The sequence below is a fragment of the Lygodium microphyllum genome, chromosome 4 (assembly GCF_053477565.2).
Source record: "Lygodium microphyllum isolate KBCC chromosome 4, Lygodium_microphyllum_v1.1.10, whole genome shotgun sequence".
In the NCBI taxonomy this organism is placed as follows: domain Eukaryota; kingdom Viridiplantae; phylum Streptophyta; class Polypodiopsida; order Schizaeales; family Lygodiaceae; genus Lygodium; species Lygodium microphyllum.
In genome coordinates, this window is record NC_141138.1 from 122,296,489 (window position 1) to 122,357,436 (window position 60,948).

Consider the following 60,948-nt stretch of genomic DNA (forward strand, 5'->3'; position numbering starts at 1 on the left):
TTCTTGTGTGAATGGAGAAGTATGTGGAATAACAATCCTACCATGATACCACATGAGAAAATTTTTCAATCGAATTGGGAGCTCTCATCCATAATGCCTTGTTGTAATTTTGAAATATAGAGCTAAATTCATGTTCTAAAAGGTAAGCCTCATGGATATTCTCTATCCAATCATTATGAAGTTCTAAAATGGCCAAAACCTTGCATGTACACATCCTATTGGATAAGGAATCAACAACTATATTATCATTGCCCCTAGTATATGTGATGTTAAATTCATAATTCTAGAATGTAGCTACCCATCTACATTGCTTTGGAATGAGGTTTGATTGAGATAGGAAATATTTGAGGAGCCTATGATCACTTTTCACCTTAAATGAATTGCCATACAAATAATGATGTCACTTCTTATTTGCATGAAGAATAGCCAATATTTCTTGGTCATACACATTCATTGCTATTTACTTATAAATTTAGCTTGCAACTTTCAAATGCTATTATCCCATGCTCCTATAATAAAACTGCGCTAATGCCTCGACCACTAACATCACACTAGATAATGAACTTGTTGGAAACATTAAGACAAACAACTGTAGGGACTAAGGTAAGTAAATATTTTTGTTGATTAAAAATCCAATCAATTGGCATCCCAAAAGAAAGCTTCTTTCTTTAGTTTGTCTATGAGAGGGGCTACAAAAGTCGCATAATAGCAAATAAATCTCTTGTAAAATGAAGAGAGATCAAGAAATCCACAAATAGAAGTGGTAATAGCGGGTGCAAGCTAGTATTTAACACATTGCACCTTTTTGGGATTAGCCTAAATTTCATTTTTCTTGACAATGTGTCCTATGTATTCCATCTCAGTCTATATAAATAAACACAGTCTCATTATCAAATAACCTATGCTATCTCAAGCCATCAAATATCTTTCTCACATGTGCTAAATGATCTTGTAATGATTTGTTGTAGTATATTATCAAAGAATACCAACAGAAAGTAAAAGAGAAAAGGATACAAAATCTTGTTCATGAGACTTTAGCTAGGGTATTTGTCTATTTGAATGGTATAACTAAAAAATGATAGAGACCATAATCAGTCCTAAAAGCAGTCTTAACTTCATTACCCTACCTCACACGAATTTGATGATAGCCATATCATAAGTCTATTTTGGTGAAGTACTTTGCGCCTTTTAGCTTATCAAGTAAATCATCCACCCTAGGGATGGGATAGATGTTCTTTACTATGATCTTATTGAGATCCATATAGTCAATACACATTATGGATGAACCATCTTTCTTCTTCACCAAGAGTATTGGCAATGCATAGGGTGAGGAACTAGGATCTATAAATTCTATCTCCAGAATTCTTTAAATTTCTTGGCAACTTCTTCTCTTTTACATTGAGAAAGCATGTAGGGCGATTTGCTAATTGGCTTTGAATGAGGCTTTTGTTGAGAAACATGAATCTAGAGCTATGCTAGCTATGGCAGACGGAGGTTATAAACATAAAACATGTCTAAGATAAAGAATTGTAACTCAAGTGAACTAGGTTCCAAGATAGATTAACTTGGACTCATAAACACAATCTTGAGTGACACAGAATGATAGTACTATATATGTGAAATGAGTGTCAAGTACATGCTTATATAACTTTTGGATAGTACCACTATACCTCACTGTGCTTATGGGATTCTGTCATCTCTTCCTAGAGCATACATCATATGTCTATCTTCCATACAAAGCCACTTATGGGCAAGCCTCTATGGGCATACATATCAACCATCATTTGCTATTCTCAACACCCCCCTCAAATGATGAGTTCCTACACCTGTTGGCATTTGCCCCCCCTCCTCCTACTACTTCTTTATTTCTATCTTTCGTTTCTTGCCTCTCTTCTCTCTCTCTTTTCTGGCTCTAGTCAGAGAGAGAAGTAGGCCCCCTATTTGAGGGATAAGCAAAGGCTCAACTTCTGAGGATAATCAAAACCTCTGCTTACTAGACCAAGCTGTCCCCCTTTCTTAGCACCTCCAATGAAAACCTCGAGCAGCACCTCCTTCCTTGAGCTCCTACAAGACAATGGTTGTGTGGATGGCTTGAAGAAATTGAGATGGAAATAGGATGTGGACTTGTATAAGGAGAAGAATGAAAGAGGGACAAATTATAGAGCTTGCAAAGAAGAAGAAATCACACCACTACCTACCTAGCTCAGCCATGGCTTTGATAGCATGTTGAGAAACACGGATCTAGAGCTATGCTAGCTATGGCGGATGGAGGTTATAAACATAAAACATGACCGAGATAAAGAATTGCAACTCAAGTGAATTAGGTTCCAAGAAGATTAACTTGGACTCATAAACACAAACTTGAGTGACATAGAATGATAGTACTATATATGTGAAATGAGTGTCAAGTACATGCTTATATAGTTTTTGGATAGTACCACTGTACCTTACTATGCTTATGGGATTCTGCCATCTCTTCCTATAGAGCATACATCATATGCCTATCTTCCATACAAAGCCACTTATGGGCAAGCCTCTATGGGCATACATATCAGGCGTCATTTTCTATTCTCAATAGATTTAGATCAATTGGATGGTCAACTTGCATTTTACAAGATAATGAAATAGGTATATGGAAAAAGTCTTTGTACTCTCTCAAAAATGAGTTTTCATTGCTAAATTATTGGCTGATTCTTCGGGCTTATTTGACAGTTCTTTGTTAAGATGCAAAACAAATATTTGAGAACTTTTCTTGAACTTGTTTTTGGCCTAATTTGTTGTAATAGTCTCAAATCTATTTTATTATGGATTTCATCCAAGTGTATGAGCTGTCCATTCTGACAAACTCTAGGTATAGCTGAGAAAAGTCCATAACAATTTTGCCTAACTACATTAGCTAATCACAACCTAACATGACTTTAATAGGGCCCATATCCAAAATAATTAAGTCCATTTGGCATCGAAAATTTTCAACCAACTAAATATACACTTTAGGACACACTTGGTTGTGCTGATTTTTTCATCTCCTTTTACACCTTGCATTGATAGGTTTTTGCAAATTAGTAGGGAAACACCTCAATGGCTAATTTGTTTATCAAGCTATTGGTACTAAAACTATCAACCAAAATCAACACATTTTTTCTATTAATGTTCCCTTGGATAATACGAAGTATATTTAGATTTATTGATCATGTCCATGCATCCCTTGAAATGGAATAAATAGAGATTGCATATGTCTTATCATTCCCTTATAGATCAAAAGGAATAGTACCACCAAGGACAAAAGGAAAAGGTTTAACAATGTCCTTATTTTCAAGGGTAGTTCATTTGCAAATTATTATCATCCTCTGAATCTTCAAGAACTAGCATGCTATGAACCTTGGCTTTTGCATTCCTGGTTGATCATGATTGATAAGTATTGAGCTTCCAAAATTTGATGACACTATTTCATAAGGTGGTTGAGAATTCATTTGGAACCTTTCTAAAGGCAAAGAACCCCTTGGCACTTGGGAATTCAGTCCATGAACTTGTGGATTACCACCATTAATGCCACCCAAATAGTCATCATTCATTTGTGAAGCCTCTTCTACTTCATGTTGGCTATTTGGTATACCTTGATGTCCAATAATATTAGTTTTGACCATTAGAATTAGTTGACTAAAGTGGGACTAAAGGTTTGTTGTTTTGCTGAGCTTTTTCTCTTACATCCTAGTTACCCATCTACATTTGCATACATTGGGTGAATTGAGCCATGATTTGCATATTAACCTCTAGTACCTTGTCTATTATTGAAGCCTTTTTTTGGATTGTTGAATCCACTAATTTATTGACGGAAGTCTTTGTTTGATGGCCAGACAATATCATTTGCTCAATCCTTGAAAGTAACTCTATATGTTTATGAGCATGGCTAGTCTTGTGTTCACACATGGTATGGTTGAGAGCACTAATTCTTCCTTGTAATTGAGGCTAATTAGGGTTCTCTTAGGGTGTATTTTCTAGCACAGAATCTCTAATGTTTTGAGCATACTCATCCTGGGCCTTATTCTTACCCTTATGACATGTCATGATTGTGCGGTCCTAAAGGACCCATTGTCAATAAATTGGCTATAAATTGAGCTAGGGAAATCTGAGTGCTAAAGTTTTTGATTCAAATAAGACTGATGACAACCTCTTTGAGAGGAGTATGTACTAGCAAGCTGTAAAATATATAAAACAAAAAATCCCATGATCCAATCTCTATGGCTATCCTCTCCCTGTGGTTCCAACTTGTAAGTGCCATGTTTCCACTTATGTGACCAAAATTGATGTACCTAGAGGCTACCAAATCCTGTGGGGAGTTGGATAAGACTTGTGGAAAACCTATAGTATATGTACCCCACCTCTAATGATGAAGGGTGTACATATAATGACATGTATATAGCCTATAGTGTCATGTAATTACCTTGTTTTACCATGTTTTGATCTTCAAGAGGCTTGAATCTTCATGAGCACTTGAATCTTCAATCTTCCATGTGTGGTACTTATGCGAGGGATGAAATAGTGGGTCGGGATCCCTATATGGGTTTCAAATCACTAGGAGGCGGGTAAAGCTCCCCCCGAGTTGGTTAGTTGCACCCCCTTGGAATCTTTGAAAGTGAGGGAGAGTCGACTCTCTTTTGTCCCACTATCTCCCACAACATCCACTTTTTTCCTTGGTGGACATCTCAACATGGCAAGGGCATGCTACTCTTATCGATCAATATGATATACATTGCTTGAAACAACCATTTAGCTCATTCCATGTAATTCAATAGAATATAATTAGAATCAACAAAATGGATCGGGAGAGACTTTTACCATGTAATTACTCACTGCTTGACTTACCCTTTACAATGGATTTGACTTATTTTTGCTATGGATCAACAATTGTTAGCAAGATGTTGGATTAGAGTAATGAATCCAATCAACAATTCACTCTTGAACAAAGAGATTTAATGTAATGCCACAATGCCAAGCAAGGCTTCATTGTATTTTAATCTGACCATCATCAATGCCTTGTAGCCAATGCCCTAGACGAGGTGAATTGGAACACCTACGTTCAAAAAACAATACATGCCTCGATAAAGGTATAAGCCTCGATAAAGGTATAAGCCATATCACCAAGGGTGGCAGGTGGAGATTCCATGGCTACCACTATAGATTCCTAGAGGAATAACCTACCTCCAAGGCTTCAACCATAGGCTTTGGCGGAGTGTAATACCTACGTTCAAAAAACAATACATGCCTCGATAAAGGTATAAGCCATAGCACCAAGGGTGGTAAGAGGAGATTCCATGGCTACCACTGTAGATTCCTAGAGAAAAAACCTACCTCCAAGGCTTCAACCGTAGGCTTTGGCGGAGTGTTAACAGCCATTATCCATGAAGCTCTAGGGGAGGTGGAGAGAGAAATAGTAGAGGAGACCTCGAAGCCATCACTAATCCATGAGGAGCCATCACCAATCTGCGAGGAGCATCGCTCTCCCACAATGCCCTTATGAGTAGAATTGGTGTACCCTTGCTAGATATCCCTACCAAATCAAAGGGTTGCCATGATGGTATATTCGATGGTCTTATAGATATAGTGTAGCCTACTTGCATCAAGAACAAGAGAAGACTCTTATTCCATGGACTGTGGGCCATTCAAGGGTTTGATGATGACCTTATTAGGTTGTCATGGCTTCTCTTGAAGATATATGTGGTGTCACAAACATGCCATGATCAAGTGTATGGATTAATTCTTGCTCATGCCATATGAATCTACACCCCATGTGAATGCACCCTTAATAAGACATCCTCAAGCAAACCATGTGAACTCACCCTTGCCATGTCATTATGGAACCTTCTAGAAAATATGTCACATCATTGCCTACATCATCGATGATGTCATCATGAAACATTCTAGAAGGTCTCTAGTTGCCCTCCAACACCTATTTAAGGACGGGATCGCCATAGAGCTCCTCAGTCTTACCAACACCAGTCAAGACCTCCAAGTAAGTAACTTCAAGTTGTAGTTTTAGTTCGTGTCTAGTCATGGTATCTAGTCTTGTCTTGTCTTCCATTATCCTCATGTTTTCTTGTTAGCTTGTAATCTCATAGTACGAGATCTTGTCTAGTAATGTCTTGTGTCTTGTTCATCCTTGTCGAGAGAGATCTTGTAATTCTGATATCTTGTATCCATACCTATGGTCCCAGGTTGTGGGATCCTTCATATCCTATCAATTCCTGTTGAGTATACCTATAGTCCCATGTTGTGGGATTTTTTGTATCTTGTTATCATTATACCTCTACGTGGGATTATCTTGTAATCAGAGTGATTCCATATGTTTATCAACCCCCAACAAGAGAACCCAAGATCAACATGCAACATAAGTTCAATGGTGACCGTTTGAAGTTCAAGGGATTCTTGCAGCAAGTAAAGTTCTATATCCACATACAATTGGATATGTATCCAAATGGTGCTTCCAAGGTGGGATTAATTGGGACTTTGCTTTGTGGTCAAGCTTTATCATGGTTTACCCTAATCTTGGAAAAGAATATGCCAATACATCATAACTATGAGGCATTTCTTTGATAGCTCACTTCCACGCTTTGAGATACAAATATTGGTCAAGTAGTAAAAATAAAACTTTCAAAAGCTACAACAAGGTAACCGCCTTACCTTTGCTTATGCATATGAATTTAGGCAGTTAATCTGGGATCTCACTTGGCATGAGGAGTATTTTATCAAATAATTCAGATGGGGTCTTTGAGATGACATCAAGGACCTCATGCTCACTACGCATGAGGCAAAAACACTCAACGATTACATCATGTAAGACATCCAGTGTGATAATAGATTGTTCATGATGATAAAGTATGAAAAGTGCTCAAAAAGTGAGAAGAATTAAGGCCTCACCAATGGAACCTAGCCCCAATCAAAGACCCAATCAGAGAAGAAACTAAGCCTGAACCGACACAAATAAACAATACCAAATTCTAGTATTTGACCCCACAAGAAAAGCAAAATGAAGAGAGGATCATCTATGTCTATATTGTAGAAACCCTGGACACATCACCCTAAATTGCCCAAAAGAGGGCAAGAACCCCAAGAGTTGTTGTAACCATCCTCGAGCAAGAAAATGAGGATGTCCAGTTGTAAATGAGACCATACAACCAGACCTTGATATAAGAAAGGGTCTCTTGATCCCAGCCACACCCATGAAAACTTTTCTTGTCACAGTCCAAATGATCCTGCCAAGAAAGATCCTTTCCCTCAAAGCCCTATTGTTAGGACCTATGCAAGTTTCATTGATAATGGCTTTATGAGTAGATACTAGATTCGAGTACTCCAAAAGACCAATCCTATAATAGTTGAAGTCATGGATGGAAGACCTCTGGCATTTGGAGATATTATCAAGGAAACACAACCACTCACGGTAACTCTTGGCGATCACAAATCTCGTATATCCTTTAATGTCATATCTAGTCCCGCAAATCCAATCATCCTTGGGATGCCTTGGCTAAAGAAACACAACCAAAAATTGATCGGGTTAAGCAAAAGATTACACATCATGAAAATCAAGGAAAGTTGATATATCTAAAAGCCAAATCCTTTATGCACATAGCAAGGCAGGAACTGACCTACATGATATATCATATACCAGCTCAAGAATCTAGTAAGGATGAGTTAGAGAAGCTACCAAGCTAGTATCAAGAATTCCAAGATGTCTTTTAAAACAAATGCAAATCTCTTGCCCGAACATAGACTATATGATTGTGCTATATAACTCCATGAGGGGGCTTAACCACTTTTTGGGCACATCTACAGGCTATCCCCTGATGAACTAGCTCAACTACACAATAACATTAATGAGAACTTAGCCAAGGGATTCATTAGGCACTCGAAGTCTCCTAGTAGAGCCCCAATTCTGTTTGTGAAGAAGAAAGATGGGTCACTTCAAATGTGTGTGGATTATCAACTGAACAAGATAACAGTCAAGAATCGATACCCTTTGCCATTGATACCAGAGCTCTTGGAACACCTTGGAAAAGCCAAGACCTTCACAAAGATTGATCTACGAGGGGCTTAAAATCTTGTATAGATCAAGGAAGGTGATGAATAAATGAATTCACCTAATTTGAAAGCATGCCCTTCCCTAGATCCAATCAATCAGTAGGATGTCTATCCTTAGTGCACTTCATCAATCTCTCAACCTCTTATTTCTCTTTGATCTACCTCAATTCCTCCTCCATCTTCTTTCATTGTTGCTCATCCAAATTGCTTAAAGAGCTTGAATTTGACTAGCATTCTCCCTTCAAGTGCCTAAGAAAGGCCTCCTTCTCTTCCTTTGGGCATTCACCATTTTCATGTCTAACCACTAAGGGCAATGCTTGTGCTCCTAGTCAAACAATATGAAAGAACCTTCTAGCTTGTTACCCTCTCTAAAAATTGGAGAGCTATACATGAAATATGTGGGAGGAAAGAGGATCATCCAAGCCTTGTAAATGTCAACAACGATGGAATTTTCTTCATCCCAAGCAATGCAAGAAGAAACCTAATCCCAATAACCAAAAATATGTCAACTATCAAATACATTCATTCAACGAATCTAACAAAGAGAATACTAACCTATATACCAACTGTTTGAAGGCCCGCATCTCTTTTTAGACAAGAAGAAAAAGTGCCCCTCTATGTCTAGCCACTGTGTCTAGGAACACATGGGATCCGCCTTATAGAATATTTAAGATACCACATGAGTTCAAAAGGAAGGGTATTATATTTAATAAAATTTATAAGATTATATTTACAAATTGGATTTTTAATTACAATTTGAAAAAAATATGTAAGTTTAGTAAATCTCATCATGCAAGTCCGCGTGAAGAAAAGCCATCTTGACATCCATTTGATAAAGATCCAAGTCAAGCTGAGCAACTAAAGCCAGTACCAAATGTAAGGTAGTCAACTTCACAATAGGAGAAAAGACTTCATCAAAGTCTACACCATGCTCTTGCTTGAAACCTTTAGCAACCGATTTGGCCTTGTATGCCGTCATGAGGCATCTAGGGGTACTTTCCAACTTGCACACCCACTTGCATAGCTAGCTGTATAGTAGCATGAGGCTCCTCCTGAAAGATCACCCTGTGTACCTCAACAACATGCTCGGACTGCTTATGCATTTTCTCCTCAAGGAAAACAACATCATTGCTACGAATAACATTTCAAGCCTATGGATCCCATAGGTGATAGCCCATCTCACCTACATCTCCATAACCAAGGAAGATGCATTTCTTATACTTAGGATCTAGCTTTGAACTTGTCCTTGGGTACATGGTAGAAAGCCTCACAACCAAAGATGCGCAAATGGGCATATGAGGGAGGTTTTCTAGACCATACCTCCTATGCAACCTGATACTCAAGAGCAGTACATCACGACCAATTTATCAAGTGTATAGGAGTAGCAATTGTCTCATCCCAAAAATGATGTGCTAAGCCTTCTTGACTAAGCATACTATGAACTCACTCCTGAATTGTCCTATTCATGTGCTCAACCATATCATTTTGGGGTGGGTTGTATGGAGCGATCAATTAATGCTTAATACCCCTCTCCACAAAATTGCTCAAAGGCTTTAGGGATATACTCACCCTCATTATCTAAACATAGACATTTCAATTTATACTGAGACTGGTTCTCTACTAAAGCAAGTCGACACTAAAATGTAGCTAAGACTTTCGATTTCTGCTTAATAGGATATGCCCAAACCTTATGCATATAGTCATCAATGAAGGTAACAAAATACTTCATGCCACCTAATGACTTGCAAGGTATGGGACCACATACATCTGAATGAGCAAGAGCTAATGGCTTACCCATGCATGGACACCAAGCTTGCTCCATTCATTTCGTACCACTCATAGACAGATGGCCATTCCAAAAGGGTGAATAAATGGCTTGAGACGTACCTTTGACACTTTTTCCACGATTCACAACAAAGTTGGGATACATGTCTACATGTCTTGAATAATTAGAGTCAATGTACCCCATGATACCTATATCTTAGCCACCATAATATATGCAAATATATACATTGCCTTTAAGGGACCTCATGATACCCTTCAAGATATCGCAATGCCACATGCTAAGTGTAGCCATATAGCATGCCACAACTTCCATTGCAAATCCTATGTCAAGATGAGTGGCGATCATGGCATACATCAAACTGCCCACTGTGGACGTATAAGGGATCTTGGCCATCTTGGCCTTCTACTCATCAAACTATAAACAATCGACCTAACTAACATTCACATGAGAAGGCAAAAGGACATCCAATAGGCTTAGCATCTTGCATAGGAAACCCCTCAAGGACCTTTTAGATGTACTCCTGTGACAAGTAAAGGAGCCCCTTAGATCAATCATGCATGATGCACATCCCAAGAATATGTGAGGTATCTCCCATATCCTTCATCTCAAAGCTCTTTTGATCTAACTTTTCAAGGTATCTAGCTCATCACACAAGCTCTCTGAGCAATCAACATATCATCCACATAGAGTACCAAAATCATAAGGTTGCCATTATGGGCCTTCTCTGTGTATAAACAGGGATCCATATTACTATGGGTATATCCATGTGAATGCATGAAAGGATCAAACTTATAGTACTATTCCCTAGATGCTTGCTTAAGGCCATAAAGGCTTTTTCTTAATTTGCACATTAAGTGTTCCCTATATTTTTCCTTGAAGCTGTTAGGCTATGCATATAAATTTCATCATGCAAATCCCCATGTAAGAAAGTCGTCTTGATATCCATATGGTAGAGGTTTACATCTAGTTGTGTAACTAAAGCCAAAACTAAGCATAGGGTAGTCATCTTGACAACAGGAGAGAAGACTTCATCGAAGTCATCGCAATGCTCATGCTTAAAACCCTTAGCAACCAATTTGGCCTTATAGGTTAGCTTGGGGCATCCACAAGTACTCTTCAAATTATACACCCACTTATATGGCTAAACACACTTGCCACTATGCAAAGGAACCAAGTCTCACATATGACTTTTCTATAGTGAGTTATACTTTAACTGCATGGTACTCTCTTAAGAGTGATTATCACCTTTGCGCATGTCCTCGACATAGGTGAAAGACTCGCCAACATTTGTTCCCATAACATAATCCATAGAGGATGCAAATTGCTCAAGCTAGCATCTATCTTTAGTAGATTGCTACAAAACAGGCTCTGGGGCCTGTACATCGTGTCTAACATCATGGTCTTGGGCCATTAGAGCATTAGCTACTACTAGCTTTATGAAATATTACCCTGTATACCTAAATGACCTTCTAAGGCTGCCTATGCATTGTCTCCTCATAGAAAACAACATCATTGGCTATGGATGACCTTTTAAGCCTATAGATCCCATAAGTGATAGTCCATCTCACCTACATCTCCATAACCAAAAAGGATGTGTTTCGTGAACTTAGGATCTAGCTTATTGTGCTTATCCTTGGGAACATGCTAGAAAGCCTCATAACCAAAGGCATGCAAATGAGCATTTGACAAAGGTTTTCCAAACCATATCTCCTCAGTAACCTGATAGTCAAAAGTAATGCATGGGGATTGATTAATTAAGTGTATGACAATAGTAACTACCTTAGCCTAAGAATGTTGTGGTAAGCTTACTTGGCTAAGCATATTATGGACTCACTCCTGAATCATCCTATTCATGCACTCAACACCATACCATTCTGGGGTGGGATGTATTGGAAATTAACTAATACTTAATATCCCTCTCATCACAAAATTGCTCAAAGACTTTAGATACATACTCATCCCCATTGTCAGATTGTAGGCATTTCAGCCTTTATCCAAATTAGTTCTCGACAAAAACAATCCAATGATGAAACATAGCCAAGACTCCGAATTCAGCTTTATGAGATATGCGTAGACCTTATGTGAATAATCATCGATGAATTAACAAAATACTTTGCATCACCTAATAACTTGTAGGGCATAGGTCCACACACATCATAATGAATAAGAGCAAAGGCTCACCCATGTGCATAATGCTTGACTTCTTATTCGAACTATGAGTATGCCTATTATAAATACAATGATAATAGGGATGGAAGATGCTACAAACAAGCAAGCATTTTCATTTCCTTCAATGACATGTGCCCAAGGTGACAATGCCATAACGATACATGTGGTACTATAGCCACTACCAAAACATGGTCAATAGACTTAGATACAAGTAAGGGATAAAGAGTGCCAATATAAGATTCTCATGGACAATCTTTCCTGAGGAATCCCTGAAGGATACAACATAACCTGCATCATCTAACTATCTAATAGAAAGTACGCTTTTAGTTAAATCCAGAACATGGCATACATCATGCAAAGTAAACATATTACCTGAAGCCAACTACAACTGGATATCTCCAATAGCAACAATATCCAATGCTAAGTTATTACCCAATCTAATAGATCTTATCATGCTATGATAGCAGTGGAACCACTCTCAATGATGAGATAACATAAAAGGAAGCCCATGAATTAATCAACCAATATTGAGCATGGGTGGATGAGGCATTAGTCAACTGCGAAACATCAAGAGAAAAAGTTGCAAGTGTGTTATCATCATTAGAATCAGTCTATATGATATTTATCTCTTTAATTTTGACACTGGACTTGCTAGGGACAATGTTTCAATCATCAATATTTTTTTGCACTTTGCTATTTCCCTTGTCCTTACACTTGTCATCATGCATTTTATAGCATAGTGGCCAAATATGATCTTGCTTACCACAATATTGATAAGTTAATGTGGACTTACAACCATGGGACTTACTGCAAGACTGTCCACGTGACTGAGAATGAGACTACTGAGAGTCTCTCCCACCACAGTGGTCATTATTGCTCTTACCATTATTGCCTTTGGTTGTCAAAGCATGGGAACTACAAGAAGCATCAACATTCTTTTTATCAACCTCTTCATTCAAGAGTCCACCCTCTATAGCTTGTAATTTCAACCCATCAACAAGAATATTTGCACACATTATAGTACTACAAAATGTGTCATGTGACTCAAGTAATATAGTGTCCAAGATGCACAATGCTGATGCCAAGGAGCTGGAAGAAGAGTGCCAAAGTGGCATGGAGCTCACAAGAGTTGTAGGAGAGAGCAAATTTGATTAGAGAGTGGATAACAACAACATCCAAAAATCACACTGTTATTGCTGGCCCTATTGTTGGCTTGACTGAGTGAAATGGGATTGGGGAGTACTTGGAAGTGCTCAAGGAAGTCTTTGCAATGCTTAGAAGTCCAAAAAGCAAGTTTCTTTTGACCTCTTCTAAGGCAACTGCATGGGTTTGTATGTGCGATAGCAAATTTGCTTGTGTAGGTTTGATCCTTGCCCAAGCAAGCACACTCCACGAAAACACTTTGAGCTTAAGCGTGCTCTTGACTTGCTCATCACACTAAATCTAGTATGTCCAATAGCTCATGATCACCAATAGGAGCATAATGATTGTGATCCATGATAAGGTATAGTCAAGTTTCTTGAGGGACACCTTGCTAGAGTTCTTTCCTCCACCAATCTTCTTGCTCTAATTCCTTGGTTGGATATTTTCCTTGTTGTGGGCAACATCATTAACTTTAGTGTTCTAGGGTAGGCTTCTTGAGGTTGATGGCTTACTACTACTAACTTTGGTAGATGCTACACATTCCTTGGATGTATGAGGCATCGCATCCTTTTGCTTTCCTTTGTCAGAAGATTGGATACTATTCTGGGGCGGCACATTTGCAAATTGCATCTAGTTGGAATCTTGATTCCTCTTTTGATTGTCTTCTTTCTTTTGAGGCTCCTCATTCCCTTTGTGGGGTCAAGCCTGCGCGAAGTGACAAATGCCATGGTAGTGATAGCACGAAGAGTCAGAAAAGGAGAGAACTTGAGGCTAAGAATGATTTCTAGCCTTGAGGAGTCCTAAATGTTGTGAGGTCCCATAAGATATAGATTCTATGCTCATTCGTTGAGAACCCACATGTAGTTGTAAGTGCCACCACATACAAAACCTTTTTTGGCCTAGAGGTGATGATTGCAGCTTTGCTATCAAGCCATGGTTGCAAGTCTAAGAGGCTAATCCACATGACATGAATGAAGTAAAATCCCATCAAGGGTGAAATAAGAAGACCAAGGTAAAGCATAAACCAAGTTACTTTTGTGAGACCAATGGATGAAGTGGGCACCCAATTCGGTTCTACTTTGGAAGCTAGCAGGACAAGGAAAAATCCATTCCCAACAAAACGGTATTAGAGGAGTGTGGCCTTACCTTAATAGGTGGACTCAAACCACCAAGTGAACTCTTCTCTGAGAGGGGGTTTTCCCATAAGTAGAGGTAGATATCAAAGGTAACAAGGTTGATATATCTTTGATTGATTCTATCCAAGGCCAAGGCAATAGTAGCTTTGTGTACTTTGGCACCTTCATGAGTCTTTTGCCTTAAATTCCTTATCGTGCTTCACTTAACCCATTCACAAGGCATGTTCACAACCTATGCCATATCCACATCCTTTGCTCATAGCTATTGTCTATAGTTAGGGCACACACATGTCTACTCTAGAGACCTCTCCTTAGTCCTTTGATTGCTAGCTGTTCCAGCTTGCACATAGGTCTAATTGACGCATGGCACATTAAAACAACATGATGCCAAGGCCACCACCATGTTGGATAGTTCATGCAACAATCAGATAGAGAAAAGGAACTCTCTCAAACTCTTGCTTTCCCTAAACCTAAAAATGAAGAGTTAAAGACAAAGAAGTCAATCATGATGAGAATTGAAAGCACAAAAATGTAAACAAGAAAGACCAAACAATAAGATGATGTACCATAGCAAGGTAATACATGACGACATGGATCAAGCTTGCTTGTACAAGCTAATAAGGAAAGAGTCTTCCACCCTTATTGGACAATACCACTATTCTTGTTTTATCAAGTTAAAAGTTTTTGTATTGGTTCTCAAAAATGTTTTTCGTGTAACAATAACTTCTGTATTTAATGCGGCCTCCACTATGGCAAGTTGACAACAAAAAAATCCAAAAGTTGTGTCAAACAAATTATATGAATAGATAAAACCTTTTCATTATAGAGACAAAAAGTTGAAGGTTAATGAATACGAGTTACTGATTATGTGTTTGCACATAATCGAAAACACCTACACCTTTTAATCAAGTTCAAAGTTTTGGTAATAATCCTCAAAGCTATATATTTAAAGATAATAGTATATTTTTGGAAATAATATCTTCCAAGAAAAGGATTTGTATATTTTTGGAGAGGAGCCCGTCAAAGATGTTTTTGATGGGGAATACCTTCTTGAATCTCTCAAAGATGATGACAATAACATGAAAAGAGACCGTATGAAAAGGAGATCCCAAAGCCACTGCCAAACTGGCCCAGCATTAACTCTCGCTATAGTGGAGGATCGCAGGCGCGTGGGATTCTATCGTATTTTCAAAGGTCTCTCTCCTTCCCCCTCTCTCCCCCCCCGCCCGCCCCTCCCCCTTCCCGCTGCCGGGCCCTGCCTCGCAGTCATCGTCTCGTCAACAGACAAGAGCAGCACAAGCCTCCTGGTAAGCAACTCTAGGCTCATGCCTTTGCTTTTGTATGCCATCGTTCCAAATCCTGCGCATCGGGGGGAGAATTTACATTGGCAGAAATGATCGCACTTCTTTTTTCCCCTTTGGCAGTTCCCACTCGACGGATGTTAGCCATCAGGGCCTGAGTTTTTTCCATTTTTAATCAGCACATCAGGTTTGATAACAGTGTTTTGAGTTTCTCCTTTTCACAGGACAGCTCTCAGTGTCTTTACTTTGGCTGACATTCTTGGGATGCCAGATTGAGCATATCGTGTGATTGTGTCTGTATAAATTACTTTGACTCCAGATGGTTATGGAGAGAGGGTGATTTCTTCTGTTGCCCATCAACTAGCTCTGATGCACATGGGCTCTGTTACAATCCGAGAAATACCTCAGCACAGGTTGCAGAGTTGCCATAAACATACACCCAGTATTCCATCCATTGGCTTATGTGAGAAATGCGGGATCTAGAGCAGAATGCAGTGTGTCAAGAGACACAGTTAGTGACAGTTCAGGATTTGGCAACTTGATACATGCCTGGATATCAACAAGTTCAGGATTTGGCATGTTGATTAAAGTTGTTGATACATTATTATATTCAGGAGGCAAACTTTTAAGTAGAACATCGATGCAAACATTTTCATCCATTTTAATGTTGATTCCTGTAAGTTGGATTAGGAGTCCTTCCATGTAATTGAGATGTGTGGTAAGTGATGTGCTGGACTTCATTTCAAGCCTGAAGAACTCAATTAGGAGACCATACTTTGATGATTTAGATTGTGCACCGAATAGGGTGTCAAGTCTTTTTCATGTATCCTATGAGGTTTCACAGTTATCCACATGGTGGATATAACTGTCGTCTAGCTCCAGTTTGATAATGGCTTGGGCTTTGTCATCATTCTTTTGCCAAGTAGTTGCAAGGTCCGCGTCCCGAGGTTTCTTCTCTTTGCCATTTGTGATGGCCCAGAGACCCTTTTTCATCAAGATGAGCTTGATGCGGGTTTGCCAGGTGTGAAACCCGACTCCTTTGAATCGAGCATTTGGAGAGTCTTTTCCCATGTTGAGGTTGTAAGATCAGCAGCAAATCAACACTAGAATTCTGAGATTTTATCAGTAGAAGAGCAGAATGCAGTGTATCAAGAGACACAATTAGTGACAGTGTGAAAACACACTATGTCAGTGTTGATGTTGAGCTTGATTCTTCTTGTTCGGGATCGTTTGGTCGTTCTTCAATCTTCTCAGGTCCTTCCTCTCCTTGATTTGATACTGGGTTAATGGATTAGAGTGGGCTTTAGCTTGGTTTAGTGTCAGGAGTGAGAAAAACTGAGGGAAAAAAAAAGCTTGAGAGATTTTGGCTATGGTGGAATTAGGGTTTTTGAGACAGGGGCCTGGTTTTTCTCAAATTGCAAGAGCTATACTTGATCATTTTCAAAAAAATTTACATGCCTAGGAAGCTTACTTCATGGGCTATCAAAACCCCATGGAAATCGTCCAGATCGTGGACAGCACGACGCAGGCAGAGGAGAGCTAAGCCGAGTTGAGCCATGTCCGACTGGGCTCTGATACCATGTGAGAAATGCGGGATCTAGAGTATGGCAGTGAGTTATGGTGGATGAAAGGAGAAGTGTGGACTCATGATGAAGAAGATAAAGACACTGTTTGTTACACAAGTGAATTAGGTTCCAAGATTGAGACTTAGACTCATAAACACAATCTTGTGTATGTGGACAATGACATTGACACTTCACTGAAAAGAAAAGAGTACTATCATTGCATTAAGAAAAATGAAGCAAGTACAATGCTTTATAGGAAAGTAGGAAACTGCAGTAGGCACCATTGTGCATATGGGATAGGTTAGCCTGCATGTCCTTGACCCTGAAGCTCCATACAAAGAGGCTGTTTAGTGAGTATGATTGCTGAATCTCAACAGCTTATAGACACACACATGCCTAGTGCATCGGTAGGTTTGAGCCCTGTCTTGACGCTCCTGGATTTTCTCACTTTGGATGTATAGAAGTCAGCTGAAAGACTTGCTTTGAGATTGGAAAGGCTGACTCGTCATTGTTGAGAATCTATCAATCACACCCTATGTATGGAACAACTAGGCTAGGAAGATGCAGTTCATTCTAGGAAGAGAGACAGATCCCATAGGCACAGTGATGTAGTGTGCTACCAAGCAATCCTATATAATGATGTACTTGACTATCACTTTCATATGATGATAATGCAATAGTACTTGTCTCTTTCTATCAAGTGTCCGTGTCATTGTCAGTACTACACAAGAATGTCTTTATGAGTCCAAGTCTCAATCTTGGAACCTAATTCACTTATGTAATAACAGTTGTCTTCTTTGTCAATGTCATCATGAGTTCTCTCTTCATCTTCCATCCTCCATAGCTTCCGCCTTTTCCATGCTCTAGATCCCGCATCTCTGACATGGTATTAGAGCCCAGACGAGCATGGCATTACTTCTTCAGCTTCATTTCACTTTCATCTAGCTCAGCTTGAGCTCAGCCCAGCTCAAGACTTCATCTTCTACACTTTTTTCTCACTGCCCTGTTTGGCAGCCATAGCCAAGCCTGCACCTACTTGCCTTTGAGGCCTTGGATCTCCCAAACAAAGCAATATCTCCACATGCTTCCTTCTGGAGGATTGTTCCTAAACTCCCTGCGCTTTCCTCTGTTGCATAACAGTCTGACATTGGTCCGTCTACACTCGAGCATTGCTCAGATTCGTGATTGCTGTCTAGATCTGCGCTTGTGCTGGTTGTACGTCCAACTCTACCTCTACACTGCGCGATTTACCCTGCGGGCTTAGGGCTTTTGAAGCTTACCCCATAGGCTTGCTTCTCATTAACCAGCACGTCGAATAATCCATCCCACGAGTTGCAGCAGCCCAAAAACTAGTTGGCCTTGACTGCAGAAACCCTAAAGCTCCACCATAGCAATGTCAAGTTCAAGCTCATAAACTACTTGAAATTTTCACTCCTGTTAAGCTATTGACACTTAGACAAGGCTATTGCAACTCAGATCTGAAGCTTCCAGCATCAAATCAGTAAAGGAAGATTCGAAGACATCAACACCAAGTCTCAAGCTTCTTCCTTCATTTGGCAAAGCAAGTACTATCACTCTGATCTGAGTATTTACTCAGTGTTCAGCAAGATTTTACCAGCAAGGAGGGGACTCAAACAACAGGTTCATCAAGCAAAGGATCGGCATCAAGAATCACCATCTTCAACTCTAGTATCCCTTGATACTTAAGAGTGTTGATTTAACACTATCTTCACTTGTGTCTTTTGACACATTGAAGATAAACTTGGTTGCCATTTACTCACAGATTTGAAGCAGATTCTTGGTCATATCTATGATAACCAAGAAGATTTCTATGTGGATGCACTTCATGAAAAGTAACATGACCTGTGTTGCTTATCTACACTACATAGAAGATTTTTGTGATCTACTTGCAGAGAGACATGGAGTTGCTCACACTAAAGTGCAATCAATGATTCCATCTAAAGTTTTTGAAGACACTCCAGCTACCTTGGCCATCATGAAGAATGAGATGTCTTTGCTTGAGGGGGACAAAGACATGGACATGAAGACTAAAGCTGCAAGCAAAGTCAAAGAAGCAGACCAAACAGACAATGAAGAAGAGAAGAATGACAAGAAGAAGATTTGCCATGAAGACCAAATGATCATATCATTCAAAGTTGAAGAACCAAAGATGAAAGGCAAGAAGATTTTCCATGCTGACAAAGAGAAAGCATATGCTAAAAAAGACCACAAGGGCCTATCGGTCCTTGTCTCTCATTTTCTGTTTTAAAAGCATTGTACCTGCCTTAATGTTCCTTTCATAAGCTTGTAAAAACTCCTCATGTAGCCTTGTACTACAGCCTCTGTACACTTTGTGAGGCCCCTGTTACAGCCTCTGGATATCCACCATGTTTATGGTACCCACACTTAGCCTTTTCTGCGATAGCCTCTGGTGTTTTGCCATGTTTGTGGTATGCCCACACTTTGCAGGTGCAGCTCTCACTAAAGCCTCTACACACTTTGTACTTTCAGGTTGTGATTGAGGAGGGGTGTTGAGAATCTACCAATCACACCCTATGTACGTCCCTTTGTATGGAACAACTAGGCTAGGAAGATGCAGTTCATTCTAGGAAGAGAGACAGATCCCATAGGCACAGTGATGTAGTGTGCTACCAAGCAATCCTATATAATGATGTACTTGACTATCACTTTCATATGATGATAATGGAATAGTACTTCTCTTTCTATCAAGTGTCTGTGTCATTGTCAGTACTACAGAATGTCTTTATGAGTCCAAGTCTCAGTCTTGGAACCTAATTCACTTGTGTAATAACAGTTGTCTTCTTTGTCAATGTCATTATGAGTTCTCTCTTTATCTTCCATCCTCCATAGCTTCCGTCTTTTCCATGCTCTAGATCCCGCATCTCTGACAGTCATGTGATTGGATGAAGGGGAACTCTTTCAAATATGTATTTTAGTTATTGTAGTGGTGAAAGAGAAGATCCATGTACAAACTTTGCCTAATGATTCAAATTATTAGTGGTTTGTACGTATATTGGACTAAATGGAACTTGGCAGGGGCTGGTGTAATATTGTAATATGCACTTAATAAACAGCACAGGGAATTGAAAGGGAAAGGTTTGTATAGCAGGGACACAAGAATGAGTCAATAAGGTGAGAAAGGTCCATCCTCCCCTCAAGATTAGTTCAATACTAAAATTCTCAATAATGCCAAAGGGGAAGGTTTGTATAGCGGGGACATAAGAACATGCATTGAGGTGGGAAAGGCCCATCCTCCCCTCAAGATTAGCTCAATGCCAAAATTCTCAACAATGCAAACATGAGGAAAAAAAAAAAAATCTAACAAGGAAGATTCCTTTGGTCAGCTCCACCTGTAGTGGATCAATGCCCTTCTCCAAGGACACCCTAGAATCTCAATCCTTGGAAGAAATGTGTTTCCCTCGTTGCCATGGGTAGGACAAACGATAATTATTGTAGCTGTTGGACCACTTTCACATCTAGTCCCTTAGTTATCTATAGTTGGTGGCCAATATTGTGGGAGCTCACCGTGGATATCTAAGGATGTACTGCTTCCCTTCTTATGGACAATGAAGTCAAGGAATTGTTGCTTTATTACCTCCGTCTCTAGGTGATGATTCTACTTGACTAAGTACTTGGGATAAAGTCCTTTAGGAATATGATGCAATTGGGTCATCAAACTTCCGTGTCTTGAGGACCAAGGATGAGGTAAAGAGAGTGTAGCAATAGAAGCATGATAGGCAATACGTGCGACCATGCTAATAGCTACCACTTGAAAGGCTAGAGGTTTATGCCATTGATTTAATTCTCGGTAGTAGTCCACTAGATAAGCCATTGTACAAGGTGAGCACAGCCCAATAGGAGGAGTTTATGAGTGAGATATAGGAGTTGTTAGAAAAAGGGTTGATTCAACCCAATTCATCTCCATGTTGTTCTCTTGTTTTATTGGTGTAGAAGTATGGCTCATGGCATATGTGCCTTGACTACTGCGCTTTAAATAAAATCATGACTAAGAATCATTGTTTGATTCTAGGATTGATGATGTGATGGACATATGGCAAGGGTCTATCATTGTAAGTCGCATTGACTTGAAAAGTGGGTACCATTAGATTAGCATAAAGCTTGAGGATGTATATAAGACAACCTTTTAGGACTTTGTTTGGATTGTATGAATTCTTGGGTAATGGCATTTGGCCTCACCAATGCTCTAGCCACATTTAATTTGATGATCGATAGGATCTTTTGGTTGCATAGTGCATGTATGGGTACATTCTTTGATAACACGATAGTACATTTAAAGAATGAAGAGGAGCTTCTTAAGCATTTGGCGATCGTGTTCAGTGAACTCAAAAGACACCGGTTGGTCATGTTAGAGATTGTCATCCCTTGGACATGCATTTTCCTTAGTTAGGTTGTGTACATATGTATTTTCCAGCCAGGCAGCCATTCGAGAGTGTTACAGTGTGCAGAGCAGGTTGAGGTCAGAGCAGCAGACACGTAGGTGCCATGTCAGCAGCCATGTCATTGTTGCCAGGTCAGATGCCATGTGGCAAGTCGGACAGGTACAAGATGGACAGTTTTGCACCAGTCGGTTGCATTTAATGTAGCCAACCTGGTCATTATTTGGCATTTTCTTTTCCGCTATATATAGCAGCTCTCTAGCACATTGTTTCACACTTGTATCTGATAGATTTCAGCTTGCTGGTGACGTAGATTGCACTCGGGGCTGACGGACAAGATCCTCGAGGTGGAGACATACGCATATATTTTATCTGCACCCGTGTATAATTTTGCATCCTTACACACTATTCTTTACTGCAAATTTTTTGCATTTCACTCTCTCTCTCTCTCCTCTGTTCACCTTGTGTTCTCACAGTCAGAGGGGGTTTCTTTTGCGTTTGTGCAGACATTGCAAGTGAAGATGTCTATAGAGACTGACGGAGTTCCAGGCGATCATGGACCGGAAGGTGCCTGTCTTATCGGCTCTTCCATTAGATCAAAAGCTCGATGGTGGCAATTACTGCATCTGGGGTGTGATGATGTTGGCCATATTGGAGTCTTATGATTTTGGTGGAGCTTGATGGAGGAAATCGATTGGCCCCTGATGAGAGATGAGTTCAAACTCTCTTTAAATGCTCGTGCGGAGCTGACCAAGGCCCAGTCTCATTGGTACAAGCTGAATGCCAGGATTCGTCCTTTTCTTTTTCTATCTTGTACAATAGTCGTGATAGCCCATATAGAGCACTTGACAGTGGCTCAGGAGATATGGTTGGAGCTTGACTAGATGTACAATTGGATGGCCCTTATGAAGAGGGTTTCTTTGGAGCTGCAGATGTGGACCTTGTCCGTGAATAAGTCTTTTTCGCCTCGGGCCAAAGTTTCCTTGATTTTTTTGGTGTTGTTCTCTTCAATGACCAGCATTTATTGTTGGTCAGCTAGCATTTATGGTCCCTTTAGGAGAGTAGGTCAGCCATTTTTTGGGTGTTTTGGCTATTTATAGCTGCACCCCCCACTTGGCAGGCATATATACTCTTCAGTCTCTAGTCTTCCGTTTGCAAGTGCACACTCCGACATTTTGACTCTCTGTGCTTGGTGCTGCCATCGTCATTAGCCTGATTTGGTGCCCTCATTGATGCTTTGGGGTTGTGTGCAGGGACTGATCGATCCATTCCCTTTGTATCAACATTCTTCAATTAGTGCAATATTCTTCCTTCATCTCTTGCTTTCTCTCTCTCTCTCTACTCCTCTTTGTGTTCGTGGTTGTCTTCCATTGTGCACTCACAACATCTTGGAATACAAATTAGAGAAATACTGTCCAAGATGCACCGGTTTTGGGGCCAATCAATGCTAGCTTTACCTCATGATTAGTAAAGTGTTAATGTTTTTAATTTGTTAAATCATTGCTTGCTGTAAATATCTGATTAATCAAGTACGTCACCACCCTCTTTGTCAAGGAAAGCTGGGTTCATCATCCATTCTATAGAACCATGACTTGCTCCAGTTCATAAAGAGCTTTTCCGCAATTTGAGTATCTTTTCCTCATCTCTTGGAATAAAAAACCATGGTGATTGGGCCACATAGACCTCCTCATCCAAAAAGCCTTTACATCTATCTGATAGATTGGCCATTTACGGTGAGAGGTTAAGGCTAGTAATAAGCGGAAGGATGTCAAGTAGAGGTGAAGGCTAGTAATAAGTAGAAGGATGTCAACCACATGGTGGGAGCAAAGGTCTCTTCATAGTCAATTCCATACTTTTGTCTAAACCCTTGCACCAAAAGTTGGGCCTTGTATTGGTCTAAGGTCCCATCAGCCTTGAGTGTAGTATGGAAGGTCCACTTTGTCCCAAATGATATTCTTGTGACTTGGATGTTCCATCAAGGTCCAAGTCCCATTCCACTTTACCTCAAAACATTTTAGCCTTGAAATGTTTGAGTGCCAAGCAAATCTCCCAAGTGAAACACTAGTTTTATAACTATGTTTTTTTATGGGAAAGTAACATTGTAAAACATGTTATTTTGAACCAAATTGAAATGTTGAGGTGCTTCACTTGTTGTGAAACACTCTCAGCTGATGTTGTTGTCTTGAAAAATCCTAATATTTTAATTTTCTAAGAAAAAGTAAGTCTTTTAATAAACACTTCAGCTTAAAAACAACTGAGGTAGGATAAACAGTACAACCCTTGTAAATAGCAAAATTCCAATAAGTAGGAGGAAAGACAGCTTGCAAGTTGTTAGTTGGTAAGGAAGCACCTAATATATTGGTTGTATAAAAAGCCAATAGAGAGACAAGGTATGCGAGTTCCGAAATAGGAGGTGCCCATGTTTGAGATAGGTAGAAAGACATCTCTTGTTATACACTCAAAATCTCCATAAAGAGTATGAGTAATGTTTGCCTGTATCTTGCGGAGTCTCTGATGTTGCCTTGTGATAAGAAAGGCAACGCTTCTTTAAATGTCCTCATAGCCATAGGGTGCTCCTCTGCCAATGACCCATGCTTTAAGTCTCTCACCATGGTTCCAAGTGAAGGTCTCCATGTTAACAACCATGAAAATGGAATCCTATTTTTTGTGCGTTTTTGTAAAATGGTACATGAAATTGAGGCAATTGATTAAGAGAAACTTGTATGTACATACCATCTTATTGACCAAAACTTTCTCATTTTTAGATCTAGCTGACATCTAAAGCCGGCAGCCCTTACTGTGTGTGAGCTTGACCAGCCTTTAAGTTCTGACCCTGTTATGTGGGCTATTATGACTTGTGGCCACTCGCAAGTACCCTAGCTTTAGTGCAGAAATAGATCCAAATAGACAAGTTCTTTTTAAGAATATGAAACTTTTGAAAAGAAAACTAAGAAGGGAAAGTGCTAGAATGATAAAATATGTTAAAAGACACAAAGCCATTTGATGTTCTCATGTGCTATAGCGTTCTCATCCCTTTTTCACTGGTTAAAAAGAAGAACTAACAACGATTTTCTCCGTACAAGAGAAAACTTGGACCTCTTTGTGAAAGCTTCTTTACAGTGAAAGTTTTGAATAAGCAATTTACATGGAGTTGGTTCTGATGGTTTGATGCTAAGATAGGAATGGGTTGTATGAGAATTTAACTTCTAAAAGGCCTTTCTCTGTTTCACCTGGAAAAAGTGTTTGCTACCCCATTGATAATTTGTCCTAAAATTTCACAACATTCAAAGGCATTCTCCTTTCTGACTGGTCATCTCTTGCTCATTTTTCTTTTTATCCACTCAGTTTACGAAGTTTTCTTAAAATAGTGTTAGATTGAGGTTCTAGTGGATCTTGACATTGCACATCACTTTGAAATGAATTCCTGTTTACTTTGCATGGGCGATTGTTTTTGTCATGTTTCAGATGTCAGTCAAATCAAGGTCAGGTAGTTGAAGCATATCAATCATGGAGACAGGAAGCACACAGGATGAGGGCTCCAAAGAATACTCGGAGCCACTGTTGAAGGCATCGGAAAATGTGGATGAAGGAGATAGAAATAAGACCCAGGATACTCCTCCTGTATTGCCTTACCACCCTGGTTTTGGCTATGTATATGAGCCAAGGCCATTCCGAGATGTTGCTTTTACAGTCCTTTTTATTGTTCTGGTTCTTGCCAGTATTGCACTGGGAATATTTTCCATTGTCAACCATAACTCTGAGTTTGGCTTGGCCGATTCTGCATTGTACAACAGCTCATCTGGTTTGTGTTATACATCATATGAATATGGGAGTGCCCAACTAATATCTGGGAATATAAGCAGGTTGGAGAGGGTTACATTGATCAATGCCAACATGGTTAGAAACAACAGCTTTAGCAACTCATTCAAACTGGGTGGCTTCCAGAGGCTCCGTCATAATGGACTGAAGCAGTCAGTTACTGCAGGCTCTTTTGCAATGGTTTTGGTGTGGACTTTGGTGCTGACATTAGTCCTTACCATTCCTTTCATATTTGGGTTTCTGTGGCTTTTGAAGGCTTTTGCCAAACAGCTTGTCTATGCATGCATCCCTTTTTTCATCCTTATTCCTGTGTTCCTGAATCTTTATTGGTTTATTGCCTGCATAATGAACAGTGAATGTCAACAAGCATTCAACCTTGCTGGTCGAATTGCACTTTTCATCTTTGTTTTTTTACTATGCGGGATTTTTGCATGGATAATCTATTCCAATTGGAGTAGGGTGGAGCTTACAATTAAGATCATGCAGACATCAGCTGAATCTCTTATGAGAAATTGGATCCTTTTGCTTGTCTTACCTGGCCTTTCACTTGCCCTTCTCATCTATATAGTGCCTTTTGTGGTCTTCCTGGTTTATGCTTACATGAATGGAGGGATTGTTGCCAATTCGGGATCAGACTGTAGTGGAGAAGCTGCGACAGAATGCTGTTCGTGGAGTGTTGATAGATGGGTTCCAGCTTATTATGTTCTGGCAATATTTACAGTTTTATGGTCCATATTAGTGGTTACGGAAGCACAGGTTTATGTGATTAGTGGAACGATTTCACAATGGTATTTTGCACCAACAGGTGCACGTGTTGTTGGGAGTATCAGGCATTCCCTTTGGTAAGTTGTCATGGCCAAAACAATCTACAACCAGGGATTTGGAAGCTTTTTGTTTTAATTGATGATTTCATTTTAACATATCCTGTGCTTGCAGGAATGCGTTTGGTCCTTCTTTTGGCAGCGTTTGCTTCTCAGGACTTGTGATTTCTTTTGTACGCATGATTAGGGCAGCTGTTGACAGCTCTCAGAATAATGTTCAGCAAGGATTTTTCTCTATTCTAATCCGCTGCTGCACCAAATTCGTACTCTTTGCAATTGAGTTCTTAAACAAATTCACAATCATTTTTACAGCCATAACTGGAGAAAGCTACTGTACTTCAGCACGATTATCATACGACCTTCTCAAACGCAACCTTTTATCTCCTGTTTTTGTGGAGGTCATATCGACTCGTTTGCTTGGAGGGATGGTCTTTGTCATATCTGTCATTTATGCAGTGGTGGTACGTGTCACATGATCATTTGCACTGTGCAACTTTTTAAGCAAGTCTAATAACCAAAGGTGTTTATGGTTTTTACATTTTGATGATCCAAGTGAGAGGAGAGAGAGAGACAGGGATAATATGTGACACGTCAGAAAATATTTGACATGTTCAAAAGAAGGGCTCTTTTTTTGTAATGCGTTTTCATGTGATTACAATGCCATGCAGCACCCATATGGGAAGGTCAACCTTGAGGTGCCCTTAGGGCTTGAACTCAAGTCCTCATCAAACTTACATACTGACTTTACCAATTGGCCTATACACTGCTGATAAAACATAGGTTCTTTACTTTTATGTCTATTACATACTTCAATAGCCTTGACAACATGAGGATTCTAATCATAGTGGCAGTCAAAGAGATGTGCATGGTGATATGATGATTTAACTACAACTTTTCATAGGGCATGCTTTGAAGCCTTCAGAAATTTAAATTTCTCTATAGACTAATTGCCAAAGCACATCCAATACTAAATGGAACTTGAGGCTCCTTCACTTCTTGCCATTGTAACTTGGTAGGGGTTCCATTGGAGGTGATCAGAATTATTAGTTGAACTCAATCACACTATCAAATTAACTGATTACAAGAACAAGACTAGGCTCTAGCTGATCCTTTGTTGCAGAAGAGTCATATTCTTTAGGCATTTTAGTACAAGATCTTGAGCAACTTTGCTAGGATTCTCTAGCAAAATATGAAAAAACATTGAATCTTGTGACAAAGAAGTCCTCAACACTTTGGAAAGCTCCAACTCTACACTTTAGAAGTTGATGAAAAGCTAGTTGTACACAGGATGAACTTCTAGACAAGATTGATGATGTTTCCCAGTCTTGTACTTGTGATAACTGGGAAGGCCTGCAGAGCTAAGATAATCTCACATCTAGATCTTGACACTTTGTTACAAGTTTTTAGGCTATTCTAGCATTTGCTTTTGGTTGGAGTTCTACATTTGATTTTTTAAGGTTCTACTCAAGTTCTTTGTGCTCTTAACCTTTTTGCTGTGAAACAAACTTTTGCCGTAAAGCAAGGTCAATTGATGTCAGCTTTGAACACATATCTGTGTCTTGGAAGTTAAGCACTTAGTGATCAGCACCTCATTCTAGCTTACAGAAATGAAGAGAATGTGACTGCTTGCTAGATGGTTGCATTAGCTTGTATTTATTCATGCTGTCATCTGCTGGTCGTGAACTCTGTCAGAGTTTGATCACAATGGAGGAGCTCTGACTGTTTCCAGCCCATTCATTAGTGTGCATTTCGGTTTTTTAGACTGTTTTAGTGTGTTCACACTTGCTGCCAGGTGAACCAGCTAAGTTGCATTACAGTTTATGCTGCCCTGAGTTGGTATTAAATGTTGGTTGGACTGCTCCAGCACGTGCTCATGGATCAGGTTGGCCAGTTTGGGGGACGTTCTGCCAGTTATAGCAGTCCCCAGTCAGTGGGCAGCATTCTTCTTGCAGATTCCAGCACTCTCTGTCATCTGGTGGCATTCTCTTAGTCATCCAGTGCACGGTGCACTCCGTCGTCATCCAATGCATTCTCCTTCATCAGCCTGATCTAGTGCCCTGACTGATGCCTTGGGTTGTGTCCAGGGACTGATTAGTCTGCTTTGTATCAGCATTCCATTTCAGTTCAGTGCAGATTTTTCCTTCCATTCTCTGTGTTTCCTTAGTCTCTCTCTACCCTTCTCTCTCCGTGTTCGTGTTCTTCTGTTGTGCACTCTCACATGGTCTGTTTACCAGATGGACATGAAGTTTGACTTCTTGGATGGCATCTTACATGAGGAGATATATGTAGATCAGTGTTGAGCTAAAAATTCATTACATCTTGATTAGCTCTTAAAACAGCCCAAACAGCAAATTACCAAAAGTTTTATTAAATGGGGAGTGGTTCTAGAGGGTTTATGTGTCCCATATGCAAAGGAGGATCCTTGCACGTCTATAAATAAACAGGCTGCCCACCATTCAGCCTGATCCTTGTCTTGCAGGTTTCAGCCATCAGCCCTTTTCCACTAGTTGTCCAGCCCCCAACGATTGCTGTTACGTGGTCTACAATTGTCACCCAGCCTCCCATTGCTGCTGGTGATCGGCTTCCATCATCTACATCAAGTTGTTTTTGTGTTTTCTGCACTTTTCTTCATCAGCTTTGCTCTGATTGGTGGTTATTGCACTCGGTATATGTCTTTGGTGGAGGACACACATCGACACTTCTCTCAGCTTGCTCCCACGAGAATCATCGGCTGTTGGACAACTCTACCCTTGAGCATCTTGTGCATTCTTTTTTTCATTTACAATGGTCATTCATTCATTCACTTCAAAGTACTTTTTCTTCTCTAATTGTGTTTTTGTGTTTTTATGTTTTGCGTTTTGTGTTTTGTGTTTAGGGTTTGAATTTTGCACGTCACTATTTGAGTCTTTGTATTTTAGTTATGGTCGTACATTTTGTGTTTCCTCAGTGCAAACTTTAGTATATCTTTCACATAGTATTAGAGCCGGTGCTCTTTTAAAGAGTATCCTATGGCTATTGTGGAGTGCTTGGTTTTGTGCGAGATACACGGACAACACATATTTTTTTCATGATGGCTCAAAGTTCTTTGAGTATGAGTTTGGTGCTTCACATTCACCTTTAAATTTCTTGCCCATCCCTCCTATATTTACTTCACATTTAGATTCCTCTTCTTTCAATCTAGATCCTTACTTTAGATCTACAATAGGTTATCTAGTCTTGGCGCACATTGTTTTTGATGCACATCAAGGTTTTAGGCTATCACTAGATACTCAGAAGTATATCACTCTATACCATGGTACATCGTCAACAAGAATTCCACCCTTTAACATTGTGCCTTACATACCTACAAGTGCATTGCTCTTAGTCCTTTGGTCCTATTGTGTGGAGAATCCCCCTTTTGCACACTGTGCCGTCCTCCTCGATTGCTCAAACACACGAATCCCCATATTGTATTTTTTTGCAAATAAAGTGTGGCTAGTTATATTACTTCAGAAAAAAACCTCGAATACAAGAAAGTGCTCATGCTTAACAGACTAGTTGGAGCTGATGCAGAGTCATCGATATATCAAGTGTACAAGCCTCTCAGGGCGGTCTAGGGGGGATGGGGGCAAGAAGCCATGGAGGGGGGTGTATTGCCATCTAGGGCTGCCTGCCTGCATCACGAAAAACAGGTCTTGGCTGCCCCAAGTGCGCATGAAATGAAAACAGAGCTCCTGACGAGCTCAAGACTCGCCCTGTACTTGGTCCCATTGTCCGCGGAGGGAGTGGATGATGGAGGTCCAAAGCTCTACTAAGGTCGCATGTACTGAAAGTCTCTCTCTACCAAAACCCTCCTGACACCGCGCCTTCCAGACATGCCATCCAGTAAGACTCCCTATGATCTCCCATATCTAAGAGTGGTCTGCTGTGGGCTCCAGTACCTGGTGGATGGGTAGAGCCTCCAAACCGACCAGTGCGCACGACCCTGCCTCAATAATGAATATCGTGTCCTGCATCCCAGCCTCATACAAAAGGTGGCGGCCCTAGCTGATTGCCTGCCAGTAGAAAGCTCCCCATGAGATACATCCAAGGCTAGGTGCTATAGAGCAGAGGATGCGGCATGCTCCTCTCCACACGAGCTGTGCTGCCTCACACGACCAGAGGCAGCGCTTTGGAGTTTCCATAGGCTGCTGTGTGCAACGTTTACAACCTCCCTTCTGCATCTAGGCTAACCAACTTTCCACCGCCAAGCCTCCATGTGCCACTAGCATAGTTACCAAGAACTAGGAATGGGAATGGAGGGAACAGCACACACACACACACACACACACATACAATATATATATATATATATATATATATATATATATATATATATATATATATATATATATATATATATATATATATATAGAGAGAGAGAGAGAGAGAGAGAGAGAGAGAGAGAGAGAGAGAGAGAGAGAGAGAGAGAGAGAGAGAATCAACACTTAAGTCTTAGAATCTAGAGAGATATATCATATCAACCATAATTCGTGAAATTAGAGACATAATAATCAAGTTTCAACAATAATAAAGATTTAAAACATTGTAATCAGAAATGGATTGTCGCATTCATGACTCAATATTGTAATCAACAATGTTGCATAAGTGCAACAAGTGTGCATTGCAAAGACACAAAATATGCACTAAACTTTAAAGTCTAAAGATCCAAGTTACAAGAGGCCCAATTTCCAAGTCAATACTCTATAGTTCCAAAAGGCTAGCTGCTAAGGCTTAAGTGCTCTGATTCATGGAAGATGGCTGCACTGTGTCTGAATACTCATCCTACTGAACAACATCCTCACCATCACCATCATCATCATCATTATTGTCATCTTTTTTCCAACGTATAAAAGAATCAGCCTTTGCAAGTGATGTATGAGCTAGCAAGCGAAGATTGGAGCTCACATAAACTAGGTCATTCGTCTTCATTGTACCAAGACGATTTCTCTTCTTTGAGTGAATGTGATTGAATGAGCTCCATAGTTGCTCTAAACAAGAAGAGCTAATTGTTTCGCTAAGAATACGAACAACCAAACTCTGCAACTTTGGAGTTTCTGCCCCGTAGTCCTCCCACCATAAAGCAGCCCCAATATTTGTCCTGTCCTCTAGTGCATCCTCTGTACCAAACATCCCTAATGTTTGCTGGTACATAGAGAGCTGATTTTTAATTTTGTGTTGCATTTCACGGCTAGGATAAAGCATGGCAAGCAATGTGTTCCAAGCCTTGATCACCTCAAGGTCTCTTTCTTGCATCTTTCCTTGAAACTCAAGATCAAGCACATATGCTATAACATGCATAGGAGAGTCATACTCATTCCATCTGCTGATACATAACTCCTGGATCTACTCATACCTGTCTGCATTTGGTTTCAAACTCTCCAACCTCTCAATCATGCGATCCATACCTTCATAGATCTTTCCAATGCATGGATCCATGCCATCTGCAAGCCTCAATATGTGCATAATAGGATCAACCATTTGGTTGGTGCGATTCACCTCATTCCAAAAATCTCTATCAGAGACATATGCATTGCATAACACAGTAGTAGCAGTGGCAGCCCCAGTCCAATTTTCATACTCATCACTAGCAAATAGCTCCCTAATTGCACCTTTGCAATAATGCAATCGACCAAGCATAAGAAAGTTATATGCAAATTGTGTATCTGAGTATTTGAGAAGTTCTTTGTCACTTCTCTTGGGAAACTCAGCATGCAAGTACTGATGATTACATATAAATGGGATAATCTTGTTGCCTTTTGCAACAAGAGATACAATCCATGGCAAGTTCCCAATATCCTTCAACAAGTTATTCAAGCAATGCGTCATGCATGGACTAAAGGTGATATGTGGATACATTGCCATTAAAATGTTTCTTGCTGCCCTGTTTGTAGGTTCACCATCTGCCACAAACTGCACTACATTTTCTGCCCCAACAGTGTGTACTACCTCGCACCACTCGGATGCGAATACAACTGCACTCTTTCCAGTCTCTGAAGCATCATGACTACCGATAAAGTATACAACTCCACGAGAATATGCGACAACGCCATGTATGGACCTATGGCGTGTGTCACTCCATCCATTTGCTATCAATGTCACTCCATTTCTTGCCCATTGATTATGAATATTTGTTGTTGCAATCTCTATGGTTGCTTTCTCCTTCTGAAGCAATGTAGTCCTGATAGTTTCTGATGAAGGGGGCTTATATGTGGGTCCATACTCTGCAATCTTTGTTGCCATATTTAAAAAATAAGGTGACCTGGCTGATTTGAATGCAATATGGTCATGGTAAAACAAGCGTGCCACTACTGCATCTATTTTCTCTTTTTTCTTTGGCTCCCATGAAGTGTGCAATGAACTCTGTCTAATGCCATGACCTGCTGCCACTGATGGCCCACGAGAAGGCTGCGTAGCCACTAATCGTGGTGGTCTTCTACATGAAGCACCATGCCCTGCCGGCCTTGGAGTCCATGTTGTTGGATCCACTGCTATTTTTGGGGTCCTCCTAGCATGTGAATTCCCCATAGAAGTGGCTATGTTATCAAGTAACTCCTGCCTTTTCTCAATTGATACATTGGTGCAAAAACGCACCTCTTTCCCCTCCTCGTGTAGAAGATGAGCTCTCACTTTATTAGCCCCACTAGTGCGAGCATAAGAGCAAAGCTTGCATTTCCAAGGGCGAGCCCCTCCACCTCTCAATGGCACCCCTACATATACCTCATCCCACCATGATGAGGATGATGAAGATCCCATAGATGTCAATGCTGCCATCTAATCAGTAAAGTTCAATAAAATTGCAGAAATCTGCAGCCAAAATTTCAACATGCGTGTGTTAAATGTTTGCTAAAAATGCCAAAACTTTGGTGCTACTTCAGCCTGCATTCCCTTGCTGAAAATGCCCCGAAATTTGACGTATTTTCAGCTCCCAAATTTGGGGCAATGATTGACTCAAAATGCCCCAAATTTGGGGCATTCCAGCCTGCATTCCCTTGCTGAAAATGCCCCAAAATTTGGCGCATTTTCAGCTCCCAAATTTGGGGCAATGACTGATTTAAAATGCCCCAAATTTGGGGCAATGACTGATTTAAAATGCCCCAAATTTGGGGGCATTGCGGCCAAATTTAAGTCCCAAATTCCTATCCTTGAGAAAGGCCCAAATTTAGGGGCAACTACCAACAACTAAAGTCTGATTCAAAATGCCCCAAATTTGGGGGAGAATTGAGATAATGATCCTCGAGACCTCACCTGATTGCGGGCGGGAGAGGTAGCCGAGTCCCGAGAGCAGGTGGGAGTAGGTAGTGGAGGCAGGCAGGGTAGGCGAGAGCAGGCGAGACAGTCGGCGGGAGTAGGCGGGAGTAGCGCAAGCGAGGGATAGTCGGCGGGAGCAACGGGCAAGACAGTCGGCAGGAGTAGTAGCGCGAGTGAGAGACAGTAGGCAGGAGCAACGGGCGAGACAGTTGGCGGGAGCGCAATGGGCAATGGGCGGGAAACAGGCCAAGGAGTTGCGCCCGCTGAAATGAAAGTAAAAATAAAAAAATAAAAAAAAGTATTGTGTTGAAACGGCCGTTTCAAACAGGGAACGTCCCTGGAATGGATAGGGAACGACCCGGAACAAGAGAAACGAGTCAAGGAACGGGCTGGAACATTCCGCCAGCGTTTCTTGGGCTCAAACCTCTCGGAACGCGTTAATCCGTTCCTATGTGCCGGAACAGGCGTTCCCTGTCTCTATGGCCACCACCCATAAGAAATACGATACTCTCCTCGGTCTCCAACTATCCCATAGGCGGCGCTAGAAGGTCCGTGGGAAAGCCTTCGTGATGGTGTGCTCCGCCCAGTACTTGCTATGTGACGGCACCCAATCCATGTTCTCCTGCATTAGTACGTGTCTACCAATCGTGGTTGTGTACTCCAGGAACCTTGGTGGCTTCTTGGCGACCGCAGTGGCCGCACTCTCCTGGGTCCCACTCCAGTTCATCAAGTGGCATGCCCTTCCAAATCCAGAGGCGCCACTCCTTGAGCTCCTCCTAGAAGACATAAGGGTCCAGCCGCCATGTCTTCCCGTGAAGGCCAACCATCGAAATTCTCCTCCATGAAAGGACAGCTATCCTCTCATCTTGTTGCCCTCCAGACGCCCCCCCCCCTCTTTCACGGTGAAGAAAGTCCCATGTGGAGTGCTGCCCACTCTACCTGCCACTTGTAGGGGGATACCTGTTGGTGAAACCCAGCGGCCCATACCTCCCTGGGCTCTACCAGCTCTCGTATCGGGGGGGCAAGCCACTCCTGAGGTATTGCTGCGTCTCTTCTTAACTCAACTCCTCTCTAGCAACTTGATGCTCACTGCAGCACCTCCTCATTCACCATCCTATACACCTCCTGCCATGTCTTGATGGTACGAGCCGGGCCGGCCTCCCAACCAGCCCATTGGATATGGGGGTGCTCGCCAATTTGTACCCCATCCCGATCTCTGACATGGGGGGTCCAGATCACCGGCTGGCAGTCTATCTTCTACTAGCAGTATGGGGGGCTCTAAATTAGGGCCTTACAGAGGCCTTGCCACACACAAAGCAGGCTGCATAGGAAGGGGGATCTGGGCTATCGCGAAGATGCATCTCAGGGACGGCCTCCAATCACCGCGAAGCCTCGGTCTGCAATCTTGGAGACCCTCTTGTAGTAGGACCTTCTAGGTTTGCCCTCCTGGTCGCTAGGAGGACCTGGTTAACCACCAGGGCTCGGCTTGCTAGGGAAAGGCGAGCAGTACTCCAGTAGGTCAGCTACCTCCAAATAGAGTCAAGGACTGGAAGAAACTTCTGGGCGGGAGTGATGTCGAGTTTCACTTGGAACCCTAGGGGACGGTCTGCCTTCTGCACTCCCATCGAAATCCCAAGTGGACACCCCACTCTGTGCTAGAGTTCGGGTCTGTAAGGAAACCAACCGACTTTCGCCAGTTGATTTTCACTGCTGCTGCAGTATAGAACACCTCGAGGGCTAGTCTCACTCTCTCCAGCATCAACTCATTTTTTCCGCTATATAGAGTGCTGTATCATCTGCATACTCTGAGCCTAACAGCTCCGTCTTCTCTCTCACTAGAAGTCGGAGGTTGCATAACCTGCTCACACGTGACCTGAGGAAGTAAGACATCGCCTCTGCAAAGAGTAAGAATAGGTACGTGGCTAGGGGGCAGCCCTACGGGACCAATCTCTCCAGCCGAAACTCCTTCCCTTGCCTGCCACCTATGAGAACCTTGCTGGTACCTGATCTATAAAGTGCGGAGACCCTATGGATCCATGCTTGGGGGAAGCCCAACCTCACCATGATGCCCTCTAAGAAGTCTCAGTCCACCCTATCATAGGCTTTCTTGAAGTCCAGGAGTAGTACGGCTAGACCCTGACCACTGTGCTGGGCCCACTCTATGGCCTCAAAGAAGGTAAATACATTGTCTAGGATGCTCCTATCCTGGACAAAGCCTATCTACGTTTCATGAATGATGTCTAGAAGCACAGGGCGGAGTCACCTACCAATCATCTTTGCCAGTGCCTTACAAGCCATTGACAGTAAGGTGATCGGTCTCCATTGGGATAGCTTCAATTGGTCTCCTCCTTTGGGGAGGAGACTAATAAGACCTGCCGAAAGACTCTCAGGCATTTGTCCTGAAGTGAAGATCTCTTGGATGGCTAGTAGTATGGGGTCCTTCACCACCTCCCAGTAGGTAGTGAAGAAGGCCTTAGAGAGGTCATCCTCTCTCAAGCATTTCTGCCCGTTTTGTGTATGGAAAGCCTTCTCTACTTCCTTCTCTGTGAAGGGGGCTAGGAGGGAGCATCCCATCTCTGTGACGAGGGACGGGATGGGATCCTAGACATGCTGTCTACATCCCTGTCCTCTAGCTGAAGTTGTCTCCTGCTGGAAAAGGCGTCTGTAGTAGTCGGTGGCAATCTCCATCACCTCGTTTGGGCTAGAACGAGTCATTCCATACTGATCCTGAAGGCTACGTATCTGCTCTTCTGAGGTGCGGGGCTGGTGCACCCGGAAAAACTCTCTGCACATCGTGTCCCCCTTCCGCGCCCAAAAGGCTGCTACAGTGCGGAATGAGAACTCCCAACGCCTGTTCTCTAGGCCGGCGATGGCTGCTCGCGTGCGTACCTCTTATGCGTGGAGGGTGGGATCCCTTGGCGTCTCCCGTAGTAATCTCTGTGTGGCTGCAAGGTCCCATCAGAGTGCTCTCTCCTCCCATCTCTACTGCCTGGCCTGTAGTAGGGTTGCCTCCTGGCAGATACTGCTCGACTCGGCTAGGACCTCTGCAACCTCCTCTGCGATCTGGTCCCATCTGCCCCACTCCTTGGTCCAAATTTCCTCAATTTGTCTCTTCACCTCCTTCCTCCTATAGATCGAGTCAGGGATCCGACAGGATTGTGTGTCTAGGGCAGATGTTGGGGGGTCAAGTGTCAGGAGAATCGGGCAATGATCGGACAAAGTGGTGCCCACCAACTTCCCTACTTGGCCTTTGCGAGAGCATCCCCTCTCTCCCACATAGAATCTATCCAACCGCTCCAGCAGGACTCCACCTAGCCGCCTGTATCCCCAAGAGAAGTCCAACGACCTCTTCCTCCTGCGGAAAGCTGGGTCTCTCCAAGCATCGCGTGCTCCTACTACCAATGGAAAGTCCTCCCATGCATGCTGCTCCTTTCATGATATTCTATAGGTTTTGGCACTTGTCTTTTATATCAGTCTTCCCCTCCCAATTGTGCCTTCTTCTTTGCATTGCATCGTTTTATCATCTTTGTAAAGGGTGCTTGGATAAGCGAACAATTTTGTCACGAGGGACACTATTCAAATAGCACCTATTATATGTGCATTCTCATCATGTTGCACACTACTCTATGCATCTCATTGTGTAGAGCATACTTAGGTGTATCTCGAGTTGTCTCCACAGGCGGTTTTTCACCACCTTACTTCATCATTACCCTTTTTCTTGTCATTGATATCCTCAAGTTGTTGGGTTAGTTAGTTTGTTTCATGATGTGTTGGATGTGACCATTTCTTTTTACTCTCCCCACGGGGCATAGTTACTTGAAAGGCTGCAGCCTGCTAACCTATCTATTCTTTCAAAAACAACCAAAGGGAAAAAGAAAGATTCATTGTGGTTCCATCCGCCTTTGTAGGACTTGGTAGGCCATTGGCTAGTCAACAAGCACCCTTTGTCCGATGCCCTATTCTCTTTGAGGTGACTATTTGGACTCCCTTGGTAAGATAACCTTTGTCTCTGTAGTTGGTAGGCCACTGGGTAGTTGACGTGCATCCTTTGTTCAATGCTTTTTTTTTTAGTATCCTCTTGGTTACAGTTTTAGGCTTGAGAGGGGTATAGAGCTAAAAATTCATTACATCTTGATAAGCTCTTTAAAATAGATCTAAAACAACAAATTACCGAAAGTTTCATTAAACGGGGAGAAGTTCTAAAGAGTATTTGTATCTCACATGCAAACCCTAAATTTGGAGGATCATTCCATGTCTATAAATAGATAGATTGCTCACCATTCATCCCCAGCCGATCCTTGTCTTGCAAGTTTTAGCCAACTGTCAGTTCTCTTCCACTAGCTGTCTAGCCCCTAGCGATTATTGCTATGTGGTCTACAGTTGTTACCCATCCTCCCATTGCTGTCGGTGATCAACTTTCATTATTTACATGAAGTCGTTTTTGTGTCTCAGCACTTTTCTTCATTATTCTCTGCTCTGATTGGGTGGTTACTATACTCAAGATCCGTCTTTGGTGGACAACACACACTGACACCTCCCTCAGCTTAGCTCCCGCTCCCATGAGAGCCATCGATTGTTGGACAGCTCTATCCTTGAGTATCTTGTACATTCTTTTTTTCATTTACAGCATTTCACTTCAGAGTTCTCTTTCTTCTCTATTTTTGTGTTTTTGTATTTTGCGTTTAGGGTTTAAGTTTTGCAGATTACTATTTGAGTCTTTGTGTTTTAGTCGTAGTCTTATACTATGTGTTTCCTCAATGCAAATCCTAGCATATCTTCACAATGAGCCTCTAGGCTTTAGTGTGCTTTGAAACGAGGACCATCTCTATCAGTTGTAGAAGGCCCTTTATGGCTTGAAGCAAGCTCTTAGAGCTTGGTATCAACATATTGATCGGTTCTTTATTCAAAGTGGCTTTCAACGTTTAGATCATGATCCAACCTTTACTATTGGGTTGAGGGTTGGTATCGTGTCTTGATTATCCTTAATGATTCCAACCTTTACTATTGGGTTGAGGGTTAGCGTTGTGCCTTAAATATTACGGAGAGTCACTCACAAGAGGTGGATTGGATATATGAGATACTTTGCTAGGAGTTCGACGTGAGGGATTCGGGCATCCTCCACTTTTTCCTCAGTCTTGAGATATACTAGATGGCATAGGGCATTTTCATTTCATAACCGAGGTGTATCTTCGAGCTTCTTTCAAAGTTTGGTGTGGGTCAATGTAAGCCTTCTCATACCCCATGGATGTAGGGTCCAAGGTGACTATTATAGGAGATCCCCTTCATGAGGCCACTTGACATTGGTGCCTTCTTGTCTCATTGATCTATGAAACCAGCCTTCCTTCTTGGAAAGAGCGGTGATTCCCTGATTAAGCACTTAACTACAACAATCAGCAAATGAATATAACTTGAAATGCACAAATTACCTTAATAATCTCGGACATTCGACACCTTGTTGGCCCCAAAACTTGTCATTTTTTATATTTCTTTAACTTGATTGCTAATGGAATGAGTATAAGCTGAGATTTACAATCTCCTTTGTTGTTCCAAAAGCCTCTTTGCTGTAATAACAATCAGCAATCAAATCAGGCCAATCGCCCCTGGATTTTTAACCTAGGACTTGCACAAATGGAACCACCAACTGGCCAAATGCTGCCTCAAATGACAACGAATGGGCTGGCATCTGAAGTCCTTGACAATTACACAAATTTCAAGTGTTGAATTTAGTAAACAATGTCTTCACCAATTGGCACGAGTCTCGAGGTGGCTGTCAAATCCTAATTTCTGCAAAAATTTAGGGTTTATAGCAGAGATCTCTTTGCTACCCACCAGGTTTGGTTGAGATCTGCTCAAAATGGCTAAGAAATGCTGAGATTTCCTAAGAATGGATTGGAGAAGGTGAGAGAAAGCCAAGATGAGAGAAATCTAATTTTCTTCGCAAGAAAACCCTAAATACTACTTGGAGCCTGCTCCAGCCTGCATTTAATGTAGTCACCTGTTGCTAGACACCTCTAAATGCTATCACCTAATCAACAATGCTGTTGTCAGCCTAGACTTCCAAATGGCTGTCTTGTGCAGCAAATTGTTGTTTCTTTGATTAGAAAATAGACTAGTAGCTCTCTCTCTCTCTCTCTCTCTCTCTCTCTGTCTCACTCTCTCTCTCTTCCAAGTTGTAAATTGATTGATTACTTGAGACCCTACCCCCAAAAATGTTTTCTTTGTTTGCATGGGCATTTTTGCTTAGTGGCAGCCTTCTTAATTCATTTTTAGCCGTTATCTAGCCATTTAGTTAATTTTCAAAATTAAATAATCCTGAAAATTAATTTCAACCTTTCTAAGCCTACCAAAAATTAAATATGCCTATCCATAATTAAATTGGCTAGGCCATTTGCAACCTGGAGTGGTCTCCAACCTCTGTTGACCCTTAGAGTAGCATTAATTAGTTAATTAATGCTACTCCCTAGTGTCACCACCAACGCTTATTGGCCAAATAATTGTCCTAGGGTCAAAATTGACACCAACTGACCCCCAAAGCTTTAATTAATGCTAGTCCCTAGCGTCACCACCAACACCTATTGGCCAAATAATTGTCCGAGGGTTAAAATTGATACCAATTGATCCCCAAAGCCCAGTTGGCATAACTTATCACAACTTTTCTCTTTGACACCCATTGTATCCTCAGGGTCCTTGGCCTGTTATCATGAAATAGTTGTCGTGTGCATCACATGTGCTAAACAAACTTGCACATTTGATCAATAACTTAATCAAATGTTATCAGCAAGATTAAAGCATTTCAAAATTTCACGTCCTCGTGATAGACCTCCCCTTTGAAATCCTTGCAATTGTCCTCGATTGCATTACATTGTGCCAAAGGAAAGGCATACAACATTGGAATTTCCATAAGGCATCATAGTCACATTGTTGAAAAATTTCAGCCAGCATATACATAACATAAAACTAAAAATCAGTCCAAGACTTTTACTAGAAACTCATTGGATGTATCCATAACTCATGTTTCTCAACTGTTCTAACTACCAACCATAGAAAAGCATCAATTTAGCATAAACCATGGCTGAAACTATCAATGGCATTTACTAACATGCTCTTGTCCATGGAACTAGCTATAAAGCATTGAAAATTAAGCATAATGTGGTCATAAACTGATCACTTGCTGATCTGAGAACTGATCACAAACTGCTGCAAATGTGACCCCAAACTAATTACCATCCATCGGTGAATAATTTTGAAATTTCACTAAGTATTTCTTGAAAACTTTACCTTTGACCTATCTTTTCTTATATGCCAAAATGTTCTCTGGTATCAAAATCTCATCTAGCTTCTAAACCTCAAGTTGAATTTCAGTCGAGATATCCTTTTTTTTTTTGCAAGTAAAATGTGACTGATTATATTACTTTAAAAAAAAACTGATTACAACAGAATGCTCATGCTCAACAGACTAGCTGGAGCTGATGCAAAGTCACCAATACATCATGTATACAAGCCTCTCAAGGTGGTCTGGGGGGGGGGTTTTTGGGTATATTGCCAATTGGGACTGCCTACCTGCTTGCATCACGAAGAACAAATCTTGGCCACCCCAAGTACGCATTAAGTGACCACAGAGCTCCTGACGAGCCCTGGACTCGCCCTGCACTTGATCCCATCGGTTGTGGAGGGAGTGGATGATGGAGGTCCAGAGCTTTGCTAAGGTCACATGTACTAAAAGTCTCTCTCCGCCGAAAGCCTCCTGACACGGCGCCTTCCATATATGCCATCCAATAAGACTCCCTATTATCTCCCATACGTCCGAGCAGTCTGCTGTGGGCTCCAGTACTTGGCGGATGGGTAGAGCCTCCAAACCGACCACTGTGCACGACCCTGCCTCGATCATGAATATCGTGTCTAGCATCCCGGTCTCATACAAAAGGTGACGGCCCTGGTTGACTGCCTGCCAACAGAAAGCTTCCCATGAGATACACCCAAGACTGGGTGCTAAATGGCGAAGGATGCGGCATGCTTCTCTCCACACGAGCTGCGCCTCCTCACATGACCAAAGGCAGTGCTTTGGGGTTTCCAAAGGCTGCTGTGTGCATTGCTTACAACCTCCCTCCTGCATCTGGGCAAGCCAACTTCCCACCGCCAAGCCTCCATGTGCCACCAGCCATAAAAAGTACGACACCCTCCTCGGCCTCCAACTATCCCATAGGCGGCGCCAGAAGGTCCGTCGGAAGGGCTCTGTGATGCTGTGCTCCGCCCAATCCATATCCTTCTGCATTAGTACACGTCTGTCAATCTTGGCAGTGTACTCTAGGAACCTGGGTTGCTTCTTGGCGACCGCAGAGGCTGGCCATAGCCACTCTCCTGGATCCCACTCCAACTCATCAAGTGGTCTGCCCTCCCAGATCCAAAGGTGCCATTCCTTGAGCTCCTTCCAGAAAACATAGGGGTCCAGTCGCCATGTCTTCCCTTGAAGGTCCACCACCCAAATCCTCCTCTACGAAAGGGTGGCGATCCCCTCATCTTGCTGCCCTCTGTCAAGGGCCAGACGTCTCCTCCTGAACGACGAAGAAAGTACCTTGCGGGGCGCCACCCACTCTACCTGCCACTTGAAGGGGGGTGCCTGCTGGTGAAAACCTAGCTGCCCATACCTCCCCGAGCTCTATCGGCTCTCGTATTGGGGGAGCAAGCTACTCCGGAAGTATTGCTGCGTCTCTCTCTCTTCTCCTCAACTCCACTCCTCTCTGGCAACCTGATACTTGCTGCAACACCTCCTCGTCCGCCATCCTGTACACCTTCCGCCATGTCCTGATGGTATGAGTCGGGCCGGCCTCCCACCCAACCCATTGGATGTGGGGGCGCTCACCTATCTGTGCCCCTTCCCGATCTTTGACCTGGGGATTCCAGATCACCGGTTGACGATTTATTTCCTCCCGGCAACCTGGGGGGCTTTGGATTAGGGCCTTACAAAGGCCATGCCACACGCGGAGTAAGCTGTGAAGGAAAGGTGATCTGGAAGGGGTGATCTAGGCTGACGTGAAGATCCATCTCAGGGACGGCCTCCACTCACCGGCAAGTCTCGGTCTACAATCCTGAAGGCCCTCTTGCAATAAGACCTTCTAGGTCTACCCGCCTGGTGTGAGACTGCGGAGTTAGCTTGCCCAAGAGGGCCATACTCTGATACTTTGGGTCTATGATCCCAAGCCCTCCCTCTAACCTATGTCGTATGATGGTCGCCCACGCCACCTTGGCCTTGGAATTCTTGGAACCATCAGACCCTGACCAAAGGAAATTCCGCACTAGGCGGCAAAGCTACACTACGCACGATGAGGAGAAGCACCAACATGAGGCGATGTACCAGGCCGTCGCTAGGAGGACCTGGTTAACCACCAGGGCTCGTTCGGCTAGTGAGAGGCAAACCGTGTTCCAGTAGGTCAATTTCCTCCGAATAGAATCAAGGACAAGAAGAAATTGCTGGGCAGGAGTGATGTTGAGTCCCACTTGGAACCCTAGGTATCGGACGGTCTGCCCTATGCTCACCCATCTAAATCCTAGGTGGATGCCCCACTCCGTATTGGAGTTTGGGTCTGTGAGAAAACCAATCGACTTTCGCTAGTTGATTTTCGCTTGCGGCAAAGCAGAACATGTCAAGAGCTAGCCTCACTCTCTCCAGCATCAACTCATCGTCCTCTATGTAGAGGGCTGTATCATCTACGTACTCTGAGTCTAACAACTCAGTCTCTCTCACTGGAAGTCGTAGACCACGTAATCCGCTCACACGTGACCTGAGAAAGTGAGACATCGCCTCTGCGAAGAGTAGGAACAGGTATGGGGCCAGGGGGCAGCCTTGTCGAACCGATCTCTCCAGTCGAAACTCCTTCCCTCGCCTTCCGCCTATGAGAACCCTGCTAGTGGTCAATCTGTACATGCCGGAGATCCCACGAATCCAAGCCTGGGGGAATCCCAACCTCACCATGGTGCCCTCTAGGAAATCCCAGTCCACCCTGTCATAATCTTTCTTGAAATCCAAGAGTAGAACTGCTAGTCTCTGCCCACTGTACTGAGCCCACTCTGTTGCCTCGAAGAAGGTAAATACATTGTCTAGGATGCTCCTATCTTGGACAACGCCTGTCTGTGTGTCATGGATGATATCTTGAAGCACGGGGCGTAGTCGCCTACCGATCATCTTTGCCAGTGCCTTATAGGCCACTGACAATAAGGTGATTGGTCTCTAGTGGGAGAGCTCCAACCGATCTCCCCCTTTGGGGAGAAGACTGATAACGCCTGCCGAGAGACTCCCTGGCATCTGTCTTGAAGTGAAAATCTCCTGGAAAGCCATCAGTAGGGGGTCCTTCACCACTTCCCAGTAGGTAGTGAAGAAGGCCTTAGAGAGGCCATCCTCCCCCGTACATTTTTGCCCATCTTGTGTATGGAAAGCCTCCTCTAGTTTCTTCTCTGTGAAGGGGGCTAGGAGGGAGCGTCCCATCTCCTTTGAGACAAGGGAGGGGATGTGATCCCATATCTGCTATCTACATCTCTGTCCTCTAGCTGAAGGTGTCTCCTGCTTGCCGGAAGAGGCGCGTGTAATAGTCGGTGGCAATCTCCATCACCTCATTTGGGCTAGAACGGGATCTCCCATACTGATCCCAAAGGCTGTGTATCTGCTCTCTTGCGGTGCGGGGCTAGTGCATCTGGAAGAACTCCCTGCACATTGTGTCCCCCTTCCACGCCCAAAAGGCGAAAGAGAACTCTGAGCGCCTGTTCTCTAGGCCAGCAATGGCTGCTTGTGTGCACACCTCCTATGCGTGGAGGGTGGGATCCCTTGGTGCCTCCTGCAATAATCTCTGCGTGGTTGCAAGGTCCCGCCGGAGTGCTCTCTCCTCCTCCCAACACTACTGCTTGGCTTGTATGGCTGCCTCTTGGTAGATTCTGCTCGACTCGGCTAGGACCTTTGCAACCTCCTTTGCTATTCGGTCTCTCTTGTCCCACTCTCTGGTCCAAATTTGCTCTATCTGTCTCGTCATCTTCTCCCTCCTGTAGATCGAGTCAAGGATCCGACAGGATCGTGTGTCTAGGGCAGATGTTGGGGGGTCAAGTGTCAAGAGAACCGGGCAATGATCGAACAACGTGGTGCCTGCCAACTGCTCTATCTGGCCTCCACGAGAGCCTCCCCACTCTCCCACATAAAACTTGTCCAACCGCTCCAGTAGGGCTCCACCTAGCTGCCTGTATCCCCAAGAGAAGTTCAATGACCTCTCCCTCCTGTGGAATGTTGGGTCTTTCCAGGCATCTCGTACTCCGACTGCAAGTAAAAAGACCTCCCATGCCTCCTGCTCCTCCCCAACCATGCCCTGGTAGTTTTTGCCTCTGCCCTGCTGGTCCTCCAGGTTGTTGAAATCTCCTCTAATAATCCAGGAGTCCACCTCTAGGAGTCCATCTGCGATCTCCACCCAGAACTTGCTACGTGTCCTAACCTCCATAGGGGCATAGGCATTGAGGACTTCAATACACGAGTCCCCAATATCCAATCTGATCCATGGAACCCCTCCTGCCACTATTGTCCCGTGGTCTCGTACATAGGCGATGAGACTCGGGCCAAGAGAGGTGCATACGTCTCCACTCCTGCCAAGAGCACCTATGGCGTGCTCCCAGTAAGTGTGCGAGCTGCCCGGAAGTACCTTTCCAACCCGTCGGGCCTAGGTGGGGGTGAGCTTGTGCTCCTACAGAAGTAAGATGTTGATCCGTTCGGCAAGGGTAGGTTGCAACTCTCGCCGAACAATCAACTTCCTGGAACCACGTGTCCCATTGTAGTGGAGACTATTCACATTCCAAGATGCAAGGTGTAAGCTCATGGGGAAACGTGTGACTGACCGAACATGCATCTGTTCGGTGTGGATGTTGCTGATGAGGAGGAGAAATTGTGAGGCATGCAAGTGCGCTTTGCCGCTGGTCTAGATGGTGAACTCCAGTCCCCCATGGTGGCCCTCGGCCAGACCATAGGGGTGATAGATGCTCCAGGTGGTACTATCAATGCATCTATCAGCCATGCTGAGAATCGTGTCTCTGTACATTGGTAGAAACGGGCTGCTTGTGCCGAGGGCCACTCGATCACGTCCCTCGGAGCTCTCCACTGTGGAGGGGCTCGAAAGATAATGCTTACGTGTGAGACCTTGGTACCAGCCCACGAGTTAATGTCCATCATCCAACCTGGCCATTGTTGTGCAAATAGTGCTAATCCTTTATCTCCCATCCACTGGGAGATGTGATCTGCCACCTAACTCTTCAACTCCTCCTCTGTGTAGTTGTCCACTCCCCTGAGTAAGAGGACTGAAGAAAAAAGGCGTAGTTTGGTCCATCCGGTGGTGCTAGTAGATGGACCTTGACCCTCCTTGACTTATGAACCACAAAGATTCCCACCTCTAGAGATAGGGGAACTCTCCGTGCTCCGCAACTCGCAGGTAGGACCATGAGCCACTGCGGAAGAACTCCTGTGGCAACAATTGTGCCTGCCTCGGGAAGGTGTGGTGGGTGGCAGGGGCGGATGAGGTGGTGGCTGTGTGGGAGAGGGAAGACTGTTGGTGCGCGGAGAAGGTAGGTGTGTGTGGCTCATCACCTCCTGTGGAAGGAGGGGGGGTGGGTCTGGGGGGGCTCACCTGACCCGGGTGTGGATCAGGGGGGGTGGTGGAGGGAAAGAGGATCGAGGGATGGTGGGATGGATGGAGATGCATGGCGGGTGTGGGGAGGGGGGTAGGTGAGGGGGCTGTGGGAACTCAGGCGAGGCAGTCTGGGGCGCAGATAGAGAATGTGGGGGGCTACAGTCCTATCGGGTGGGACGGACAGGGGGGTCCTGTGGAGTGCTCTGCCAAGGGGGGGTCGCTCGCCAACCTGCACCCTGTTGACGAGATTGGGTTTGAGGAGCTGGTTGTATCTCCCCTTGCCGTTTCCCTCTTTGTTGTCTCTAGATCCATGTGAAGGCGTCAGCGTCCACATGCGGACCTGTGGGCAGAGTGGCCTCGGCTCCGAAACGCATACAATCTGTTGCTTGATGCCCAAAGTCGTGGCAGCGCAGGCACTACCTTGGTTGCCCAATCACAATGACCTGCTGCCTAAAGGAGTGTCCGCCTGTCTCAATCTCTAGGAACCGTGGGATATTCTTGACCTCTTTCATTGCCACCCGTACCTTTGGGACTCCTGCTGCTGTCACTGCATCCATAAAAGACGCGGGACGGATAGTGTCGAAGAGCCGTCCAAAGTCTTCCACCAATTGGCGATACTCAATCGCCAGGCCGGGGAAAGGAAGGGTAACTGGGTGCCGAAGAAACCTATTGTGGAGTGCAAACACTCCCACAGTAAAGCCACTGTACCAAGGGACCATGTATATGACCCCCTTTGTGGACACACACGGTAAACTGGTGAGTAACTCATGAGTTGCATCTGTCGAGTTGAGCCGAACCATGAAGATCCCTTGGCCCAATAGGGCCGCCTCCATGATCTGCGTTGTGCTGATGCACAGCGTGGAGTGAAGCCAGCCCCGAAGCTGGGCCCTGGTCAGTGAATGCCCTACTACCTAACCATAAATCGTTGTTTCCATTAGCTCCAGCTCCTTAGCTCAGATGGCTAAGAGCTTCTCCTCAGAGAGGACTACGCGTAAGGTGTTTGACTGTGGGGCACTCGCTGAGTGCGTTGGCGTCTGACCATAGGTTTCCATTGCGCGTCCCTGCTGGGAACCTACCTATCACATTGTTGTGCTACCGGAGGGGGGAGTTGTTGTTGCAAAGGGACGGAGCAACTGGGGGGGGGGGGATTACTGCTTTCAAAATAGGTGGTGTGTTTGCCAGGCCGGGCCTCATGGCGGAATAGGCAGGGGGCAGCGTGCACGGAGGCGCTGGTGGCCAAGGGGCGGCATATGGCCAGGGGTCAGGGCGGGAGGACAGCTCCTCAGGCGGGAGGACCGAGCAAGATCAAGCGGAGAGGGGGGGGGGTTCCAAGCGAGGGCGAATAGGTGGCGTGACCAAGCAGGCGAGGGCGGAGGTGTAGAGCAGGGGTGGGGCGGCGCTGTGGGAGGTTGAGTAGGGGCGGGGCGGCACTGTAGGGCGTCAAGCAGAGGCAGTGACGAGTAGGGAAGAGGGGTCAATCAGAGGCGGAGGTGGACGGGTGAGTAGCGGGATAGAGGCAGGGGAATTGGCGCGATAGCGGGGGGTTGGAGCGCAGCGTACTCAACTGAGATATCCTTTGGCACATCACCATGAAAAGACCTCAACAAATTGACAAGAAAGGCATTGTGTATTTGCCAATGTGGAGGTAGTTTCGGTCAATATGCCAAATCACTGATCTTCTCTAGCAATTGGAAGGGTCCAACATATCTCATACTCAACTTTGGATACAATCTATCCATAACATCATCGATCCGAAAAATCAAAAAGCGATTCTTTATTGTGATCTTGTTCTGAGCATGATAATAAATACGTATATGCCATGAACTATCCTTTTTCTATACCAGAAGCATTGGAGAATAAAAAGGAGATGAGGTGGCTGAATCAACCCTTTTTTTAACAGCTCATTCACATGACTCATAATCTCCTCCTATTGGGCTGTACTAACTTTGTGGGGTGGCTTATTAGGTGGGCTACTTCCAAGGATAAGGTATATGCCATGATCTTTTAGCCTTTCAGATAGTAGCTGCCTTGGAAGTGATTGAGAGAAGCAATCAACATATATTTTCAAGAAATGATATGCGATCCTTCTCTAACTTAGACATGTTCCTAACATTCTCACTATCATCTTTATCCTTAGTAAAAGCCAAGTATGTTGAAAGATGATTTTTCATTACTTTAGAAATAGCAGCTGTAGATACAATAGGGACAGATTCACCTTTTAACTTTACATCAAGTGTGAGTGCCGTTTCCTTATGCTGAATAGTGATATTTTTTTGCACGAGAATCAATCATTGTATGCATATGGTGACGCCATGGCATACCGAGCAATACGTCACAACCCTTAAGTGGAGCAATGAAGAGCTCGTCACTGTCCACATATCCCTATACATGCAACTGAAGCTTTCCAATGAGCAGTGTGACAAGCTCTACATGGCCTTTACATGCCATTCCAACTTCCCCCCTGGGTCCCATCTCATCTTCTTTGATGCCTAGATGCGCTGCCATGCCTACAGAGATGAAGTTGGCTTATGCACCATTATCAAAGAAAATCAATGGATGTTGATTGCTAATTTTGCCCCATGCTTTGCACAACTTAGTAGCATCATCATTGGGTTGATCACTAACAACATCTGTTGTTTTGGTCTCTTTTTAGGCTGATTTTCAGATCTGCCCCTTTTCTTAGCCTCAAACCACTTTTTATTTAGCTTCTTCCCACTCTCTAGGAAGCCCGAATCCTTCCCATGCAGCAAAGCATGGGTTGTAGCAGCAGTTTGAGACATGCTAGACACGATGGATTTAGTGCAAAAATCCTTGATTCCTTCGGGTAGCCCACAAACATGTTTTTCCACTTGCTCATGAAGGGGTATGGGGCAATAAGAAGTAATAGGCAGCAATGCATCCCAATGCTTCTTACTATATTGCTCTAAATTCTTACATTCCTTAGCATCCAGCTTATTCCAAGCTATCATGATGTCCATCTCAAAGGTACTTGTCAATCAATTTGATGCAAACATTTGCTCGAATTGTATCCAAGTTGATGGTGATCTACCTTGCATCAAAAGAGTGGACTACCATTGCAATGCATTCCCTTTCAAGAAAGTGTTTACCTATCGAATCTTTGAGGACTCGGTGAACTTTCCCCTTGAATAGGCTGTATCAAATTGTTGGATGAAAGTCAAAGCTTTTAGTTTATCTTGTGCACCACTGAAGGACTCAAGCTTCATTGCTTTTCCACCCTCATCATAGTCTTTTGCTACCCCTTTGGGTGTCAAGTTGTCATACATTGGTTGCTGCAAAAAGGGTGCATTTGCTGAATTTACATCAAAACCAACACCAAATGGAGTATTTGCATGACCAGTACTTATTCCTTGAGCCCCATAAGTATTTGAGGGTGTAGATGCATGACCAAATATGCTACTTTATACACTATATATAGCATCAAACCAATACTGCTATATATAGGGTTTTGCACATTTCCAGCCATATCCGAATACATTGGACCTTGCACACCATGCATTGGCTATTGCATACCATAGGGATTTGTGCCATACATTCTCGTATGCAATCCCTGTCCAACCATAGCATGAAAAATCATACTTCCACCAAAGTATCCTAGCTGCCTCATCATAGTATACATGCCTAGCTGTCCAAAATCCATTGGATTGGCACTTTCATGATGGCCTTGCATTTGCATTCCGTACCCCATAGGTACCCATTGTTTTGTTTCATTAGCATCTTTGGGAGCTTCAAATGAAGGTTGTGGCATTACCTTCGGTGCACCTTACTATTCCGAAGGTGTAGAAGATGTTTTCTTCTTCTTGCCTTTGTTGTCCTCTTCGGAGCATTCAAGGATCGGGTAAATTGAGGATCCTTTGCCAATTCAGCAAAGAGATTTGCTGATGTCCTCATCCAATTCTTAAACTAGTCATCAAATTCCTCTTCACTTTGCTAGTCATCAATCTCATTATGCCTTGAAGGCCATAAAAGATTAAACTTCAAAGCACCACAATCATTATGTGTTTATTGTAGTCATCAGGGATCTAACATGCCCTCTTGGTGTACCATAAAATGTATAAGGGTGGACTAAAAGACTTGTGTATCCAAGTATTTAAAATTGATCTTGAGATAACTAAAGGGTAGTGAGACATGAATTTTAGGGTTTGGAGTGGGGCATTGTGGCGGATTAGATGTACTTGGTCACCATCAAAGTCCATCTTAAATCTTTATTAGTTGGATAAACAACAATTTGTAAAACTCTTAAGGGCGGCCAAGCTTTGGGGCCAATCATTATTGTGACCTTTGAGTAGGAGCATTCTAGCTCCTTGTTTGTGAGTACTTGGTTTGCTGAAGTTGTTTGTGCTTGCATACCATTTGTTTTTAAATTGAGAGGAAAATACGAGAGCGGAAATGTTCTAGGTAAAAGGAAAGAAAAAGATAGAGAAAAACACACAAATGAGACTAAGATGATGTGAAGAAGGTAGCTAAGAAAATGGATGATAAAGGCTATAGGTTTTGAAAAGAAGGCAAGAAGAAGAAGGTAAGACATAAAGAAGCTAGAGCAAATAAGGCTAGAGTCAACTTAGATAAGAAGGTGTGGGGACTTGAGAGCTTAAAAGCCAAAAGAAGAACACAATTCGTGGAATGAAACCTTGCTAGTTGAGCCATGGAAACTTCTTGGAGATTGAAAGTACAATCCCTAAGGTACTAAGTACCATGCCCACTGATGGGAATGGGGGAAAAAAGCCTTCTCTAGCTAGAAGGTAAGAAGTGCTCATGAGATAAGGGAATGTTTGCACGAGAACATAGGAGGAACACGATAAGTGTAACAAACCCTCCTCTAGTGAATGATGCCAACGTATACAGGGAATAGGCAAATCAATCTCCAAATGGTATCAAGCCAAGAGCCTTGCAAAAGGCTTTAAACTTCTCTCTAGAGAGAGCTTTTGTAAGCACATATGCCAAGTTGTATCTCCCTTGCATGGAGCCTTTCTCTAAAATAATAATAATGCACCTCAATGTGCTTTGTATGAGCGTGAAAAACTAGATTCCTTGCAATTGCCATGGCACTTCGACTATTAGTGTAGATAGGAGTAGGTGACTGTTGTCCCATGCTAAGATCAACCAAGGCATTTGAGCCATACATTTTCCAATGTAGCTGTAAATGCTGCCCTGCATTCAGCTTCACAGCTAGATGTGGTCATTGTAGATTGCTTTTTGCTCAGCAAGAGATGCATGATTTACCAAGCATGAAACAATTACCACTAGTGGACACCCTTGTGTCAAAACAATGAGCCCAATCAGTGTTTGTAAATGCATGCAAGCAAAGAGTAGTGTGTCTAGGATAAAAAAGACCCAATGTTTGAGTGCCTTTGAGATAACAAAAAACACGTTTCATTGCTTGCCAATGTGTAGGGTTGTGCATAAAGCGTGCCAATTGAGAGACCTCAAATTGAATATTTAGCCGTGTATTACACAAATATAATAAACAACCAACAGCCTATTGATAAAGAGAAGCATCAAAAGGTTCTCGTGCATCCTCAAGTGTAAACTTGTGGTCTCTCTCAATGGGAGTAGAGATAGGCTTGCAGTCTAGCATCTAAAAACTCTCAAGGGAAGCTGCCCAATTTACTTAGACTTCTACTAAATAATACCCCCTCAACTGTAGTAAACTACATGCCAAGAAAGTAGTGCAAGTGGTCAAGATTTATCACATCAAAAGCATATTGCAATTCAGCTTTCAAAGCTGAAATATGTGTCTCATGGGTTCCAATCAACATAATGTCATCCACATAAAGAATGAGAATCAGGAGGCTATCCTCATTGTTATATTTATAAGGTAAATTAAGGGAAACATGCACGAGGCATGACCGTCCGGAGCCTTGGGCGCCTGGACGGGGTTTAGGGGAGCCTAGAATTAAAGAGAGTCCAAGAATAGTAGGACTCACCAAGGTTTGACGGCTGGCAATCGGATCACGATCAGTGTGGCCAGCAATGAACTAGGCAAGGCTGGGAGGTGAAACGGATCTCGTGCCCATTGAGTTTTTGGACGGATTTCTTCTAGTCTTCTTCTTGATCTTCTGAGTCTCTTGACACTCATCCTTGCGGACATAAAGTGTGCTCTCATTGTGTGAATTATTGAAGCCAAGAGCAATCAAGTATGCATGTATTTTCTCATACCATGTCCTAGCTACTTGCTTTAAACCATAGTGCATCTTATGAAAACGGCACACTTTGCTTTATGACCCTTTCTAAACAAAGCAAGGACATTGAGTGACATAAACCTCCTCATGAAGACCACCATTCCAAAAAGTTGTGTTCACATCCAATTGATGCACATGCCAAGCATAATGAGTAGCCAAAGCAATGACACTACGAATGGTGGTCATATTTGAAGTGGGTACAAATATCTCATCATAGTCAATCCCACACTGTTGGGTATACCCTTTGGCAACAAGATGTGCCTTGTAGCAATCAATGCTGCCGTTAGATCTGTGTTTTAATTTGTAAACCCACTTAGTGCTTATAGCACGCTTGCCAGTAGGCAAGTCACATAACTCCTATGTGTCATTTTTATCAATAGAGTTTAACTTTGATTGCATAACTGCCATCCAATGTTCTTTTTGTAAAGCATCATGTAAAGAAATAGGTTCTTCGTTGCATGCATTAGCTACAAGTGCCCATGCAACTAAGTTACTGTGTACATGGAGAGTAGCTGGTCTAGTTCGACCAGGAAGAGGAATGGGCTGTTTGCTGTTCTGTAATGTATCTAGCAACCAGCTAGGAATTGTTTTAGATTCCCAAATAGCAGCCCTCTCATCGGCCACTTCATAATCAACAATGCCTTGATCAATGGGCTGAAAATCAAGCTGTTGCTCAACATGTGTTTGTTGCTGATTTTGTTGTTGTAACCTCTCAATAGGTCGCTGAAATTGAACAAAATCAAGTCCACCTTGCTGAAATAAAGGCAACAAACTATTAAACATGTCCATAGGTCCCACATTGGGCTGATTTTTGCAGTCCATGAAGGGCCAACCAGCATGTTTAGCGAATACATCTCTACTAACAAAAATCTTGTTGGTGGAGGGTTGGTACAAGCAATACCCTTTACTTTCTGCACTATAACCAATAAAGATGTATTTGACAACCTTGCCTTCCAATTTATGTCTTCATGGTTGTGGCACTAAAGCATATCCCAAATAACCAAAGACATGGATATGTGACACCACTGGTTTCCGGTCATTCCAAGCCTCATAAGATGTACAATCAGCCAATGCTTTAGTTGGGCTGCAATTCAGTACATACACTGCACACATGATAGTATCAAACTAAAACTTTGGGGGTAGCTTATTGTGTGATAGCATACAAAGTGCTATTTCCATCAAAGTACATTTTTTTCTTTTAGCTACATTGTTTTGTTGAGGTATGTAAGGCGTAGTACACTAATGGATGATGCCCCTTTTAGTGAAGGAGTTGAACTCTTGTGATGCATATTTTCCCCCTCAATCAATATAGAGTGTAATCAGCTTGCATCTAGTGCCATTTTCAGCCAAGGCCAAGAATCTTTTAAAGCATGTAAACACGTCAGATTTGAGTTTCAAAGCATATGCCTAGCAATGACAAGTCATGTCATCAATGAAAGTAACAAAGTACAAGTATCCTTCAATAGATTTGATATGCATGAGTCCACAAATATCACTATGCACAAGTTGTAATTTCTGATTAGTGCGATAGTACTACCCTTGGGAAACAAAGGACGATGCATTTTGCCAAGTAGACAAGTGTTACATACATTGTGAGTAGGTGCTTTCAACGGAGGGAGATTGAGCATCGTATTTTTGCTTCTTAGACAAAGCAAACTACCATAATTAAGATGAACAAATCAAGCATGCCATAACTCAGTGTCATCCACAATGGTGGTATCAACATGTAATGTATCCTCCAATGCTCCTCTCATATAAATCATGTTGAAAAGTCCATTGTACAAAGTACTAATGACAATGAGGGCATCCCCATCACTACAGTCATAAACATTGTATTGATCCATGTGGAATTTGACCACAAAACGAGCACATGCAATGGCTGAAACTAAAAGCAACTTTTTCTTTATGCTTGGCACATACAAGGCTTTCTCAAGCATAATAGTCTTCCCATCGACTGCAATAATGGGAATCTAACCAATGCCTTGAATGGCATGCGAAGCATTGTTTGCACATACAACTAATCCCTCCTTTTGTACATTTGCATATGATACAAGTAAGTCATGAAAGGACGTTATGTGCTTAGAAGCGCCACTATCAAAATACCAAGTGCTGCAATTTTCAACACTTGAAAGATAATGGTCATGTAAAGAAGGATCATACAAACAATACACAACAAAGGCATAAGATTGACCAATGTCCAAGCTTGCCAAATGTGCTGTTGTATCCTTTGCATTAGTTGAATTTTCAACAATACCCATGCCATCCTCATTCTGCATTATTTAATTACCTACCTCTTTTTTTTCCAATAACTCTTAGCACCATCATCCTTGGTGTTTGAGGAGTCGGTAGAAGAAGCTATTTTGCCTTTTTCTTTGGAGTTTGAAGGTTGCCATGACTTGCCTTTGTTATGATGGCTAGCTGCAAATGGTTGGTTATCTGTACTTATATTAGAGTGATTCAGCCTTGATTGCTCTTCTTGCAACAAAAGTGATACCAATGCATCAAATGTGTAAGCATTAGCATCTCCCTCCCTTTGCAAGTAAACAAAGTGTAGTGGCAAAACTTTAATGAGTATCAGATAGACCAGCCAAGAACTTAGATACAAGAGATGCATTGAGAATAATTTCATCAATGTTAGCAAGTTGCTCTATAGTGTCCTTGACATGTGTAATGTAAGCATCCAAAGAATCACCCTATGTCATGTGCTTCATCTCAAGCTACTTACACAGGCTACTCGAGCCTCATTGCATACCTAATACAATGAAGCAAGCTTCTCCCAAGCATCTTTGGCCGTTGTGTACGACCGAATATGCAAGATAACGTGTCTTTTGCATGAAAGTGCAATCAAAGCACGAGCTTGGGCATCTTGTCCCATCTTAATTGAATAATTGTTGGAGGTGCAATAGGAGCTAGAGTTGAAGATCCACTAGTGATTTTGGATGAGCTCGAAGAACATGTGACATTCTGTGTAGGAGGGCCTGCATGTCTAACTTCTGAACCACATACATTTGATCGGTGAAATTTGGTATAATTGAAGCCTGAATGTGAAAAGCCCCAAATTTCGGTGCAAAATCGAGCATTTTTGGGCACAGAATGCAAAACCCCCAAAATCTTTGTGAGATTCAGGGTTTTCAGGCAAAAGCCCTAAATTTTGGGAAGAAATTTGGGGGAAATTTGTATCAACTGCAAAATGTTTAAATGTTGTGCTTCACTAGGCATTGCGCACAAACAGGAGCAATTTAAAGATGGGATAATTTGGATTTAAGGCTTTGGAGTATAATATTTTAATGAAAATAATGTCAGGCAGTGTCATGAACAAAGAATCAACACGTGCAGGTTTCAATTGGCACCTAATGGGGGCAGCGTGACGAAAAATATGTGTGTCAGCACGAGAAAGTTTGGCCTGTCTGTAAAGCCATCGGGGGTGTCAGATTTGGCGATAGGTGGTAGGTTTGACCGGATAGGGCAACAGATTTGATGGTGCCTGATAGCGCTGAATGAGTGGCGTGGCAGTCATGACCTGGCGGGGATTGGTGACAAACACTGGCTGACAAGCTGTGATGCAGTTAGACAGAGTTGTCGGCTGGATTGCAGGTGTCTGTTGTGACGGGGCTTACAGCACAGGTCAGGGGCTGTCACATTAGTTGCTGCTGGCACAGGCGATGCGTGAGCAGTTGCAGTCGGGCTGTCTCGTAAGCTGCTGGACCTGTCAATTCAGCACAAGATTGTCAGGGGTAGGTCAAAGAACACAGCATGCAACCGAGTGTGGATGGCGAGCAAGCAGAAGAGCAGCCAAGCATAGGGCTCAACGGCAGCTCAAGGAGTGATGGTGGCGGCTGAAATGTATCCTCTTATACCACTGCTAGGTTAGGTTTCAGCAACGTGCACACTCAAAGTGAACAAGTGAACAGCAAGGGAGAAGAGTGTTGGAAGGTTACATCCACTATGTGAGAATGAATGAAAGTACAATCCCTAAGGTACTAAGTACCACACCCACTAATGGGTGTTCACACGGGGAAAAAACCCTTATCTAGCTAGAAGGTAAAAAATGCGTGAGAGATAAGGGAGTGTTCACACCAGAACATAGGAGGAACACGATAAGTGTAACATGGGCGTCACTTCCAAGTACCTCAATGATACTTCTACTACCAATTGCCAAGAATCCAAGTGAAACATGACGATTTGATCTACTCTTGAAAGTATTTTAACACCAGACGAACCCAAGAAGAGCTAAAGGAAAGGTGCTATGTAATGGAGCCATACCTTCCATGCAAAAAGGCAAGTTGTTCCAATGAGTTTGTCTAAGGCAAAGGCAATAAAAACTAACCCAACAAAGAGTAAAGTTTTGGACTTCGCAATGAGAGCAAAGAGACTTGACAATTGTATTATGTCCCTTCATCCAAAGGAAGATAGAGGCTAAGGGAGGAATCGCATAAGGAGCAACCTAATGATGGAGTGCCTCCCTCAAGGCATGGCACAACATGGAAAAGTTTCCACCATGCCTTGGCCACAAGAGCGCTACAAACAAAGCTTGGCATGCATAGCCAATGTCAAGCCAAGCAAGTAACGACAAGGCTTTAAAGCCTTACTCAAATGTAATAGAGTTGGGTTGGATGGGAATTATTAAGAAGAGTCTAATGTGTAGACACTAACTAGCTTAATAGAATAAGCTATGAAGACCTCCGAAGTCTAAGTTGCAACATGATAGTGTAAGCTATATTAAGAGTCAAGACCTTTTGATGTGTGTGACTTGAAGGCATGAAGCCTTAGATCGATGAGGACATCGTTCCATTGATTAGGTGGTAGTGTGAGGACTCCCCGGAAAACAGAAAGTGTAACTGTTTGGACATTTTAAAACACTAACTTAGCAACCCCAAGCCTGAGAGACCTTGAAAATATAACATTGAAGATGTAGAAAAACAATGGTAGCATCATATTATATAAATGACATTCTTTGCATGTGTTCAGTAATTTGTGTTTAACTTGTTTCTTGCATTGCATTGCAGGTGTTTGCTATTTTGAGATGTGCAACAGATTTGGAAGGATCTGCTTATTACGTGACAGCCCTTGCCTGGCTTCTGTTGTTTGTCCTGCTCCTGTTGTTTTGCCAGGTTTTGGATAATATCATTGATACAGTATATGTTTGTTATGCCATTGACAAGGACTCAGGTGCTGTATCAAAGCCTCAGGTACATGATGTGTATCTAATGCTTCCTGTGTCTCGTGATCAACCTCCAGTATTGGCCATGCGGCAGCCATGAAACATTCTTTTCCTGTTGTACCTATCTTTTTGTGAATCTTCACTCCTTTTAGCTATTCTCTGCTAACATTTAAAGACAGAAGATGCTTTTGGTTCTGGTGTCAGATTTAGAATAACTTGACTAACTCCATTTTCATTAACCTCTTGGAGCAATCATTATTTGAAAACTGCAAAGGTAGCTAGCATGTTTGGTTATGTGGGTTGATCAATAATGTAACAATGGAAATTTGACATTGTACATGTACATAACCTTTATGGATTACAAGGACACAAACAGCTCAGCCACAGCCTCTCCTTAAACGTTGCAGCCATTTTGTGCTGGTTCTCTTAAATGCAGAATCTGAGCTGTGATTGAATTCTCGTAAGTTTCTGGCTGCAGGCCAAGTCACAAGTTCACTCTTGACAAAACGATGATTTCTGGATGGTTAGAGACTCCTCTGTTTGGCTGCAGTACTCTTCTCGTGTTGATGGTAGGCTACTAAGGGCAAAATCTGTTTTTCGAAAAGATCTTGAAAAACTCAACTGTATTAATGGTTGTCTTGTGTCGAGTGATATGTAAGTTCATGTGAATTGCATTACCACATAAATTTGTATATTTTTGTAGTTTACATAGTTGATATAGGATGACTGCAATCAACCTAGCTCATGAGCTACTTCTAGCTTAAAAGAATAAAGCATGAACACTTACTTGATATGCTAGGATATGATGATGTGAAACGCCAATTCTCAAATCTATATAACAAAGTTCCATGTAACATGTTGGACTCATCAATGCACTGGCCTTTGTATGGCTAATGAACTTTGTTCTGATTGGGGATTGCATACACACTAGGAAGCCTTGATGTCCACAACAAAAAAAGTGCACTGTAGGTGATTATGGAACACCCTACACATTTTAATAAGATACTCAACCTTGGGTGTGATCAAGGCCACTAAGAAGCCAGAAAATTTGTGAAATGGAGGTCACACAAGCAGTTGGTTCAAACATTTCAAAACATTATGTATGAAGTGACCTCCATGTTGGCCTGTTGAGCTTTCAACGTAGTCTCCACAGCTATAACCACTCCCACTTACACCTAGTTGGTGATTAACATGAACTAACTTCATTTCTGCTTCTCTTTCACATACCTTTCTCGGTTTGAGCGATTTAATTAAATGCAAGTGCTAAAAGCATTTTTCAATCAAGTTACCTTGACTTTACATAGGCTTACTCATTTGTATCCTGTATAGGGTGGTTGCTTCTTCTAAATGAAGATTGCATCTCCACTATAGAGAGAGACTTCTCTAGTTTGGTCCATGAGGGTGGCTCCTCTCTTGGTAGAACTTCTATCTTCAACGGGTCTATTACCACGAGTATGTTTGAAGATAACAATTGTGCCTCCCCCTTTGGAGTATGCATCTTCACAAGTCTACCTAGCCTATGGATAACAAAGTGGATGCTAAGTTTGTATACCAAATATTTGACTATCTTAGTTCCTCTTGAAAATATTGATGCGATCTCATTGCCACAAGTTTGAGTGCAAGAATAGGACCATCTTATGGTTCAATCATGTGTCATGGTTTATCATGCACAACACAAATACTCTCCCCAGGACTCCATGTTAGTTTTCTTTAGGTGGATCTCCAAGAAGGGACTTCAAGCTTTCAAAGCCTCTTGTCTTCTCTTACTAATTGGGTTATGGTTCTCTCAAATGCTAAAAATCTAAGGATTTCAAAGGATGACTCTCACTTGGTCCTTTAAAAGGTGTTGTGTCAAGCTCATCAAGCGATGCCTCAACCCTCAAAGGCTACAAACATTTTCATTCTTTGCAGACACATATGGTCTCAAACCTCTTCTAAAGGTAGCAAGTGACCTAAAGGACACTACAAGCCCGAGGATATTGGGGTTGGATCATTCTCTATTTCCTCACAAGGATCCAACAATATTTGTACTACTTCATTAAGTTTGAAGAGAAAAGATGTGAACATGGAGGGTTGGGACTCCAATAAAAATTTTGTTGTTTGATTAATAGTGCAGATTCCTATGTGGTAGCTTCATGGTTGTTTGGATCTTGGAAACCTTGACTCAAAAACACTAGTATTCATATCACCTTTATTAATGCCCTTTTAGAATGGGTCTCCCCTATGTTTACTTTTTAGGAAACTTTCTACTTTATTAAACTCTCTCTCCTCCAACATGCTTTTGAGGATGTAACTTATGCTTTGAAATTCTTTCTCTTTATAATTTTTTTTCTATCATCCTTGACACATTCACTAATATTCATGGAAGCCCTTTAATCTAGAAGAGGCTAGGGCTACACTAATGGAAGGCTTCATTTCCTTCTTGGACCTAATTAATTTAGACTACCAATCCTTCATTGCAAGATTTGAAGTGATGTTGAGGCTTGTCACGTAAATGTACTCATTGACTTCGTTACTACGGGCATTGATGAAGTCCCTCGATAATTCCTCCATCCTTTGCAAAAAAACTTATTTTATCCTTTGCAATGGAGAGGCTCAATGGATGTGACTTTGAAGACACTATTGTTGATGAGAAGAACCTCCTATCTTACATAAATTGATCATTACTCTTACTTAATATACTCATAGCACTCTCAAATGATCTATATCTTATGGGTATTTTCAAAGTACACAAGATTTCCTTTGGCTAACTAATGCTTCTAATACTATTTAAATTGAGTATACTTGAATTCTCACTATGATTCTTGAAGCTTTCAAATAACTCGTGATGGAGATTGTTGATTGACCCTAATAAGGTCACTTACGTTTGAGATGAAATTACATCTTAGATGAAATTATAATCCTTTTGGATTGTCATGACATCCCACAAGTTTTATCAATCCTCCTAATATTGCATTCAATATTTGTTATGTTGATATTAAAAAATATTATGAATCAATCCCACACCATGGGGACTGCATGCACATTATAATTATGAAATATATCATATATGGTACTTTACCTTCACAAAATGCAAGTACTTACCTTTCTTGCACCATTGATTGATGGCTAAATGGACTAATAAATTGAAAAGCAAATGTATCAATCTAACTCTTGAAGATTGCCTCGCCCACAATTTACAGCTTATTGAGAACATCGTCCTCTCATTGGCTAATATCGAGAAGAGAAAATGCTTAGGCATTCGTATGAGGTTCTCTTCACCTCTATGGTGTATATCTTCTATTGGTCCCGACGTTCCTAATTCAACTATCTTCCTCTCATGTAGTGGAACTTCCATATTTTCCATCTACAAATAAGCACATATGGAATTTAATTTTAAGGACAACTCCTTTGTCTCCCTTAACATTGGTTAGTTTGCACTACAATATACTACTTTC

The 60,948-nt window shown here is 42.4% G+C and overlaps 1 protein-coding gene across 2 annotated transcripts; it reads left to right on the top strand.

Moving 5' to 3' along the window:
• Positions 1 to 15,458: 15,458 nt before the first annotated feature.
• Positions 15,459 to 57,884, top strand: LOC148037559 (Plasma-membrane choline transporter family protein). 2 transcript variants are annotated; one of them, XM_087676505.1, is made up of 4 exons: positions 15,459 to 15,614; positions 25,057 to 26,252; positions 26,347 to 26,692; positions 57,357 to 57,884. In XM_087676505.1, the coding sequence occupies exons 2-4, from the start codon at positions 25,099 to 25,101 to the stop codon at positions 57,609 to 57,611; spliced, it is 1,755 nt and encodes a 584-aa protein (XP_087532631.1). In that variant the 5' UTR covers positions 15,459 to 15,614; positions 25,057 to 25,098; the 3' UTR covers positions 57,612 to 57,884. The 2 variants fall into 2 exon arrangements, with proteins under 2 accessions (XP_087532631.1, XP_087532632.1); XM_087676506.1 differs by lacking the exon at positions 15,459 to 15,614 and adding an exon at positions 15,759 to 15,795.
• Positions 57,885 to 60,948: the final 3,064 nt, after the last annotated feature.

Coding starts and splice junctions, on each gene's coding strand:
- LOC148037559 (XM_087676505.1), top strand. CDS start 25,099: ATGGAGACAGGAAGCACACAGGATGAGGGCTCCAAAGAATACTCGGAG. Junction 26,253..26,346: donor AGTATCAGGCATTCCCTTTG/GTAAGTTGTCAT, acceptor CTGTGCTTGCAG/GAATGCGTTTGGTCCTTCTT. Junction 26,693..57,356: donor CTGTCATTTATGCAGTGGTG/GTACGTGTCACA, acceptor ATTGCATTGCAG/GTGTTTGCTATTTTGAGATG.